This window comes from Rhinoderma darwinii, chromosome 2, assembly GCF_050947455.1.
Source record: "Rhinoderma darwinii isolate aRhiDar2 chromosome 2, aRhiDar2.hap1, whole genome shotgun sequence".
Classification (NCBI taxonomy): domain Eukaryota; kingdom Metazoa; phylum Chordata; class Amphibia; order Anura; family Rhinodermatidae; genus Rhinoderma; species Rhinoderma darwinii.
In genome coordinates this window covers 391,134,005-391,194,952 of record NC_134688.1, presented here as the reverse complement: position 1 = coordinate 391,194,952, position 60,948 = coordinate 391,134,005, and the positions used below count along the sequence as shown (strand labels likewise).

The 60,948-nt window shown below is 40.5% G+C and overlaps 1 protein-coding gene across 1 annotated transcript; it reads right to left on the bottom strand.

Moving 5' to 3' along the window:
• Window positions 1-13,583: 13,583 nt before the first annotated feature.
• LOC142741395 (arylsulfatase H-like) lies at window positions 13,584-36,030 on the bottom strand. Its single transcript, XM_075850772.1, has 10 exons — window positions 35,934-36,030; window positions 35,345-35,494; window positions 34,408-34,529; window positions 31,686-31,811; window positions 29,876-30,299; window positions 28,827-28,963; window positions 25,572-25,715; window positions 18,181-18,343; window positions 16,448-16,569; window positions 13,584-14,011 (listed from the first exon to the last, which is right to left on the bottom strand). The coding sequence occupies exons 1-10, from the start codon at window positions 35,951-35,953 to the stop codon at window positions 13,659-13,661; spliced, it is 1,761 nt and encodes a 586-aa protein (XP_075706887.1). The 5' UTR covers window positions 35,954-36,030; the 3' UTR covers window positions 13,584-13,658.
• Between the last annotated feature and the right edge of the window lie 24,918 nt (window positions 36,031-60,948).

The window sequence follows — 60,948 nt, the reverse complement described above, 5'->3', positions numbered from 1 at the left end:
AGTGACAGGAAGTCACTGTGTCGTTCCCAATGCACACTGTCGGCGACAAGGTGTGCATCGGGAACTGGGAGATCAGCTGTCTCCGACAGCTGACACTCCAGTGTTGCCGAGCAGCGGCTCATCGCCGCTGATTTTGGCAATTAACCCGATAAATGTGGTGCTCGATTGCTATCACCACATTTAGGGGGTTTGTAGCACATCAGCAGCCCCCATGCAATTGTGGGGGCTGCTGATGCTTGTGATGGAAAACGGAGGCCATTCAACGGCCTCCGGGTCTGCCATGTATGGAAGCCTATGAGGACCAGCCTCTGCTGGTCCTCATAGACTAACTGTCAGAGTGACTGTGACATCACACTGACAGTTGGAATACGTTACACTACCTAGGTAGTGTAATGTATTCTAGCAGCGATTAGAGCAGCAGGTAAAAAAAATAAAGTGTTAAAAGGAAAAAAAAGTTAATAAAAATGTTTTATAAAAGTATAAAAATAAAAGTTTTTGTTTTCCTATAATAAGTAATTTATTATAGGGAAAAAAGGAAATCGTTAAAAAAAGTACACATATTTGGTATCACCGTGTTCGTAATGACCCAAACTATAAAACTATAATGTTATTTTTTCCGCACGGTGAACGCCACAAACAAAATAAACGGAAAATTATGTCAGCATCGCTATTTTTTGGTCACCACCCCTCCCAAGATATAGAATAAAAAGTGATCAAAAAGTCTACCCCAAAATAGTACCAATAAAAACTACAACCCGTCCTGCAAAAAACAAGACCTCCCACAGCTTTTTTGTCAAAAAAATAAAAAAGTTACGACTCAGAATAGGGTGTCTCAGAAAAGAAATTATTTTATAGAAACTTAATTTTATTGTGCAAACGCTGCAAAACTTAAAAAAAACTATACACATATGGTATCACCGTAATTGTACCAACCGGCAGAATAAATTAAAACGTAATTTATTGCGCACGGTGAACGCTGTAAGAAATAAAGAATTTAAAGCGCCAAAATCGCTGTTTTTTGGTCAACTTAGCTCTAAAAAAGATCCTGTGAGGTCAAAATGCTCACTATACCCCTAGAAAAATTCCTTGAGGGGTGTAGTTTCCAAAATAGGGTAACTTTTGGGGGGTTTCCACTGTTTTGGTCCCTCCAGGGCATTGCAAACCCGACATGGCACTGAAAACCAATCCATCAAAATCTGCGCTCTAAAATCGAAAAGGCGCTCCTTCCCTCCTGAGCTCTGCTGTGGGTCCAAATATCAGTTTATGACCACATATGGGGTATTGCCATAATCAGGAGAAATTGCTTTACAAATGGTAGAGTGCTTTTTCTCCTTTATTCCTTGTAAAAATGAAAAAATTCTATGTTTCCACAGAAAAAAAGGTGTTTTTCATCTTCACAGACTAATTCCACTAAATTCTGAAAAAAAATTGTGGGGTCAAAATGCTAACTATACCAATAGAAAAATGCCTTGAGGGGTGTAGTTTCCAAGATGGGGTCACTTTTGGGGGGGTTTCGACTGTTTAGGTACCACAAGACCTCTTCAAACCTGACATGGTGCCTAAAATATATTCCTAAAAAAAGGAGGCCCCAAAATCCACTAGGTGCTTCTTTGCTTCTGAGGCCTGTGTTTCAGTCCATTAGGACACTAGGGCCACATGTTGGACATTTCTAAAAACTGCAGAATCAGAGCAATAAATATTGAGTTGCATTTCTCTGGTGAAACCTTCTGTGTTACAGATTTTTTTTTATTACAAATGAATTTCGGCAAAAAAAATGAAATTTGTAAATTTCACCTCTACTTTGCCTTAATTCCTATGAAACGCCTAAAGGATTAAAATACTTTTTGAATATGGTTTTGAATACCTTGAGGGGTGCAGTTTTCAAAATGGGGTGATTTATGGGGACTTTCTAATACAGAAGGCCCTCAAAGCCACTTCAGAACTGAACTGATCCCTGAAAAAATGGCATATTGAAATTTTCTTGAAAATATGAGAAATTGCTGCTAAAGTTCTAAGCCTTGTAACGTCCTAGAAAAATAAAAGAACTTGAAAAAAAACAATGCAAATATAAAGTAGACATATGGGGGATGTTAACTAGTAACTATTTTGTGTGGTATTACTATCTGTTTTACAAGCAAATACATTTAAATTTAGAAAAATGCAAATTTTTGCATATTTTTGCTAAAATTTGAAGTTTTTCACAAATAAATATTGAATTTATTGACAATTTTTACACTAATATAAAATACAATATGTCACGAGAAAGCAATCTCAGAATCGCTTAGATAGGTAAAAGCATTCCGGAGTTATTACCACATAAAGTGACACATGTCAGATTTGAAAAAAATCATCTGTGTCCACAAGGCCAAAACTGGCTGTGTCCTAAAGGGGTTAAAATAAAACATAAAGACATGCACTATTAGGGCACATTCAGACGTGGCAGAATTGCTGTGGAATTCCGCTGCGGACAGTCCGCAGTGGAAATCCTTAGCAGACAGTTTGTCCATTGGTTTCCACACCTTTTTAGTTATCTTCGTGCAGACGTTGCGGGAAAACTCTGCTGCGGACCATAGGCTGCAGTGCGAAACTTTCAGTCCGCAGCATACACTGTCTGTTGCAGAGAAGAAGCCGAATTTCACGGCGTATTTGAGCCTTTGCAATGCAAAAACTGAAATCTGTGGCAAGTCCGCTGTGTTTTCTGCAACGTCTGAATTACCTGTCAAATATGCAAATGTTGGTGCAGATTCGTTGTTTAATTAGATAAAGATAGATAAGAAAATCTAGATAAACAAAAAAGATTTATCAAACATCAGGAATAAAAGGCATAAAGTATAAAAAAATCTTTAAAGCAAGGATTAAAAACATGTGTGGCCACTTTTGACCTTCCTGACAGAGCCTCATTTTTCAAATCTGACATGTATCACTTTATGTGGTTATAACTTTGGAATGCTTTTACATATCCAAGCGATTCTGAGATTGTTTCTTGTGACACATTGGACTTTATGTTAGAGGTAAAATGTGGTCATTACATTCAGTATTTAACTGTGAAAAACACCAAAATGTAGCAACATTTTTTATACATTTAAATGCATCTACTTGTAAGAAAGATAGCAATACTACACAAAATAGTTGCTAATTGACATTTCACATATGTCTACTTTAGATTGGCATCATTTTTTGAACATCCTTTTATTTTTCTAGGACATTACAAGGCTTGGAACTTTAGCAGAAATTTCTCACATTTTCAAGAAAATTTCAAAAGGCTATTTTTTTCAGGGACCAGTTCAGTTCTGAAGTGGCTTTGAGGGGCCCATACTTTACAAACCCCCCTCAAAGTATTCAAAACAGCATTTAGAAAGTTTCTTAACCCCTTAGGCGTTTCACAGGAATTAAAGCAAAGTGGAGATGAAATTGAAAAATGTAATTTTTTTTTGTTGCAGAAATTCATTTGTAATCCATTTCCTTGTGTAACACAGGAGCTTTTACCGGAGAAATACAACTAAAAGTGTATTACCCACATTCTGCAGTTTTTATAAATATCCCACATGTGGCCCTAGTGTGCTAATGGACTGAAGCACAGGCCTCAGAAACAAACGAGCACATAGTGGAGGTTGGGGCCTTCTTTTTATTAAAATATATTTTAGGCACCATATCATATTTTTTTCCCCAATAAAATGTATACCTTTTTAATTTCCACAAGGACTAAAAAAGAACAAGCACCCCCACATTTGTAAAAAAAACAAAACATATATCTCCCGAGTACAGAAATTACTCCACAGGTTTTTTGCATAAATTATTGAAAGTAGGCTGGGAAAATGAAAATCTAAATTTTTTCCAATAAAGTGTAGGTTTAATTCATTTTTTTGAAATTTCCAGGAGAACTAAATGTGAAAAATCACCCTAATATTTTTAAAGCAATTTCTCCTGAGTACGGCAATACCCCATATGCGGTCATAAACTGCTGTTTGGACACACGGTGGGGCTCAGAAGGGAAGGAGCGCCATTTGGCTTTTGGAATCGTTTCTGGGCACCATGTCGCATTTGCTGAGCCCCTGTAGTACTAGTACAATGGAAACCCCCCAAAAGGGACTCCATTTGGGAAACTACACCCCTTGAGGAATCATCTAGGGGTATAGTAAGAATTTTGACCCAAAGGTTTTTTTGATGAATTAATGAGAATTAAGCAGTGAAAATGAAAAATATTTTTTTCCCAATAAGATATCATTTTAGATCAACATTTTTCATTTTCACATGGAATAAAGAAGATAAAGACCCCCAACATTTGTAAACCAATGTCTCCCGAGTATGGTAATACCCCATATGTGGTTATAAACTGCTGTTTGGACATATGGGAGGGTTCAGAAGAAAAGGAGAGGTATTTGACTTTTGGAGCGTAGATTTTGCTGGAATGGTTTGTGGACACTATGTCACATTTGCAAAACCCCTGATGTACCAAAAAAAAGTGACCCCGTTTTAGAAACAAAACCCCTAAAGGCATTTATCAAGGGGTGTAGTGAGCATTTAGACCCCACATGTGTTTTTACTAAAGTAATACGCAGTGAATGATGCAAAGTGAAAATTGCAATTTTTCCACTGATATGCCATTTCACTGCTAAATATGTTGTGCCCAGCTTGTGCCACTGGAGAATCTTACCCCATAAATTGTTAAGCGGGTTCTCCCGGGTATTACATGTGGAACTGCAGTTTGGGCACACTGTAGGGCTTAGAAGTCATTTGGAGCGTGGATTTTGCTTGGTAGTAGTTCTGTTTGAGTGTTAGGGTATGTGCACACACACTAATTACGTCCGTAATTGACGGACGTATTTCGGCCGCAAGTCCCGGACCGAACACAGTGCAGGGAGCCGGGCTCCTAGCATCATAGTTATGTACGATGCTAGGAGTCCCTGCCGCTCTACAGGACAACTGTCCCGTACTGTAATCATGTTTTCAATACGGGACAGCAGTTCCACGGAGTAGCAGGGACTCCTAGCATCGTACATAACTATGATGCTAGGAGCCCGGCTCCCTGCACTGTGTTCGGTCCGGTACTTGCGGCCGAAATGCGTCCGTCAATTACGGACGTAATTAGTGTGTGTGCACATACCCTTACTTGTATTTCAGTTTATAATGTGGTGGCATATGTAATCTGTGCGGAGTACATCAGGGCATAATAAGAGGGTATAATAATGGGGTAAATAATAAAACTGTCCATAGATTTGTGGTACGCTGTGAAGCAATTCGTTACGCACAGGCCAGTGTCGCACTGATAAATCGTGTCTTTTCTTATCCCCCTTATGTAACACTCTGCATCTTTTGGGGACTTTTCCTCCTTTGTAGTTTGGGAAATTTTGCTGGGAAAGTGTTGCCCAGCGGATGTGCTATGTCCCTTCCCTTCCTAGTTCCTAAATACTAAAGCCCTGAAACTGAAGGAATGTTCCCCTCCGGCCTGCACATCGGGATGTTTTTTCATCACCACATTACAAGTGCCATAACTTTTTTTATTTTTCAGTTGATAGAGCTGTGTAAGGGCTTGTTTTTTTAAGACAAGCTGTATATTTTATTTTTGGGCATGTACGACTTTTTGATCACTTTTTACTTCATTTTTTGGAAGAGGAAATCACCAAAACCAAAAAATTCTGGAATTGTTTTTTATAGTTTTGTTTTTTTCAGAATTCACCACGCGCCATAAATTACATGTTAACTTTATTCTGCGGGTTGATACGATTATGGCAATACCGCATTCATATAGTTTTTTTTTCATGTATTGCAGCTTTTGCACAATAAAATCACTTTTTAAAAAAAATCATTTTGTTTTTTGTTTCGCCATAACTTTAGCAGAGCTATAACTTTTTTATTTTTGCGTGGACAAAACTATGCCAGGGTTTTTATTTTTATGGGTTGTCGTTTTTATTTGGTACTATTTTGGGGTAAATGTGACTTTTTGATCACTTTTTATTCAATTATTTGGGAGGAGCTGTGACCTAAAATCAGCGATTCTGGCGTTGGTTTATTTATATTTTTTTATGGTGTTCACCATGTGGGATAAATGACATAACAGTATTATTTGGTTGTTACAGACGCGGCGATACCAAATATGTTTTTGTTTTTTTTAAATGTTTTTTCCAATAAAAAAAAACTACTTATGGGAAAAAAAGCAAATGGTTTTTTTAACCCCTTAGTGACCAACCTATTTTAGGCCCTAATGACAAGCAATTTTTTTTTTTTTCGTTTTTCTATAGTTGTATTTAAAGAGCTATAACTTTTTTATTTTTCCGACGACATAGCTGTATGAGGACTAGTTTTTTGTGGGATTAGTTGTACTTTTTAATGGCACCATTTCGGGGTACTTACAATTTTTTTATTAACTTTTATTAACTTTTTTTGGGGGGAATAGAAAAAACTCCTTAAATTCCGCCATTTTTCTATGCGTTTTAAAATAACACCGTTCACTGTGTGGTGTAAATAACACATTACCTTTATTCTAGGGGTCGGTACGATTACGACAATACCACATATGTAGAGGTTTTTTATGTTTTATGACTTTTGCACAATAAAAACTCTTTTGAACTAAAAATATTTGTTTTTGCATCGTCGCATTCCAAGAGCAGTAACTTTTTTATTTTTCTGTCAATGTAGTGGTATGTGGGATTGTTCTTTGCGGGACGAGACGTAGTTTTGATTGGTACTGTTTTAGGGTAGATGGGACATATTGTTTAACTTTTATTATGACTTTTTTGGGGGGGGCAATGGAAAAAAATAGCAATTTTGCCATTGTTTTTTGTGTTTGTTTTTTTACAGTGTTCACCTTGCGGTTTAAATTACATATTGACTTTATTGTTTGGGTCATTATGGTCACGGTGATACCATATATGTGTACTTTTATTTATTTTTTACGCTTTTACTAAATAAAACCACTTTTTACGAAAACAAATTTATTTTTTATTTTTTTTACTGCGGCGCGTCCTAATAGGTATATACCATGGGCTGACCTGGGGGCCTTTATCAGGCCCCCGGCTGCCATGGTACCTTATCGGAGGCCCGCAATTGCATTTGCGGGCCACCGATGGGTAGGAGAGGGAGCTCCCTCCCTCTGTAAACACGTTAAATGCTGCGGTCGCTATTGATGGCAGCATTTAACAGGTTAAACGGCTGCAATCGAAGTAAACTGTCGGGAAAAGGAGATGGCCTCACCTAAGTAACCTTAGTGACCACCGTGAAAAGGCGTATTGGTGGTCACTAAGGGGTTAACTTTAAACTTTTATTTATAAATTTTTTTGACAACATTTGTATAAATTTTTTTTCCTTTTTTTTTTTCCCACTAGGGGACTTGAAAGCCTGAAGCCCTGATCGCTATTCTAATTCAAAGCACTACATATGTAGTGCAGTGTATTAGAGTTGGCAGCCCTCATAGGTTTTTGTACAAAGCAGACACGGAGGCCATTGTTACGCCTCTGTTTGCTATACCAACCATCGGCACCCCAGCAATTGCATCGCTGGGATGTCGGTCGGGTAAAAACACCTCAGATGCTGCGATCTCTACTGAGCGCAGCATCGGAGGGGTTAATTGGCTGGATCAGAGGCTAGTTCCAGTCCTGGCCGTTACAGGAGGCTGTCAGTTGTAACATACAGCAGACATTCGGCAGTGATGGTGCGGGCTCTGCTTCTGAGCCCGCACTATCACCGTGAAAGTAATAGTACTGTGCGTTGCGGGAACCCCTTCCCGACAGCACTGTATATATACGCCAAATGTCGGGAAGGGATTAAAGTCTATAGTCAAATACATAAAAGCACTATAAACACTGTGTTTTGGTTTGTGGCGTTTTTGAGGCAATTTTGTGATCAGTGGCGTACTTCCCAGGGCTGCATGCTCTGAGTATGGTAATTTTTTATACATTTTTCCCATAGGCTTCTCCCGACATTTCAGTTGATAGCTAAGATATATAGATTATATTTTCATCATTTGGGAGGGCAGCAATTGTTGCTGTTCCAGACAGAATTAATTGCTATTTTTCATTGCAGTACACTCTAACTTGGTCAGCAAGTGAAATACAATTCCTTGACACTGTGATTTATCAGGAGGGGACATCCTTATATCAGACCTATACGTTAAACTTACTAATAGGAACAATATGCCACATTTTCCAAGTAATCACCCCAGGAGAATGATTAAATAACTCCTGTGGAATCCGCTCCTGAGGGTGAGGCGTATATGTAAGGCTTTATTCAGACGAACGGGAAAAACGTCAGTGCAACGCGCGTGATTTGCACGCGCGTTGCACGGACCTATATTTGTCTATGGGGCCGTGCTGACATGTCCGTGATTTTTCCTCAGCGTGAGTCCGCTGAAAAAAAGTCACGACATGTCCGTTCTTTCGGCGTTTTTCGCGCATCACGCACCCATTGATGTCAATGGGTGCGTCAAAACCACGCATGCCGCACGGAATCACTTCCGTGCGAACTGCGTGATTCGCGCAAGAGCTGTCAAAAGGTTGAATGTAAACAGAAAAGCACCACGTGCTTTTCTGTTTACAAACATCCAAACGGAGTGTCTTTGAGATGAGCGAGCCCGGACAACCGAATCGAACTTCACCGGGTTCGGCCGAACTCGTTGACCGAACCGGCAAAAATTTTTCCAGCACGCGACTTCAGGAGATAGTCACTGTCCAGGGTGCTGAAAGAGTTAAACTGTTTCAGCACCCTGGACAGTGACTTCCGATCACAATATACATGAACCTGTAAAAAAAAAATAAGTTCTGACTTACCGATAACTCCCTGCTTCTTCCTCCAGTCTGACCTCCAGGGATGACGATTCAGTCCAAGTGACAGCTCCAGCCAATCACAGGCCAAGCACAGGCTGCAGCGGTCACATGGACTGCCGCGTCATCCAGGGAGGTGGGGCCGGATGTCAAGAGAGGGACGCGTCACCAAGGCAACGGTCGGGAGGGAAGTTCTCGGTAAGTACGAACGTCTATTTTTTTTTTTAACAGGTTGCTCGATATTGTGATCGGAATTCACTGTCGAGGGTGCTGAAAGAGTTACTGCCGATCAGTTAACTCTTTCAGCACCCTGGACAGTGACTATTTACGTAGACTAGCCTCATCTCTATGATGGCGGCTGCGCGAAAATCACGCAGCCGCGCATCATACACGGATGACACACGGAGCTGTCAAGTGGTTTTTGCGCGCGCAAAACGCCGCATTTTTGCGTCCGCAAAAATGCCACGCTCGTGTGTATCCAGCCTAAGTGAGGACACAATAGTTGATAATAGGCTGGATATGATGTGTGAGAAATTAAAAATTAGGGGATATACCGAGACATTGATAGACAGAGCCACGTTGTTTAAAAATAAAGAGAAGAGAAATAAGATGTGAAGAATTCCCTTTGTTTCGACGTACGGGCCCCATAGTGGTAAAATCTTTCATATATAAAAAATAAATAAATTGGGGACTTGTTCAGAGGGGCTGCGCCAATATCATTGAATTAAAGTATTCCCCACTAATGTCTTACCACATAATCCGCGTGATAAACTTGTGAGAGTGGACGTAGGGACATCCAGGGGTCCAGTACAGACACCCCCGATTGTAAGACGTATCGGGGGTTTCAGGGGGGTCGGCTAATATAAGCCGTACCCCGAAAGTAAGACATATGTCTTACTTTCGGGGAAACACGGGGGTATTGCCGCCTCCTGCCCACTTCCGCGCCGCCCCCCTCTCCATACGTCACCGCGCCGTCCTGTGATGGCGCGGGTACTGAGACTGTACCCACGCGATCAGCGGCAGGAGCACGGCTGTTATACACAGCCTGGCTCCTGCTGCAACTGCCGGAATCGAAGCGCGCGCCGATTCCGGCAGTTTAACCCATTAAATGCCGCTGTCAATAGTGACAGCGGCATTTAATGTGTTTGACAGATGGGGGAGCTCCCTCTGTCACCCGATCGGCGCCCCCGCAAACAAATCGCGGGTCGCCGTCGGGTTTCCATGACAGCCGGGGGTCTAACAAAGACCCCCAGGTCTGCCTTCAGCATCTGCCTGTTAGGCGATGCCGGAGGCATGACCTAATAGGTTGCCTGTCAGTTTTACACTGACAGGCAATAATGCTTCGGTATACTAAGTATACCAAAGCATTATATATGCGATCGGCACATCGCATAGTGAAGTCCCCTGGTGGGACTAAAAAAAAAAATGTAAAACAGTTAAATAAAGTTTGTGAAAAAAAAATAAAAAATAATTCGACAATTTTTTTCCAATATAAGACATACCCCGAAAGTAAGACATAGTGGGGCTTTTGGGGATAAAAAGAAAGTAAGACACTGTCTTACTTTCGGGGAAACACGGTACATGAACACACTAAGGAGGGGCAATTTCCCCTGCATGGGTTTGTGGGAATTGCAAACATTTATTAGAAGGAGATGCATTTTTCACATTCTTATACTGGTTAGAAGTTCTTCATCCATCACAGATAACTTGCTGTTCTAGCTATGTTATATGCATGAAATCAAGGCAGGAATAAAGAAACATAAACGCAGCATCTGCAACAATCTGATAGATTTACCAGTTCAAAGACACTTTTTTTTTTTTAGAAAAGTCACATATTAGTCAGTTACGAATTAGGGTCATTGACCATAACAACAACTAAGGCCACATGCACACGGTCCGAGGTTTTACGGACCCATTCGGTTCTATTGGTTGTGGACACCTTTCCTTAGCACTACAGATGGGTGTCCGTGCCGGGAATTATGGAGCTTGTCCGTTTTTTCATGTTTTACGGGCCATGCTCCTATACTTTGTATACCCGCAATCGTGGTCTGTGATTATAGGACGGGTGTCACGAATTTTTTTTTTTTTATATAATATTGCTTTTAGTATGTCATTAAAATAAATTTTATTTATTTGTGTTTTTGTGTTGTACTTTCTATTTTTTTCTTTCTTTTACTCCTCTATGGGGGCTGCCATTTTGTTTTTCATCTCTGTATGTGTCGATTAACGACACATACAGAGATGGAATACGGCAGCTACAGAGCATAGGAGTCAATGAACGGGAGCCGTTCCATTGATTCTGCTCTCTGTCTCTGTACTGCGCAGACGCAGGTCAGAGTCACACAGCAGAGCAGCTGTTTGCAGGGAGATAGTAGGCGCCATCATGAAGACCAGCTGCACTGCAGGTAAGGTGTGTGTCTCTGTCTGTCCCACTCTCTATCTCACAGACCGCCTTTCTCGTGACCCCCGACGCCCCCCCCTAACGCCCTCCCCCCTGACGGCCCCCCCTTGTATGAAGGACACATGATGCAACTGTACTGGGAAAGCCCTGAACGATAAATCTCTCTAGTTGTGCTGAGACTGTTTGGGAATGTGACTAATAAACCTCTCAGTCTCAGCACAACTAGAGAGATTTATCGTTCAGGGGTCTGGGAAAGCTGGGTGACCACCATTACCCCTCCTACTGGAGTGTGTTTGGGGATTTGACTAATGAATCTCTCACTCCAGTAGGAGGGGGTAATGGTGGTCACCCTGCTTTCCCAGACCCCTGAACGATAAATCTCTCTAGTTGTGCTGAGACTGAGAGGTTCATTAGTCACATCCCAAAACAGTCTCAGCACAACTAGAGAAATTTACCGTTCAGGGGTCTGGGAAAGCTGGGTGACCACCATTACCCCTCCTACTGAAGTGTGAGAGGTTCATTAGTCACATCCCCAAACACACTCCAGTAGGAGGGGGTAATGGTGGTCACCCAGCTTTCCCAGAAGCAGATATAACCAGGAAAGGGCTGGATGGACGGACTGAGGGTGCACAGGGTTTTTGGTGACCCCCTCTGTCATGTGATTGGACCTAGGTTACTGGTTCTGATGCAGACGGGGGTTCATGTGACTATAAATCTGTCCATAACAAGAGACAGTGCACTCAGGACAAGCCCTGCCCTCATGCCGTAGTTGTGTGGTTCTGTCTGCAGTGATGGCGCTGGGTGGCTCTGACACCCGCCTCCCCCATTGGGTCATCTCAGGACAGAAGGGGTGTCCGGATTGGAGACACAGCGCCGCACCTGTCCTCAGGTTGTGTCTAGTATTGCAGTTCACCTCCATTGAAGTGAATAGGACAGAGCTGTAATACCACACATGACCTGAGGGCAGGTGCGGCGCGATGTTTTCCTGGACGACCCCTGTAAGACTTTTCCCGTGTGTGTGTGTGTGTGTGTGGCAGAGCGGAGTGTGCACGGGCGCCGCTGATACTTCATAGCCGCTTATCAGCTGTTTTGAAGAATCAGCGGCTAGCGCATCCCCCCCCCACACACAAATCCCCCAAACACGCAAAATCAAGTGTAATCAAGCATTTTTTTAAATGTGCTTTTTGGCACGTAAAATGTGCAAAAAAAAACGTGTCAAATACACGGCGTGTGAACCGGTTAACTGAAAAGTCATTCACTTCACTTTCATCATTCTAAGGGTATGTTCACACGCAGTGTTTTCAGCTGAAAAATGGGAAGCAGAACGCCTACTAGCATCTGCCCATTGGTTTCAATGGGAAATACGGCGTTCTGTTCCGACAGGGCGTTTTTTCCGTGGTCATTTTCCAAAACCGGCACGTAAAAAGACGCCCACCAAAATGAAGTGCACATCACTTCTTGGGACATTTTTGGAGCCGTTTTTAATTGACTTTATAGAAAGACAGCTCCAAAAACGGGCGTAAAAAAAACGTGAGTTTGATTAAAAAATGGCTGAAAATCAGGAGCGGTTTTCCCTTTGTTTAGTAAGCGTGTGAACATACCTTTAGTCTTTTGGTGTATCCCATAAAACTTCTGCCAGCTGCATAATCACACCCAAAATGGCTGCTGGACACTGCTTAGCAATTTGAAGACACCTTTTCCTGGCTTGTAGGAGGGGGGGTGAGATTCCCTCCCACATTTACGGCAGCTGTGAGTCAGGCTGCGTTGCCTTATGCACCTTGCTGTAATTCTGAGAAGTTCTCCCCCTGGTGGCCAACATAGGAAAACATGTCAAATTTTTATTTAATTTTTAATACTTTCCACCATATGGAAGAAAAAAAAAATACAGCAAAAAACTTAAAAAATATAATAGCAATAAGTAACGACACTTAAAAAAAAAAAGGTTTAATTCGCGACACATTCCCTTTAAGGGCACGGTCGTGTGCATGGGACCTAAAGGGTTTGAATATGAGCTTGAAAAGTAGCGATGTCGTGTTGGTTGTACAAATCAAAATGTAAAATGTAAGTATTTTCTTGCACCTGACTGGATCTTTTTTCTAGATCATTGGAAGTCCGGAGTGGGATTTCTGGACAAACCGACTGTGCAGCATTTTCTTTAGACATTGAGTCTTGACCATAAAGAGTGTGCTGCTGTTACTCTAAATTTTATTATAGAGAATGGGTGACACAGGATTCTGTTCTGGTTGCCAGTGGGGGTCTTAGCATTTGACCCTCACCAATTTAAGATCTTATGGAAAGGTGATGAATGTTACAGATGGGGAAAACCTCTTTAACCTTGTAATTCAGATTGTGGGCGAACTGTGTGAAAATGAACACACAAAGGACTAAAAATAACATGCATATATTTAATAGCGTTACACTGTGTATTTCCATAACTCTTTGTAACTCTAACTACAAATATTTGTCAAATTTACCTAATGGTTAACCTTTTATTTCGCTGATCATTTAGCATTCTCTTTATTGCACCAACAGAATGGAAATGTTCCACAACATAGTTGCAGCCGAGGATCCCATAGATTGTTTAATCCATACAACTGCTGGGGTACCTCATGTAAAGTCGAATTATGGCGTGCTACAGCCTTCTGTATGGTTTGAAGTACTTCATTGTATAGTTCTGAATCATTTGGGAGAGGATTATTCTCCGAAGGATCATTGGAAAGATTATAAAGTAGTGGTGGTACATGGTGGAGGACCTTTTCACCACTACAGGCACAGAGCTTAGAACCATAACATGCCCCGGCTCCTTCTGGATGAAACTTTGGAGAAATATAATGAACCTTCCAAACAGTATCACCTAAAAACAAAAAGATATTATTATTAATAAATTATTTGGTCAGCTGTTTGTAGAGTTCTAGTCTCTATTCTTTGTCAATAAATGGACAATGAATCCTTACATTTGATATATAGTTGTATACAACATTACACTGAGAACAGAATATATACCGGGAAATATGAGATTTTAGAGACACTAGAATGCTATCTGAGGTGAAGCTTAATGTTTAGTGTCACTTTAACCCCATTCATAACCACTTTTCTTGCGACACTATCCATGTTGTCGACCTCATTAAGTGCCCATGTGCTTTAGGATATGTTGGTGAACCCGCTCAGAAGGTAAAAGACAAAATATCCAAACACAAGTCTATCATCCATAATAAGTACCTTGATATTCCCATCCCCCTCCATTTTGATACACACTCACACACGGCTAATAAATTACGCTTTTTGTTCATCGATTGGGTCCCCCTACAAAGATGGGGGTGTAATGGGGAAGTATTACGAAGAGACAAGAAACTGAGATTGATTAAATGCCTTGATGCATTACAACCCAATGGGTTAAATCACAAATATATGTAACTTTTTTAATAACCATCTCTGTTGCCTCCTTTCAGGAAGGACACACTACCTACCAGTCTAGTAACGGACAGGGGACTGCCCGTGAAGCACAGAATTAGTGAGTATTTTTTATACGTGTTCACCGTGCAGTATAAATGACATGTAAACTTTATTCTGCAGGTCAGTACGATTACAGCGATACCAAATATATATAGTTTTTTTTATGTCTTACTATTCTACTTTTGCACAATAAAAAACACTTTAAAAAAAAAGACATTTGTTTTTGTGTCGCCATACCCTGAGAACCATAACTTTTTTATTTGTCCATCGATGGAACTGTGTGCAGGCTTATTTTTGGCTCAATGAGTTGACATTTTCATTGATACCATTTTGGGGCACATACAACTTTTTCATCACTTTTTATTCTATTTTCAGCATGCAGGTTAAATAATGTAATAATTATATCGTTTGGGTTATTATAGATGCGACGATACCAACACTTTGCAGAGTAGAGCTCCCATGTGCCTTCATACAAGCTCTGTCCACATGGCTCTGATTTGTAAATGAGGCCTAAATTTAAGAATGTCTAACAAAAGAATTGTAATTACTGATGCTCAGTGCAAAAAAACCCCCCAAAAAACGGAAATTATTTTTTTGTCTCTAACCTATTAGTCAAAGTGAAACACTATCTATTTGGCAGATATAAAACCACCCTGGCGTCAGGATCCTGAGTTGCCAGAAGTCAAGAGGCGCCTGGCCGGAAAGGAAGGAAGAAAATTACCCGGGAGTGGTAAGTACATAGGGGGTCTGGTCTTGGGTCTGAATTTTTTTGGGGGGGGTTTGGTGTGGGGTGTAAATTTATTCAGGGGTTCGATTGGTGGTCTTAATTAATTTGGGGGACTGGTCTGGGGTCTGTATTAATTTAGAGTTCAGGTCTGGGGTCTTAAGTAATTTGGGTGGTCTGGTCGTGGGTCTGAATTAATTTAGGAGTCTGGTCTGGGGTCTGAATTAATTTGGGTGGTTTGGTGTCTGAATTAATTTAGGGGTATGGTCTGGGGTCTGTATTAATTTAGGGGTCTGGTCGGGGGTCTAAATTAATAGTGGGTTCTGGTCTAGAATCTGAATTAATTTAGGGGGTTTGGTCGTGGGGCTGAATTAATTTAGGGGTCTGTTCTGGGGTCTGAATTAATTTACGGTTCTGAATTATTTTTGTCTGGTATCTACGCAGGTGTCATGGGTGCTATGTGTGAGGAGGAGGCAGAAACTTTGTCCAGATGTTCTGTGGTGGTGGTGGTGGTGGAAGATTGTAAAGCCTGCAGGATCCAGAAACAGCAGCCCGCACTGCAACTTGGTGAGTAAAAGTAGCAGTTTCAGTACAATGAAACCCCTGCCACCTAATCTCTCCCATTTGTCATCTGATAGAGCCCCTGGCCCACCAACTGTCTCCGCCCTGGCCCTCCACATAGCCACTGCCAGTTTACATCTCACCCCCCTTCCTGCCACTTTTCGCTGCCACTTCCATCCTCCGGTAATGGGGGGGGGGGGCCACACGCCTTGCTGTGTGGGGCCAAGAAATTTCTGATGACGACCCTTTATGTGTGTCTCTATCGCACTCTACACCAGCTCACTCCTCCCCCTCCCCCTCCCCTCTCCATAGGTTTCTATGTGATATGATCTGTCAGTGAGAAGATAATCCATCTTTCTCTGAAGACAAATTTTAGCACTGAATTAAGAGTGAATGATTAGTGCAGGAGGCAGGGAGAGAAGTCTCCAATAACTGGAGAAAGGCATTTTTCTCTAATAAGATTTATTACAAAGTTTATTATATTCGCTTATGATATTGATTTATGTAAAGTTTGTTGAAAGGACAGTGACTATTTAATTTTTCTGTACTTACTGCTGTTCTGTTGCCATCGAACCGCATGCAAATATTCATCACAGTAGTGAAACATAAATTCATGATCAGAGTTAGGTACAAGTCCTTGCAGAAGTGGCATAATATCTTTGCCATCAATTATTCTGAAACCATAAAAACAATTTGTGACTACATATAAAATAAGAGCTGACAGTAAACACTGTGGAGTACTTTCAGTGATCTGGTTCTCCAGCAGTGATCTGATAAGGCACACGTGCAAAGTGCACCGCGAAGGCGAGATTTCAACAGAATCAGGGGTATAGCTATATGGGGTGCGGAGGCAGCAGTCACAGACGGCCCCTGGTACCTCCTCCAATATAATCCAAACAAGAGATTTGTTTCAAATAAATTTATACTAATGTTAAAATCGGCTAATTTGGTTTTCATTTACAAAATGTAATATCCAAAGAGCTATAGGAGGTGCCGAAGTTGTAGTCTCACTCGCTCCCTCTGGCACATAAAAATACACCAGTTTTATAGATGGTATTGTTCATGGTAGGTAAGGGGCCCTGTTACAGATTTGGCATTGGGACCCAGGAGCTTCATATTTCACCACTAAAAAGCACAGTTCTTGGTTTGTATGTGAAAGGCAATGAAAATCAAGGGATTGAACTCCAGTGTGAATGTTTAAGCAAGTGTCAAGGACAGAAAACTGATCACTAATAACAAATAAAGTTCTATTTGCGTCCCAGGTTCGCATTGCCCTTTAAAACCCCTTTTCCTATCACATATCTATGAAAAGTCCATCTTTACAGAAGGTGAAATGAGTTTAGTGTGATTAGGACAGACATAGATTTTCTTATGTTAAAATATAGAAAACGTTTAAGTTTCCTTCACTTTGAATTGTTCTTCAACAGAGTTCAAAGCGTCGCTTTTAGTTATATAGCAAAGTAATTTTATGTAGACCTGAATGAGGATCAGTTACAATACAAGACACAGTCCATGGACAAATGTGGCTCTATTTCTAGAAAAAAAGGCAGATTCTTTAGGCTAGTACCACACACACAGTTTTAATGCAGTTTTTGGCGAAGTATTTAGAGTCAAAGTCAGTAGTGGATCTAAAAGGAATGAAAGGTATAAAGAAAAGACTGATGCGTCTCTTATTTTGTGTCCACTCCAGTGTTTGGCTAAAAAACTAAGCAAAAAAACTGCATGAAAAACTGCATCAAACCTTTGTGTGTGATCCCGGCCTTAAAGGGTTTGCTACTTTTGTCCAGGGACTGTGTCTGTCTGGTATTGCAGCTCAGCCAAAATATACCCAATTTATACACCCCTTTAACATTCAAGGTCTTAATATTAGGAGGGCAGAAATCTTCTTACATCTAATTGGACAGAAACACCCCTTTATAACCAGATCACCATTTCTTATTAAGCAGTAGTTTAATTTAACCCTTTAAAAATAAGGTCCTAAAAAGAACATAAATAGTACTCTAAATGTGGCATATTAAACATTTAAAGTGAAGATTCACATATCAGATGTCATCAGTGGGAGTCCGTGAGCTTGGACACCAAGAACACTAAAATGAAGGGGCCTGGGGTGCTCTTCCAAGCATTGTGCCCTTATGGTTTTGAGTTTGAAGCGCCTTGGAACTCCAAGATGTGTGGACATGTTATGACATAAAACTAAATAGGACTGTAATGCACATAGACTTATTTGAATTACCCTCAAGATGTGTAAAATTAAACCTTTTTGGCACTAGATTCCATTGTAATACCTGTCTTGTGGTGTCATGCCTCCTCCAAGCTTAGTTACTGTTGTGTAAATATCCATCAGACTTGTTGGTTTATCAATAACAGTATTTGCAGGAAGAACACCTGGCCAACGGAGGATTCCCGGCACTCGTATCCCACCTTCCAGTCCTCCCATGCCTTTGCCACCTGTGGTGTGTACAGACCAGAGAACTATGTATGTATGGTTAGTTAACAATTGGATGCATGGTTACATAGCTACATAGTTAGTACGGTTGGAAAAAGACACATGTCCATCAAGTTCAACCAAGGGATGGGAAAAGGGAAGGTAAAAATTTCTACACATAAGAGCTTATATTTTTTTGTTCTAGGAAATTATGTAAGCCTTTTTTTAAAGCCATCTACTGTCCATTTGACCATCTACTGTCCATAGATTCACAGTTCTCACAGTAAAGAAGGCTTGTCGTCTTTGCAGGTTGAACCTTTTTTTCTCCAGACGGAGGGAGTGCCCCCTTGTTTTTTGAGGGGGTTTTCTTTTTTCAAGCATAAATAGGTTTAATTCTTTTAATCTTTCCTCATAACTTAGATTCTCCATGCCCCTTATTAGCTTCGTTGCTCTTCTTTGTATTTTTTCCAACTCCAGGGCATCCTTTCTATGAACTGTAGCCCAGAACTGAACTGCATATTCTAGATGAGGCCGGACTAATGTTTTTTACAGTGATATTACATCCCTGTCCCGCGAGTCCATGCCTCTTTTAATGCATGACAATATCTTGCTGGCCTTTGAAGCAGCTGATTGACATTGCATGCTGTTAATTAGTTTAAGATTTACAAGTACACCCAGGTCCTTTTCAACAAGTGAGTCTCCCAATGTAGCTCCCCCTAGGACATATGATGCAACAGGTTGTTGGTACCCAGATGTATAACTTTACATTTATCTACATTAAACTTAATTTGGCAACTGGATGCCCAAACACTTACTGTATTTTTCGGACTATAAGACGCACCTGACCATAAGATGCACCCAGGTTTTAGACAACAGAAAATATTTGTTAAAAAATCATTTATTCTGTTTCACCACATTCTTTTTTTTCTTTACACATTTTATTAGTTCCCCTAGGGGACTTGAACCAGCGGCCACTTGATTACATGTGGAGTTACTGAAACAGCGTAACTCGCTGAGCTACGCTGTTTCCCTAACTCTCATATTAGTGAATGGCAGTTACGGAAGCAGCGTAGAATGCGAGCTACGCTGTTCCCGTGACTAGTACGGGAGAGTACAGAAAGCTAGAATAGGGGCCCCGTTCTAGAGATAGGTGAGGGTCCCAGAGGTGGGACCCGCATCTACCTGATATATATGACATATCTTGTGGATATGTCATAAATGTCATTCATAGAAAAACCCCTATAAATGGTTGCTATTGACCGCGGCATTTAACTAGTTAAAGGGGTTTGCCATAAAAATAAACATGTATCCCCTATCCACAGGATAGAGGCTACATGTGGGATCACTGGGGGTCCGGCCACTGGGACCTCCAGCGATAAGGAGAACAGGGGACTGAAAGTCACCCAAAGCGCTACATGAGAAGCCCGAACTTCCGGGTTCTGTGTCCAGCTTATTTGTTCTGCAGCTCTTTAGAGATCAATGGAAAGCCGCACGCGCATGTGCAGAAAAATCACATTCATCTCTACGAAGCTGCCGGACACAGAACGCGGAAGTCAAAGCTTCTCATGTAGCGCTCTTGGTGAGTTTCGGTTCCCGTTCTCCTTATCGCTGGGGGTCGGACCCCCAGTGACCACACATGTATCCCATATACATGTGTTTTATTGCACAGCCCATTTAAACCTCCAAGAAGAGCGAAATTGCTGTTCCTGGCCGTTAGAGCAGCATGCCAGCTGCTGACACCTGCAGTGTATGGAGGGGGCTCAGCGCATGAGCCCGCTCCATACATCACCCCCCCCTGCGCCATGATGTGCCGGAAACGTCATGGGTCGGGCTAGGGTTAAGTTATGTAGCGGTCAGGGGGCCCAGCGATGCCGGTTCCCTCTACTGCAGACTATACGATGCAGGGACTTTTTAGCAAGATATATTCTTGCTAAAAACTGCGTCTTATAGTCCGAAAAATACGATAGTTTGTTTAAATCCGCTTGCAATTCGCGAACATCTTCCAGAGACTGAACCATATTACATAGCTTGGTGTCATCTGCAAAAATAGAAATAGTGCTATTAATCCCATTCTCTATATCATTAATAAATACGTTGAATAATAGTGGTCCCAGCCCTCAACACTGGGGTACACCTCTTATAACCGTGGACCATTCAGAGTAGGAATCATTGACCACAACTCTCTGAATCCAATTACAAACGATACTTTCTAAACCTATAGTCCTTAATTTACCCATTTGACGTCTGAGGGACAGTGTCAAATGCCTTTGCAAAGTCCAAAAACACTATATCCACAGCGGCCTCTCTGTCTAGGCTTCTGCTCACCTCTTCATAAAAACATATTAGTAAAACCATGCTGGCTGTCACTTATAATACTATTTTTTGTCACATAATTCTGTATATAGTACCTCAATAGCCCCTCAAAATGTTTTCCCCATAATGGATGTTAAGCTTACTGGTCTATAATTACCCAGGGAAGACCTAGAGCCCTTCTTGAAAATAGGCACCACATTTGCCCTGCGCCAGTCCCTTGGCACTATACCAGTCACTAGAGAATCTCTGAATATTATGAAGAGGGGGGACTGAAATAACTGAACTAAGCTCTTTAAGAACTCTAGGGTGTAACCCATCTGGTCCCGGGGCCTTGTGCCCATTTATTTTATTTAACTTGGACCATATCTACATTCATCCAATTCAGTATATCAACTGATATATTAACAGCACTGGCACCGGCTAAATCAGCTGCTTTTTTTTGTGTTGTATATACAGAACTAAAGAACCCATTTAGTAACTCTGCCTTCTCTTGATCCCCTGTGACCAACTCCCCATTACCCCTATTTAGGGGCCCTACATGTTCAGACCTTGGATTTTTGTATTTATATACTTGAAGAATTTTTGGGGACATTTTTACAGATTTCATTACGCTCTTTATAATTTAAAAAGGCTACAGATGTACCCTCAGATTTGTATTTTTCAAATGTCCTTTTTTTTGTCATATATTGCCCTTTTTACAGAAGGTGTAAGCCATGTGGGGGTTTAATTTTAGTCGTTTATACTTGTTACCTATAGGAATACATTTTGCACTATAATTACCCAAAGTAGATTTGAAAATCTCCAATTTATCATTTGTACCATTATTTGACATTAGTTGTTCTCAGTCTATATCTTGAATTGCAGCCCTCATCCTGTGGAAATTGGCCTTCTTAAAATTACGTGTTTTTGCCTGTGTTTGTTTTTTTACAGTATAGGTAAAATGTAACTATATTGTGATCACTGTTACCAAGGTTTTCACGAACATTCACATTGCCAACAAGCTCTGCATTATTAGAAATGACCAGATCCAACAGAGCTTCACCTCTAGTTGGGTCTTCCACAAACTGGCCCATAAAATTTTCCTGCAACAGGTTGAGGAAATATCTCCCTTTTGCTGTTGAATCTGAACCATGACGCCAATTAATATCTGGTGTAAAAGCAGAAATTCTTCTAGTGATGGCAAGTTTAGTATACAGCAGAGGTGCTCCAAGGGCCACACTGAATGTATTATGTATACCAAGCAGACAAGTATACCAAAGCCAAATTGCACAAATGATATTATACATCAGTGCCGTACATATAGATAAGGGGTGGCCCGATAGTAAAGTCATCAAAATGGACCCCTTATAATGGTGCCCGATTTTGCACCATATTGTTGGACCTGCTGTTTATATCCTCCTCCTCCACCATAATCTTTTCATAACCCGTAGGCCATTTCCAAACCCCGTTGAACAGTGCAGTTGGGTGAGGGGAGTCCTGCATATGTTCTGCTATGTAATAGCACAAGGAATGGGACCAACCTGGAATGGACACTCTCTCTCCAAGGGCCCTAAAGTAGCTGCATGGGCTCCCTCTATGGTACATATGCCCTGTGCAGGGGCGTAGCTAGGGGGGGGGGCAGGCGGGGCATGTGTCCCAGGCGCAACTAGGTGGTAGGGAATGGGGGGCGCCGCAGAGCAGCTGAATGCTGCTGATTGGCGCCCTGTATGTCGGACACTTGCAGCAGCGATCAGCTTTAGGAAGAGCCAGGAGATCACGCAGCAGCGTTCTGACTCGCGTCCACTCCCATGCTGCACACTCCCAGCATGTAGGGGGCGCCGCTGGGCTCTGTGTCTACTCTGTGCTCTGCACACACACACGGAGTAAATAACAGCCGAGAAGCAGAGGAGGAAGCTCCGCCCACAGCCCATCCTGCAAGAAACCTGTTATCCTGTCAGCAAGGATACATGGTGAGTGTCCATGTGTGTCTGTGTGTATATGTGTGTGTATACAGTATGTGTCTCTGTGTATATGTTACAGAGAGTGTTTGTGTGTGTGTATGTGTGTGTAGTGTGTATACAGTATGTGTCTCTGTGTATACAGTATGTTTCTCTGTGATTGTATGTGTATATGTTACAGAGTGTGTTTGTGTGTCTGTGTGTATATGTGTGTGTGTAGTGTGTATACAGTATGTGTCTGTCTATACAGTATGTTTTTCTGTGTTTGTATGTGTATATGTTAGTGTGTGTGTGTATATATGTCTCTGCATGTGTTTATGTTATGTGCATGTTATCACTGTGTTATCTGTGGTGTTACACAGGACTGCAGGTAACATCTACTACATTATCTGTACTCAGTTATCACTGTTATCTGTGGTGTTACATAGGACTGCAGGTAATATCTACTACATTATTTGTACCCGGACTTATCACTGTGTTATCTGTGGTGTTATATATGGCTACAACAATATCTGTACTGGGTATATATGGGTCTGTTTGTGAATGTGTCTTTGTGCTTGTATATATGTGCCTTTTATGTATTTGTATATGTTCCCGTCTGTGTATTTATCTGCCGGTGTGTGTGTATATGTGTCTGTACGTCTATATATTTACCTGTATGTATATATTCCAGATGTGTGTATGTATATTTGCATGTATGTCTAAATATCTGTCTTTATGTATGTACAGTATATATGTTCCAGTATGTGCGTGTCTATATATGTGGTTAATTTTTGTTTTTTGTAGGGGGCGGCAATAGAGAGTCCCGCACAGGGCGCCATCCAACCTAAGGCCGGCCCTGGCTGTCACCGACCCTAGTCAGAAGGAATTCCGCCGCTGCTTGCACAGCATTACCTCCTCGGCTCCTCCGGTAAGTCAAGTCAGGCAGGGCAAAGAGTGGTAGTGGTAGGCTACAACTCACCGCTCTGTTTACAGTGTGGCGCTAAGTACAAGGGGGGAGTGTGGCGCTATTTAAAAGGGGGAAATGTGGTGCTATTTACAAGGGGGGAGTGTGGCGCTATTTACAAAGGGGCAGCGGGCTGTGTGTGGCACTATCTACAAGGGGGGGGAGTGTGCCGCTATTTCAAGGAGTGGAGTGTGCCGCTATCTAGAAGGGGGGGAGCGGGCTGTGTGGCGCTATTTACAAGAGGGGCTGTGTGTGGCACTATCTACAAGGGGCTGTGTGTGACAACTAATTGATTGGTAGAGAAAGCAAACCTGGCGAGGGGGAAGGATATGTCAGGAAATAAGTTGGGGGGGCGCCAATCTGAATCTTTGCCCGGGTGCAGGAGAACCTAGACACGCCTCTGGCCCTGTGTGTCATTATAATCTCACTGTTACCAATAGTTGGATTAGATATTCATAGTAAGTTAGACCATTAACAAGACTGTGTGCTATATCACAAAAATTAGTAATTATTATTGCTAGACTTGAAACATTCTGTTTATATATCCATAAATACTTAAAAATAAAACAAGGTGTGTAATCCAAATAATTCTGTACTCTTAATTACTGGTATAAAGGTCATCTCCCTAAAAAACTGACTTGAATAAACTGGGAGACTCACTTGTTGAGAAGGATCTGGGTGACCGTGTACTTGTAGATCATAGACTAAATCACAGCATACAATGTCAATCTGCTGCTTCTAAGGCCAGAAAGATATTGTTGTGTATTAAAAGGAATCGACTCGCTGTACAGGGATATAATATTACAACTTTACAAAGCATTAGTGAGGCCTCATCTAGAATATGCAGTTCAGTTCTGGACATCAGTTTATAGATAGGATGCCCTGGAGATAAAAAAGGGGCAAAGAGCAACTAAAGTAATAAGGAGCATGGAGAATTTTAATTATGAGGAAAGATTGAAAGAATTCAATTTATTTAGGGTTGGAAAGAGACGACCAAGAGGGGAACATTATTAACTTGTCCATAAATGGCCCATACAAAAAATATAATGAAAACCAGTTCCATGTAAAAGCCCCTCAAATGACATGGGGGCACTCCCTCCATGGGGAGAAAAAAAGGTTCAATCTCCAGAGGCGACAAGCCTTCTTTACTGTGAGAACTGTGAATCTATGGAATAGTCTACTGCATGAGCTGGTCAGAGTAGTTACAGTAGATGGCTTTAAAAAAGGATTAGATAATTTCTTAGAATAAAATAATATCAGCGCCTAAGTCAATGTATAGAATTCTTATTTGAATGTTGATCACCACTTGGGATCATGAAGAAAATTTGTCCTTTTTTGGGCAGATTGATTTATGCCTTATGGGCATTTTTTTTTTTTTTTTCCTTCCTCTGGATCAATAGGAGTAAAACAAAGTTCTATAGTTTAGCCACATACCTTCGCTTTCTCCAATCCCTTGGTTGAACTTGATGGACACATGTCTTTTTTCAACCATACTAAGTATGTATGTATTTATGTGACTAATGAAGCACAGAGAGAAAATTTATTTCTGCCTTCATTGGGAGAGATTTACTAAGGTAAATGCACTAGAATTCAGGCTCATGCCTTGTACAGATTTTTTTGTGTTTTAGGCAATTTTGCGCCTCACTAAACAGTTCTGAAAGTGTCTAGAAAAGAGTGTGTATTGTTAAATAGAGAACATGGCTTATACAAACCAAATTGCACCAAAATTTTGGTCTAAAGTAAGCAAGGGAAAGAAGTGTCTAACATGTCTAGCAAGATGCATCACTGTCATCAATTTGGCACATCCTCTGCCTGCCTGGTCTAGTTTTATACTGTCTAAATTTAAGACCGTTATAAATCTGCCCCATTGTCCCTCCATGCGTTAAATCTATTATCCATGTTATTAGATAAACCATATTAGATTTATCTCATATCATTAATATGATATCAATTGGAAGATACAGATATATAGTGGCAATCATTCAAAATCTATGTCTAAATGCAAATGCTAGCATACACAATATTCAGTGCACACAAAAATGTGGCATTCCTTACCTCTGTAGATTCCATTGCTTCCCCTCAGGTGAGGACTTCCCTCCATTGCCTCCATTCCCTCCAAGTATCCACCATGGTCAGAAGCAAAGTAAGTTAATGTGTTGTTTAGTGAACCTTCTTGATCAATAGACTCGAGGATTTGCCCTGTAATGTAGAAGAAAAAAAAAAGAAAAAATGCAATAATGTACTGTAGGTTGTATAATTATAGTCACATTGGGAAAAAAAGCCTATAATATTGTCATCTTAAATTATAGACGCACACACACACACACACACACACACACACACACACACGCACACACACACACACACACACACACACACACACAATCTGCCTCTCTGACCCTGTCATGTTCCTTCATATGTTCCTGAACAATTTTTTCAGTGTGGCAGGGCACATTATCCTGCCGAAAGAGGTTACTGCCATTAGGGAACGCAATTGGCATGAAGGGGTCTGCAACAATGTTTAGGTAGGTGGTACTTGCTAAAGTGCCACATAAATACAGAACCAATGGTTTGCCAGCATAACTTTGCCCAGAGCATCACACTCTCTCCGGCAGCTTGCCTTTTTCCAATAATGCATCCTGGTGCCATCTCTTCCACAGGTAAGCGACGCACACACCCCCAGCCATCCATATGATATAAAAGAAAATGTAATTCATCAGATCAGGCCACCTTCTTCCATTGCTCCATGGTCCAGTTCTGATTCTCATGAGCCCATTGTAAATGCTTTCAGTGGTGGACAGAGGTCAACATGACTAGTCTGCAGCTATGCATCCCAAAAAGCAGGAGGCAGTGATGTCAGGAGCTTCCCAATGTCGAAGTGCTCTGCCCACTGATTTTAACCCTGGGTAAGCTCCTGACATCACTGTCCATGCAATGGTGTAACTACCGCTGTAGCAGCCATAGCAGCTGCTATGGGCCCCCCCATGATGCTGGCTCCGCTAGCAGCTACAATGGCTGCAACAACAGTAGCGACGCCACATTCAATAGTATCTGCGTCCTTAAGACGCATATACTATTGAACACTATGACAGAGCAGGGAGATATCTCCCCGCTCTGCCATAGGTCACAGGCCACATCACTGGATCACGCCGGCCTGCGCAAGGATCCCATCGGCATTGAGGAGGAGCTCCGTTTGTTGTGGGAACGAGGTGTAGATAAATAGAAAGTTTTTTGTTTTATTGTTGTAACGCTCCTAATATCACTGTCCAGATAAGGACAATGGCGTTAGGGGCTTCTCCAGAGCCAGAGCATTTCCGATGTGCTGACCGGGGACTCTGGTATTGTAAAGCTCTTGACATCACTGTCAAAATATGGTCAGTGACGTCAAGGGCTTCCACTGGGCCGGAGTCTAAGGGCCAACTCTGGCATTGTAGATCCTGACATAAAGGGCTTCCCCAGGGCTGGAGTCCGCAGGAAGACTCTAGCACTGTAGCTCCTGACATCACTGTCTATATATGGACAGTGACGTCAGGAGATTCTCCGGGCACAGCGCTTCAGGTAGCGATCTGTCTGGGGTGTTTTGGCGATGTATCCTGTATGCATATACAGTGGGATATGTTGCAGCCCTATGTTCTCCCAACATATACATCCATCGTAAGGCAAAAACACGATGTGAAGTAGGCCTTACATATACAAAGCAACATAACATAGAAAAAGGAATACCCTAAATACCAACGGCAGCATATCTCTAGATTTCAAAAGAAACTAACAAGAGCTCCAGTACAGGTACCCTCTGCTCCATTCTAACATCTTTCTCAATAAAACCCCCTATCTAACACTCTTCACTACTCCTCTCCTTGCATTATCATAAACGTTTCCTAGCTGCCTAAAATTAATTATGTTTATAATTACGAGGTTTACCCTGCACTATGCCCAGTAATGAGGGGTAAAAATCCCTTAATATAGAACATCACCTAAGATGCCTATCATCAAACTCTAGAGAAAAAAAGGTGACACACGGCGCCACATCATCATTTCTGCTCATCAACAGTCTGTAGGTCATCTACTCCTGCACTAATATGTAACCCTGTCTTAATCATCAAGATATACATATTGTATATTTTACTTATTGTTCTTAAATATACCCTATGCTACTTTATCATCTGAATTCACCAGCTCAAATAATCCCTTCTCATCCCTCCTATCTTCCTACACCACACTTGTAATTGGTTATATTCATATTTTTATGTGTCCTTTACTTCTTATAATATATGAATAATAATAATAAAGAATGGCACCCATATATTAGGATTTGGGGGATTTATTTTAATTCTCTCTTTTTCACATACATACAAGACATTTAGCCGTCAACAGAAAACAGTATTTTATAGCATTAAAGCAGAAGGCACTTGAATTCTTATGTGAGAAAATGGTAGCACTTGTAGAAGCAGAATAAATTATCCCTTTACAACAGGTATGATAACTAATCAGTACACTACCAAAAGCCAAGGCCCAATACTAGGGAGAACGACTAAACCTGAGTGTATGTCCTGGGAGCCCAAGGGTCCTCTTACATGGCCGGACGTGGGCCATGTAAACGAGTGCCGATCAACGTTTCGGCGCTCGTTTGCTCCTTTTACAAGGATATATGTATGGGGACGCGCGCTCATTACTACGATCGCTCGTCCCAATACCTTTCTATCATGTTGGCAGCACATCTCCCTGTTTTCACAGGAAGATGTGCTGCCAATAACAATAATATTTTAGGCTGCATAAACGATACAATCTGCCGATAAATGAGCGTTTGTCCGTTCATCGGCTGATCGTTGCTCTGTTTACATAGGGCAATTATCAGGAACGAGTTCTGTGAATGCTCGTTTGTCCAATAATTGGCTGGTGTAAAAGGGCTTGAGCGTGGGGAAGTAAATATGGCCGAATGAGTGAAGAGATTATGCAGAACCAATGAGTTCCATTTTAATCGGTTTTATGTTTGCCGATCCACATATTCTCTTATAGGGGCTTAGTAAATGATGCCACTTTCAACTAATAATAACTAAACTTTACCCAATTTAAATCTGGAAAATATCAAACAATGTACCACTGCTCAACATTATTTATCATGCTACAATAAAAGTATTTGGAGGAGATTATTAAGTTATTGTTCGGCTTGTCTTTGAACACTCCCATACAGTAAAAAAGTCTGATCTTATGATCTGGTGGAACCTTCTGATTTTCAGAATTATATTAGTTTAGGTGGATACACTGAATTTATCCATTCAACATGCTTCAAAATATGTATATGGAACATACCAACCATCCAATCCATTTCCTCTATGTTGTCTCCATACAAGTCTTGTTTGCTTCTTCCTCTGAACTTCTTAGTAGTATAATAAGGAGTATGGATATGAAGAAAAGATACAAAAAGAAGAAAAGGTCTGTCTTTGTTCCTGAAATACATTACATGAAATAAACTTTACATGAAACAAAATTTACATTATCTTTAAAATAGTTAGACGGTTTTGGGCACTGTATAACGTATATAGGAGAACTGTATAGGGTTATAAGGCAGGCAACTAGATTAATAAAAGGTATGAGAGGTTTTTCTTTCAACGAAAGACTGGAAAACTGGGCTTGTTCCGCTTACCAATACAGGAGTGATCTTACTAATGACAGTAAATATCTATAGGGTCAATATAAAGATTTGCCGTATGAACTTTTCATTTGTTTGTTAAGGAAAGAAGTTTTTATCATTAATATAGGAAGAGTGTCTTTAAAGTAATACCATCTTATTACGAACCTGTTTGCTATGGGCACATAGTTTAGATTTTATATAGAGCCCCCCGAAGATTTTTCTCATGGAATTTGTGGTTTGCTTCATTGCATACTGGATTGAGGAGGTATTCTCCCCTTGAAGTATTGTTTGTAGGGGAGAATACAGAGCCTCACAGAGGCACCACACAGTAACACATAGAGTGCAATACTGGTCTGTAATATAGAACCATAGGGACTCCGTGTGTGAATTATCACTGATATATTCCAACCTATGTATCTATGGTATGGGTTGGTAATATACAATATATATTTGTGCCATTATTAGGCATCTTCCACACTACATATTATTTAGCATGTTCTTATAGGTCGCAATTTTTTTTTATAAAAAAACAACATTGACCAGGCTTATGAAGCTGTACTTTTATTGACTTCAGACAGTTCCTTCTATGTAAAATTGTCAGATGTCTGTGTGTCCCATTTCCGTTTATTAAACAGACGATAAAGATGATATAATGTTCTACCAGTATTTAAATATTAACCATTGTACTTTGTTGCTAAAGTGCAATGTATATCAGTGTATGTTTTACCTGTTAATAAATGCCTTGGCCTCATTTACTATTTGTCCAGCTTTTTTTTCCAGGTCCATTGGTTGTTCAATAACTTCAAAATTCCTCATAAATAGACAGTTCCAGTATGGTTGGAATGCATAGGCTATATACCAATACATAAAGAAAAATGTGCCAGACAGGGCACAGATCACAATAATTTTCCATGGAATATTGATTAATTTCCATATCTTGCCTGCTATAAGTGTAAGCACTGCGATGAGGAATACCTGTGCGTTCATCCATAACTTTTTTTTATAGTCCATGTGGATTTCACTTGGCCTTGAGACTTCACAATCATTTATCAGTGTGAAAGGAATACCATAAAAATAATCAAAGCCATGGTTTAATGGATGGTGGCAAAAGTCACCCCTAGAGTTACAATTTACCCCAAGATGCCATTTACCTGTTTAAAATAAAAGCAGAAATGTGTATGTTAATGGTAACATTTAATTGAGTGATATTTGCTTTGTTTTACATCTATAAATTTTAATAAGGGAGGACATAACAGATCACGATAGACGCACGATTTTTAGAATTAAAGAGGCTCTGTCACCAGATTTTCAAACCCCTATCTCCTATTGCAGCAGATCGGCGCTCTAATGTAGATAACAGTAACGTTTTTTTTTCTCAAAAACGAGCATTTTTGGCCAAGTTATGAGCATTTTTATATTTATGCAAATGAGCCTTTCTTAAGTACAACTGGGCGTGTTTAAAGTTAAGTCCAAGTGGGCGTGTATTGTGTGTGCCGATCTGCTGCAATAGGAGATAGGGGTTTGAAAATCTGGTGACAGAGCCTCTTTAAACTGCCCTGGTGATCAGCTGTTTGCCACGGGTCTACATTAACTACAGTACGGGAAATACAATATTATTCTGCCCATTCAAATGAATGGATTATTGTCGTACAAAGGGGAGAGCTGACACAGAGCTTTTACCAGTCACGAGTTTTGCAAAATTCTAATAAATAAGTCACCCACATCATTAAAATCAACATAAAATACAATGCTACAAAATGTACAGTCAGAGTAGGCAAAAAAATCTTTAGATGACCCATTTTTTAAATGTTTCATTGGGGACCACAACTTAAAATCAACGGACACTATGGATACTATGGTCACTATGGATACTATGGACACTATGGATACTATGGACACTATGGATGCTATGGATACCTGCAAATTTCAAGGGAAAGCCAGTAATTCATATTATGTTACCTATGCATATAACGGATGAATGCGAGGCATAGCAGCAGAAAAACTCCCTGTGGTCCACTAGCCTCAGAAGGACTGGTTGGTCCAAAATATACAACCCCTTTAGGCTAAATGCACACATTGCAGAATTTGGTGCAGAAAATCTGCATCCAAACTGCAGGTAAAGACAGATAGGTCTGCAGGTAAAATCCACACCTAATAGAGCAGTTTTTTTTAATGCGTTTTTAGGTGCGTATTTTCCATTTTGATGAGGAAATAGATGCGTTTTTATGCTGCAGATTTCGTTAAGTTTTTTTTTTAACACTAGTCAGATACAATTTTCAAATGGAAACGCAAGATAAATTGACATGCTGCGGATTTTCAAATACACGCTAGTGCTGAAAAAAAGCGCAACGTGTATATGAGATTTCTTTGGATTTACATGGCTGGTACTGTATTATGCTGCGGATTTCCCGCACGAAAATACGCGCTGCAAAACTGCACGTAATACGCATCATGTGCATTTGGCAAAATATATTATCTTTTTATCTCTTTTCCATCTAGAGGCAATTTCCAAAAATACCAAATTAGCTCATTCTCACCAATGATGCCTGTAGAATAACCTTGCTCCTTTAAGTTTTTGGCAAATGTGGTTTCATTTGTGGGAAGTCCTCCAGATACAGCATTCCACATTAACACCTTATTACCATTACCATGACCTGTCATACCTAGATAAATGCAAAACAGAGCAAGGAAGGAGTGTAAGTGTGAAACATTCAGTGCTATGATTTTCATGTTCAGAGAACACAATAATATTCCCAATATGTAACTGTTATAGAAAAGAACCTATGAACTGATTCACATTACAGTTTTTGCAATATGAAGGAATGTTTTTAAGTTGTTCCATGGAATAAAGAACTCAATGTCGGCATTTTTTTTATAATGTATGCATTAAAGCAAAGAGCATTTGAATTTTAATATATATGCAGTGATTACTTTTTAAATGCATTTTTCCTGACCTGAAAATATGGGACCTTGATGGGGTTGGGGATCACAATCAAACTGCTTGATTCTTCTGGCTAGGGTCACCCCCAACTTTGTGTGGGGGAAGGCAAATGGCAAAAATTTTAAGTACATCCTGACTCAGAACTTGTGGTTCACCATAACTCTGCAATACCTAAGCTCCTTGATCTTGTGTTAGCTAATCATTCTATATTTAATATTCAGTATTGCATTCAATATGTTCTCTGCTCTTGCACTATTGATGAAGAATTGTAGGTATTGTGAATTTGCAAATAGCAGAAGGTAGCAATTTTCTAATCTTGCTATCTTACGTGCCAGGGTGGTAAAGCAGTAACTGCTGGTGGTAACTAAGCTTAAAGGGGTTTTCCACTTTGAACAGTAACATTTTCTTAGATGGGTCCCCTGATAAGCTGATTCAAGGTTGTCCCGCTGCTGGGTTACCTAATAATAAGCGAATATGTAGTGGAACCCATCAGCAAGTTTTTATTTTCCCTCCAGTGCCATCACGGGTGAAATGAAGCATTACACAGTTTTCACTGATAACAATCAAATGCACAAGCGTGTTGGGTCCACCAAAAGTAGAGACAATCTTTGTATGTATTTTCCGCTCTAACTAATAGATGAGGATCCAGAAATGGGTTTACTAAATCAGATGATCTACTAAGATCTACTTCACCTTCATTTATTTTTAGAAATGCAAGATAGAAGTGTTATTACCATCTCTGATATTTATGGCATATCTTCAGGATATGCCATAAATGTCTGATAGATGCAAGTCCCAGGTCTGGCACCCGTACCTATATTGAGAACTGGGGTCACCCAACCCTCTTATCGCCTGGTGAGGCAGCGACCGACTGCCAATTCCAGGCAAGGGTCACTCGCATCTCTGGTCATTATGTTTTATGCAAGTTACGGAAAAAGCAGAGCAGGGTTTTCTTGTCTATTCCGTAACTCCCAAAGAGCATAGTGTAGAGGCGCACGTGTGTTTAGCCAACCCTCCACTTAGTCTCCGCCTGGAATCCGTAGCCAGTGGCCGCCTCACCAGGCGAAATGGGGGTTGGGTGACCCCCGTTCTCGATGTGGGTACATGTCCCAGAGCTGGTACCCGCATCTATCAGACATTTATGACATATGCTGTGGATATGCCATAATTGTCTGAAATGGGAATAACCCTTTAATAATAAAGGTAGATTTTGTCAAGGCCTAACTGTTGCCAAGCATCTGTCAATCAATGTCAATACAGCCTCAAACTAAACAGTTGAGTGATGCAAAACATGCTGGCTGTTAGAAATGCATTGTCTTAAAACGAAATAAAGAAAAAATAACTGCCAGATATATGTGACCAAGGGTTAACAGAAAAAAATCACCCTACCATGACAACACATGAACCTCACCTACTGGAGCCACATAAAACATACTAAACTGGCAGATTCTCCAGAAACCACTCAATGGGCATGAAAAACAAATGAGTTGGTACATAGACTTGAAGTTCAAGGCACTGCTATACACAAGAATAAAACAGAACACTCTATATCACTGAACCAGAAACAGGGGAGACGGTAATAGTAAACATGCAATGAAAGTGGTAACACCCCGGTCAGTGGTGCTCCACATACAGAGACCAGAAGGGAAACGGACAATCCCTATAACCATTTTTTTTTGTAAAAATAAATTTAGGTACAAAGTCACCTTAAATCAAAAAGGTTACTGTGTCATATTATATAAAAAAAAGAGCCAAAATCGAGTTATTTAACAATTAAGTAACCACAAAAAGCATTAGTAAATATTAAGAGATAATGGTTAACAAGATCAGTCTAAATGTGCATTGTCATTCACAGACTTCGAATGGTTGTGTCAATTCCTAGAAACCACCTTTTTAGATTTATTTCTTGAAGATTGGTGAACATAAACAGAGGCATAACATAAAGATTTTGGGCCCTAATCCAAATTCTGTAATAAGGCCCCGCCAACTATCTTGCATCAAATATAGTACTGGTCTCCTCATATGAGGCAGAGGAATTTCATGGGCTCCCTCAGCCTCCAGGACGGGGTTGCAACTGCATCCTTTGCACCCTCTTTAAGTTATGCCTCTATGAAGTGTGTATGAACTCATGACTAGTGGGGTTAGTACAGTTTTCTAACATTGGGTATGAAAAAATTTCCCTTTAGGGTGTATTCACACGGTGTGGTTTTGCCGCATTAGTGGCCGGGCAGACAAATACCGCACCAAAAAAACACAGCAGAAAACCTGTACACCCTTAAAAAGTATGTACCTATAATCAACAAATATGTATTTATTACCTGTTCTGACTGGATATCGACCAGTCAAAAAAGCTGATCTACTTGGAGAACATAAAGAAGCTGCAGAAATATGTTGGGTTAGCTTTACACCTTCTCTTGCTAGTCTATCAATGTTAGGAGTCCTGAAATGAAATGAAAACTTTAATTAAAGAGAATGTATTATCAGAAAATGACATATTATTTAAATTAGGTTTAGGTTATAAAAATATATATATATTTTTTAAAAACATGGTATTTTTGACTATCCACATTAAAAAATAAATAAATTGCTAAATATTTCAGTTTTTACACTGGCCACAAGAGCACACACAATAGGCTAGCAGTTCCTGTTTCTTGTACCTTCCTTTTAAGCTTTGCTGTTTAGACTGTGACAGGTTGAGGAAATTCATTTAGTCAATATCAAATTCAAAAATAAGCCTGATAGAGAACAGGGCAGGAAAGCTCCACCCACAAAAGTCTGAATTATGGGGGGTGGCTGCCGATCCTGGGCTATGTTGGGAGAACATGATTTTTCACTTGGGGATGGAATGCAGATCAGTAGAAAAAAGGTGGTAATGTGTACAGAGTGAGAGGTTTAAATTGGTAGTTAGTTAAATTGGTAAAAGGGAGTTTTGTGGGGGAATTAGGATTCAACCTAACTAAACCTCTCCCTTTATTGGTTAAAGGGCAACACTTTAGTCAAATTCGTTTTTCCTTGGTTTACTTGTGCAAAGGCAGATTACCATGGGGAGGCCTTGGTGATGGGCCAGGCAGTGGTCCATTAAAGTGTCCATTATGTGCAAGCTTTTCTGTTACTTGTCTTGTGTATAGATACATAGTATTCCTATATGGATCTGCAATCTATAAAACTCTTTTTCATACCTACTCTATATATTCTCCTAAATGGGTTTATATAAGAATATCAAATAAGACCCAAGCTACTTTTACAATTGGTTACCTTATGGTGGTATTCCCATAACAACCAACGTCCCCAATTCCAAGGTCATCAGCCAAAAACAATAATATGCTTGGCTTTTGGGCAGTAGCTTCATTTACTGGATATAAGCCAAGAACCAAAAGTAGAAATGGTAAAATAGCCATGTAATACCTAGAACACAATAAACAATGTATGACAATTATAAATGGACTGGACTAGAATGATTAATAAATAAGAGAGAGAGAGAGAGCGCAAGAGAAAGAGCGATTGACTGTTAATTATCCAAAATATTTGATAATCTGGCGCTTATTAGGTCCCATTGAAAGCCAATAAAAATTGTATATAGTTACAAGAAAGACAGCAATCCTCAAAAATTGCCTGTAAATGAAATACTAGCTAAAAAGTTAATATTTGTGGAAAGGAACGTCTGCCTAGTCTGTGTATATCCGAATGTAATATGCCAATGCTAAATGATTCCCATGATTTTTTTTTATTTTTTTTTAATTCTCTTGATACTGATCCTGTTTATTCATTGGGTGTTATTTAGCATCTGTTCTAGAGTATTCAGTATATTATTATTTTCTATATACCACACGTATATGTTACTTACAGTGTGCATAGACTGTTCATCTGCTATTCTTGGCTGCTTGACTGGCCTGTGAGAAGTTGTAGCTGGATGCTATGTGACTATGGCTACTCCATGAAGAAATATATATCATCAACCAACCAATCAGGTAAACATTAACAAATGACATTGTAAAGCTCAGACCAAAGCGGACTTATACCTGACACACGTTTTCTTTTAGAGACTGATTAACTATATTGCGCAGAAGAGTTGATGTTTTCTAATAATATGACTCACACTTTGGGATGACATGACAAACACAAATGAATGGTGTGTGAAAGAGTCCTTTGGTTAATTATTACACTACTATCTACCATGAGGCGAGTTGAGCCTCTGGTCTAAGGCGGTACACTGCAGAGTCTCAGCGGGGGCGGCAATACAGAGCTGCTGGCACCCTCCACTTAGCAGCTGCAAGATGTGCTGCTTCCTTAAAAACATCTCTCCTGTGCCACCTTAATAACCCCCTGCTCCCCCTCTGCCCTCCCCTCTCCACTCTCCTGTCATTACAGAGCTATTGTAATACGGTCCTGCTCAGGATCGCATTACGGCCGCTATACAGTGTACGGAGCCATCTGCTTCTGGCACCAAAAACTGCATAACATTCGGTGTCCGGAAGCAGCTGAAACAGCTGATCGGGGAGGGGTCCGGGTGTCGGACCCCCACCGATCATATACTCATGACCTTTTCTCTGGATCGGTCATCAGTATGAAAAACCGTCCCTTGCCCAGACAACCCATTTAAGTTTTAATAATGACTTTATTATGGACCCATTGACTTTGTATATTTTCCTAAGATGTCTCAATAAAAGTGATAGTAAAAGGCTGGGCCACTAGTGATGCTTTTGCCCTTATAGTAATTCTTGTGCATTTTAGGCTAGGGTTACATAATCTCTGGGCAATGTTTCAATGCTGCACAGTGCAATGCCTCAGCAGGTATGAAATAACAACCTGCCTTTCCTTTGGATGGTCATGCCAATTGTCTGCACTGGAGTTTGCGGTGTTACCTCTCATTCAGTCACACCTGCTTAGGCAACAGGATGCCATGGCAATCTGAAATGTAGCTATTTTTCTGCAGGGTACCTGGCATGGAATGTTATTGCTTGGTAACACATGTTAAATATTGTTTGCATTGTTTCGTACCTCTTTTTACAAAGTGATTTAGTAAGAGGTCAGCTCTAAATGCATTTTGGGTAATAAAACATAGTAACTATCTGCAGGGCACAGCGATAAATCTTTGTTGCCATAATGACTTGGTTTCCTTGAAGTAATTGATAACCCTGAAAACTTTTTTTTTTTGTATCTAAACATGTAAATAAATTCTGAACCAATGAATCTCTAATGGCCTGTTCACATCACCGTTCATCGGTTCCGTTCGATCTTTCAGTCAGAGGAACCAATGAACGGAAACTCCAGCTTCCATTTGCATTACCATTGATTTCATTGCTTGCATTTCAGTTTGCTTCCGTTGCGTAAAGTTTCTGTTTTTTTTCACAAAATCAATAGCGTAGTTGACTTTTAACGTCTGCGTTCTAGCTTTCGTTTACAACGGAAGCCACGATACAGTGCTGGATCTGTAATATGAAAAACAATAATAAATTAGTATGCAGTAAGCTCCCGGTAGTGGAAACTGCAGGAAGCCAGCATGCTATATTTAAGTCTATATCTATGCAGGGGATTTGGAGCTCTGTATCAGAGAAACAGAGCTCCTACCACTATAAAGCTATATAAATAAGTTAAAAAAGGAGTATGTCCAACACGCGCTTATTTAGCGGTTGGAGTAGGCAAAGACACGGAGTTGGTTTTGCTCTGTCATATATGGTATCACTGCAATCGGAAGAACCCGAACAATAAAGTTAACACATAAATTAAACCGCCGGTTGAAAGTCATACACAAAAATGCAGAAACAATGGCGAGGTTGCTACACAGTGTTTACCATTCATGCCCAAACCTCTGTTGTCACACACAGACTAAGGGTATGTTCACATGGGCTATTTTCAGCCATTTTTTGGGCCGTAAACATCCCAAAAAACGGCGGAAAAATTGGAAGCAGAACGCCTACAAACATCTGCCCATTGATTTCAATGGGAAATACAGCGTTCTATTCCGACGGGGCGTTTATTTACACCTCATTTTTGGAGCTGTTTTTTATTGACTCAATAGAAAAACAGCTCCAAAAAAAGCTGTAAAAAACGCTAGTTTGATTAAAAAAACGGCTGAAAATCAGGAGCTGTTTTCCCTTGAAAACAGCTGTGCATTTTCAGCCATATTTTGTTAACCGTGTGAACATACCCTTACAGTAAAAGAGTTACAAGCTTCATGCCTGAGAACAGAAGAGACTGTGCATACAACAGCTGTTGCCCTAGTGCTACACCAGTCACAGCTTTGTGGGAGGAAAAAGTTCAAGAAAACACATAAACATTTTAAGTGGCCCATACTGGCGGAAAAAAAGTGCGATACCGTCCAGATTGGCACTGTTTGGGCACTAGGATATGTCTGTAATTGTCACGACGGGTCTGTGGACACACTGGGCCGTACCGCCTTAGCCGTATGGCAGCTGGCCAACAGGGCGCAGGTCAATGTCTATAGTTCGTATAGGTACCTGTGGCAGCTCGGACAGTAGCAAGGTAGGCTCGGCTGGGACTAGGCAGCAGGTCGACGTCAGGTGAGGTGAAGCAGGTCAGGCGTGGTATTCAGCACGGCACGACTTAAGCTCAGCACAGTACTCGACCAGGATAGTATGGAATGCAGGGAACAGGAACACACTAGGAGACCATGGCATAGACAAACTAGGGAAACAACAACAATGCTCAGGCATTAAAGCAGGGGACTGGACCCCTCTTATAGTCCAGGGTACTCACGGCCTGATGTTCATAAAAAGTCTGGTGCGTGCGCTGCCCCTTTAAGAGCTACGGAATCCGGCTGAGGTGAGTGGAAGCGTGCTGGAGTCTCCTAAGGAGGAGGCTGGGGCCAGCACTTGCCGACTCGTGGCTGCAGCTGTCAGGGGGAGATTGGAGCTGACGGTATCAAATCTGATATGTGTCAATTTATGTGGTAATAACTTTGGAATACTTTCACCTATCCAAGCGATTCTGAGCCTGTTTTCTTGTGACACAGTGTACTTTAAGTTAGTGGTACAATTTGGTCGATAAATTCAGTGTTTATTTGTGAAAAACACCAAAATTTTGAGAAAAATTGCAAAAAAAATAACATTTTTCAAAATTTAGATGTATCTGCTTGTAAGATCGACAGTAACACCACACAAAATAGTTACTAGTTAACATTTCCCATAAGTTTACTTTATGTTGGCTTAGTTTTTTGAACATCCGTTTATTTTTCTAGGACGTTACAAGGATTAGAATTTTAGCAGCAATTTCTCACATTTTCAAGAAAATTTTAAAAGCCTTTTTTTTAGGGACCAATTCAGTTCTGAAGTGGCTTTGAAGGCTCTTTATATTAGAAACCCCCTTTAATTCACCCCATTTTAAAAACTGCACCCCAAAATATTCAAAACAGCAGTTATAGAGTTTCTTAACCCTTTAGGCGTTTCACAGAAATTAAAGCGAAGTGGTGAAATTTACAAATTTAATTTTTTTGCAGAAAATGTGTTTTAATCCATTATTTTTCTGTAACACAGAAGGTTTTACCAGTGAAACGCAACTCAATATTTATTGGCAAGTTTCTGAAGTTTTTAGAAATATCCCACATATGGCCCTAGTGTAGTAATGGACTAAAGCACCGGCCTCAGAAGCAAAGGAGCACCTAGTGAATTTTAAGGTCTCCTTTTTATTAAAATATATTTTAAGCACCATGTCAGGTTTGAAGGAGTCTTGTAGGGCCAAAACAGTGGAACCCCCCAAAAAAGACACCATTTGGCAAACTACACCCCACAAGGAATTTATCAAGGGGTATATTGAGCATTTTGACCCCACAGGTTTTTTTTTGCTGAATTTAGTGGAATTAGGCCGTCAAAATGAAAATCTAAATTTTTTCCAATAACATTTTGAAATTTTCATTTTTTTTCAAGGTATGAAGGAGAAAAAACAACCCAACATTTGAAAAGTAATTTCTCACAATTATGGCAATACCCCATATGTGGTAATAAACTGCTCATTGGTTGCATGGCAGGGCTCAGAAGGGAAGGAGCACCATTTTGCTTTTGGAGCTCAAGTTTTGCTGGAATAGTTTTCGGGTGTCAGGTCGCTTTTGCAAAGCCCCTGAGGGACCAAAACAGTGCATAACCCCCAAAAGTGACCCTAATTGGGAAACTACACCCCTCAAGGAATTTATTGAGGGGTATAGTGAGCATTTGACCTCACAGTTTTTTGCTGATTTTAGTTGAATTAGGCCGTGAAAATCTCACTTTCTTTTCGAATAAAATGTAGATTTAGCTAAAATTTTTACATTTTCTCAATAGATAAAGGGGAAAAAGCACCCCAACATTTGTAAAGCAAACTCTTCTGAGCACAGCAATACCCCATATGTGGTAATAAACTGCTGGACTGCAGGGCTCAGAAAGGGAGGAGCACCATTTGGCTTTTGGAGCTCAAATTTAGATGGATTGGTATTCAGGTGTCATGACGCATTTACAAAGCTCCTGCGGGGCCAAAACAGTGGCCACATTTGGGAAACTACACCCCTTATGGAATCTATCTAGGGGTGTAGTGAGCATTTAGACTTCACAGGTCTTTTGCAGAATTTATTGGAATTAGGCCGTAAGAATGAATATCAACATTTTTTTCCAATAAAAAGTTGCATTTTTTTTCTTTTCACAAGGGATAAAGGAGAAAAAGCACCCTAGCATTTGTAAAGCTAATACCCCACATGTGGTCATAAACTGCTGTTTGGACACACGGAAGGGCTCAGAAAGGCATGCAGATTTTGTTGGATTGGTATTTGGGTGTTATGTCGCATTTGCAAAACTCTGAGATACCAGAGTACAGTGGAAGCCCCAAGAAGTAACCCCATTCTGGAAACTACACCCCTCATGGCATTAATCATTTGCATAGACATATGACAGGGCTCAGAATTGAAGAGCATGATGCAAAATTTAAGGTCTATTTTGGTGATTTTCACACCCTTTAGACGTGACCCTTATCATTAATAATAATAATAATAATAATGTTTAAGTCAGATGCTGAACATACTGTACTACACACATTTAAATCAAACACATATGACCTAGGCAGCTCAATAAACAGACTATGCACCATCGCCTGCCAAAAACAGTCAACCATGACATTGGTGCTCACAGCGGCCTTTATATTTTGCTATGTTGTCCATCTCTAGCATAACTCAGTAAAGCAGCAGGAATGCCATCACAATCACCTAAATTATTATTAGGGCGCATGCGTAATGTCCAAGTTTCATACACAGACTGTTTGCATTGGCACGGGACTGTATTACGGTCCCAAAGACACTGCGTGTGCCCCATATAATGCCTCTGTGAGGTTCTATATTCACCCTGGAAGCAATTCTTCTGGATGAGAATACATATGAAATACTGAATGCAATGGAATCTATGAGAAATGAAATCATAGGCACACAAAGATAGAGTATGGCACTATTGCAGGCTGGATGCACCGTATTACGGATTCATACAATACCCGTTACAGGGGGTCGTGGTAATAAAACTATTATGTATGTCCAGATGCAGTTTGACAAAAAAAAAAAAAAGATGTACTATGTTTGCCATGGTGTCATAACCATTTAGATTTATTAAAGAGAATCTTACGCAAAACAGAGCTGTTAAAATGATGCATGTTCCTCATCATGTAGCATGTCACTAAAGAGAGCAGCGCACAAACTTTTATGTATATTAAATGCTTAAAGAGGCTCTGTCACCAGATTTTGCAGCCCCTATCTGCTAATGCAGCAGATAGGCGCTGCAATGTAGATTACAGTAACGTTTTTATTTTTAAAAAACGAGCATTTTTGGCCAAGTTATGACCATTTTCGTATTTATGCAAATGAGGCTTGCAAAAGTACAACTGGGCGTGTTGAAAAGTAAAAGTACAACTGGGCGTGTATTATGTGCGTACATCGGGGTGTGTTTACTACTTTTACTAGCTGGGCGTTGTGTATAGAAGTGTCATCCACTTCTCTTCACAACGCCCAGCTTCTGGCAGTGCAGCACTGTGACGTCACTCACAGGTCCTGCATCGTGTCGGCACCAGAGGCTACACTTGATTCTGCAGCAGCATCAGCATTTGCAGGTAAGTAGCTACATCGACTTACCTGCAAACGCCGATGCTGCTGCAGAATCATCTGTAGCCTCTGGTGCCGACACAACGCCTAGTAAAAGTAGTAAACACACCCCGATGTACGCACATAATACACGCCCAGTTGTACTTTTACTTTTCAACACGCCCAGTTGTACTTTTGCAAGCCTCATTTGCATAAATACGAAAATGGTCATAACTTGGCCAAAAATGCTCGTTTTTAAAAAATAAAAACGTTACTGTAATCTACATAGCAGCGCCTATCTGCTGCAATAGCAGATAGGGGTTGCAAAATCTGGTGACAGAGCCTCTTTAAATAAGAGGCACTAGGGAGAAATTATTCTGAGGATGTGGGAGAAGAGAACAAGGGGTCATTCACTGATGGTGGAAGAGGCCAGGCCTGAGGGAGAACAAGAGGAAATAACTATGGAGAGGTGTGCTTCGAAGGGGGTGGTTTTCCAAGGAGTTAAATACATTTCATCGAGAAGGTTATAAGGCTATTCTAGAATGAAAATGTCAAGGATCATATAGAATTTGACTGTTTAGAGCAATTCTAAGAATAGGCTGACTAGGTGGCCCAAGTGTTTCTTATCAACTTGTAAATTCACTGTTTCGAGATGTCAGCCTGGTTTTACTTACTGCTAATTAGTGCAAGCTGTCCCCATGCTGCTTCCTGGGAAAAAAGTAGGCAAAGTAGCTCTCCTCCAGAAGAAAGAAACCTGTCTCTCCAGTTCCACCTATAGGTCGCTACCCTCTAGGTCAATGTCCTACCCTTTGCAGAGCTTTGAAATATGACTAAGGTTAATAGCCAAACCAGAGACACCCATCTGTAGACAGCACTATTTCAGGGTTGTTCCTCCTCATCATTACAGGGTACGGTTTATCATATCTGCTGCGGTTTCTTTTAAACATGGTGGTAAGCCTTGAGCAACAGCATCTAACTTCTGCCTGTTGTAGGTTACTACTTGTTTCCTTCATGTCCTGGTGGATGTGCAGCCTTACAATGTTTCCCCTCTTCAGTGTAAAGCTGAAAAAGTTTGTCATAATCAGGAATTCCTAGGGCAGGAGTGACTAGAAACAGTGGGGGGGGGGGCGGCCCCTTTAATGTTCCAATGGCCTGGATGCCTGATGAAGGCCCCCAGGTCTGCCATCTTTGGCAGGGCTTCATGAGGGAGTGTCAGTATCGCAATATACTGCAATACGTTAGTATGTCATGCAAGCGATCCAACGATCACTGGTTCAAGTCCCCTAGGGGTAAAAGTAAGAAACAGCAAAATAAAGTTTTTTTAATAAAAAAAAATTAAAAGTAAAAAAAAAAATCACCCTTTTCCAATTTTCCTTCAAGCACAATGTAAAAAAAATAAATGTTGCAGGCTACTACTTGGATCCTCCATGTCCTTGTGGATCTGCAGCCTTACAATGTTTCTCCTCTTCAGTAATGTAAAGCTGAAAATGTTTGTCATAATCAGGAATTCCTAGGGCAGGAGTCTGGGAAGAGTGTTCGATAACTCCAGGAATACATTTTCCTCTTCCTGAGTGTGCTGTAGACTTGGATCTCTTGTGCTTTTGTTGACTAGCTCTTGGATTTCTCTTTTAAGTTTGCCTACGTGTTGCTTGAGCAACTTTAACCCCTTCCCAACATCTGCGGTATATATACGACATGTTGGATGAGGGAATATGGAGCAGGCTCACATGCTGAGCCCGCTCCCTAGAACGAGCATGTTGGGTGTGTGTTACAGCTGACACTTCAGGGTAACGAGCGGAATTCTACCTCCGACAGGGCTTCGTGGGATAGTGTAAGGGTATGTTCAGACGGAGTGTTTTTGGCCGTTTTTCGGGCTGTATACAGACAGAAAAATGGCAAAAGATTGGAAGCAGAACGCCTCCAAACATCTGCCCATTGATTTCAATGGGAAAATGGCGTTCTGTTCCGACGGGGCGTTTTTTACACGGACGTTTTCCAAAACGGCTGCGGAAAAAAATGGCCGCAAAAAAGAAGTGAATGTCACTTCTTCAGCTATTTTTGGAGCCGTTTTTCATAGACTCTATGGAAAAACAGCTCCAAAAACGTCCGTTAAAAACGTTTACACGTTTATTTTGTGTTTGCACATACCCTTAGGGCCTTATACGCCTTATTTTTAAATGGCCGTAAATGGCCCGAAAAACGACCGAAAAATCAGAAGCAGAACGCCTCCAAACATCTGCCTATTGATTTCAATGGGAAAACGGCGTTCTGTTCTAACGGGGCGTTTTTCAAAAACGGCACGTAAAAAGACGCTTGCGAAAAGAAGTTCTTCAGCCTTTTCTGGAGCTGTTTTTCCGTAGAGTCTATGAAAAACGGCTCCAAAAACGGCCGTAAAAAATGTAGCGAAAAACGCGAGTGGCTTAAAAAACGTCTGAAAATCAGGAGCTGTTTTCCCTTGAAAACAGCTCCGTGTTTTCAGACATATTATATATATGAGTTTGTGAGTGCACATACCCTCAGTATCACGATATACTTCAATACATTAGCATTGCAGTGTATCATGCAAGCGATCCAACGATCACTAGTTCAAGTCCTCTAGGGGGACAAGTAAAAAAGCCTAAAAAAAGAATGTCAAAAAAATCATCAAAGGACCATTGATTTTGATAACCCCTGTCTTTTTTTTTTTGCAAAAATCTACCTCACAGATTATTTTTTTGCGTGTACATTTAATGAGGAGATATCAAACCCCACCAAATTAGTGGTCGCTACACACAGTGTGTGTGCGTGTGTGTGTGTGTGGGGGGGGGGGGGGGTAGACTATTAATAATAAAAATGACCTGTGATTGAAATTATAGCACAAGTGTCAATAAAAATATTTTTTCATTCCAACAACGCTAACATGAGTCCTTGCCCATGAAGAGATGGACTAGGAGGCGGGGGAAAACCTAAGGTTCATACAGCTTATTTTACGGGATTTTTTGGAGCATAAAATGCTTGCATTACACTCAACAATATACTTGAAATACGCCTGCATACATCTTCCTATTGATTTCGATGAGAACTAAACTGTGTAGTTCATAAGAGGCGTATTATTATGCCGGTGAATTAAAAAAAGTGTTGAAAAAATGCACTTCGTAAAAAAAGAAGTGACAAGTCACTTCTCGAGGAATTTTACAAGCTGATTTTTCCCATTTTTCCATTGACACCTCAAAAATTGTTACATATATACTTCAAAACAGTTGTAAAAATCAAAGACGCTTTAAAAATTAAGGCCCTTTTACACAGGCCGATAATCGGCCCGTGCAGCAAACGCCGATCAACGAGACATCATTGATCGGCGCTCGTTTTCTCCTGACACACGGAGCTATGTATGGGGACGAGTGGTCGTTACTCGGATTGCTCATCACCATACATTATTATCATGTCGGCAGCGCGTCTCCCTGTTTAACTTATATCGAGGCCACTTGGTCTCCCTATGTACTTTCTGTTCAATGGTCAGACATTCACCCAGATCTCAGGCAAAGCCCAAAAAGAATTGTTGTAAAATTTATCTGATAACAAAATAATGGAGATTATTCAATTGTTTAGAAAATCCTTTTTCATATATCCTATCAGGGAATTCTGAGTTAATATCTGTCCCGTCCTGCATGACACAGATAACCCATTGATTTGAATACAAACTGTATTTTCCTCTGTGATGGCAGAAGCAGGTAAATTCAACACTTCAGGTTTCCCCATATATTACAGCTGATTTCTAGGGGTTCCAGCAGGGGAACTCTTTGTTATCAACTTATTGTCAAGAGTTCCTGTTAAAAAGTAAATAGATTGTCCAAAGCGGGGAACCTCTTTAACCCCTTCCCGCACCTTGGCGTAAATGCACGTCCAGGTGAGCAGTAACTTCGCGCACCTGGGCGTGCAGTTACGTCCGCGCTTTAACAGTTAACCGCCGCGCGGCGCTACACCGCAGCGGCGGTTAACTGTGCAGGGTGTCAGCCCTGCTCGCCCCGTTGCCGATCAGCAGCCTGTCGCCGCTGAAATCGGCAATTAACCCCTTCGATGCGGTGGTCGATTGCGATCACCACATCGAAGAGGTTTATGGCGGATCGGCAGCCCCCCACATGCATTTGCGGGGGCTGGCGATCCTTATCATGGCAACCAGAGGCCAGACAATGACCTCCGGGTTGCCATGTATGGAAGCCTCGGAGCATCAGCCTCCGGCCGGTCCTCCGATGCTTCCTGTCAGTGTGACAGTCACATCACAATGACAGTTAGAACACATTACACTACGTGTGTAGTGTAATGTGTTCTAGCAACGATTAGAGATGCAAATCTAAGTGTCCCCTAGTGGGACAAGTAAAAAAAGTTAAAAAAACATAATAAAAATGTTTTTAAAAAGTGTAAAAATAAAAGTTAGAAGTGACAAACAAAGAATGCTTTTTTTCCTATAATAAGTTTTTTATTATAGGAAAAAAATTAACACGTTAAAAAAAGTACACATATTTGGTATTGCCGCGTTCATAACGACCCCAACTATAAAACTGTAATATTATTTTTCCCGCACGGTGAACACCGCGAAAAAAATAAACGAAAAACAGTGCCCGAATCACAATTTTTTGGTTACCAACCCTCCCAAAATATACAATAAAAAGTGATCAAAAAGTCTCATGTACGCCAAAATGGTACTAATACAAACTACATCCCGTCCCACAAAAAACAAGCCCTTACAGCGCTTTTTTGACTGAAAATTAAAAACGTTATGGCTCTCAGAATATGGTGACACAAAAATTTATTTATTTTATAAATAAGTGATTTTATTGCACAAACGCTGCAAAACATAAAAAAATTATATACGTATGGTATCGCTGTAATCGTATCGACCTGCAGAATAAAGTATAATGGTCAATTATAGCCCAGGGTGAAGGCCATAAAAAAAACGAATAAAAAAACATTGTCAGAATTGATAGTTTTTGGTCACCTTGCTTGCCAAAAAATGGAATAAAACGTGATCAAAAACATTTCTCGTACCCCAAAATGGTACCAATGAAAACCTACACATTGTCCCGCAAAGAATAAACCCTCACACAGCTCCGGTGGTGAAAAAATAAAACAGTTCTGGCTCTCAGAATATGGCGATGCAAAATGTGCAGAGTGTCCAAAAGCAGATAAGATCGGGCGCCATTTATCAGTGCGACACCGGCCACATATCTGCGGATTATTATTTATTTACTGCATTATTATACCCTCTTATTATACCCTGATGTACCCCGCACAGATAACATATGCCCCCACATTATAAACTGAAACACCAGTAAAACCCCAAACAGAACAACTACCAAGCTACATCTGCGCCCCAAAAGCCAAATGGCGTCCCTCCCTTCTGAGCCCTGCAGCGTGCCTAAACACCAATTTACGTCCACAGATATGGCATCGCCATACCCGGGAGAACCCGGTTAATATTTTATGAGGTATTTGTCTTCAGTGGCACAAACTGGGCATAACATGTAGTGCACTAAAATGGCATATGAGTGGAAAATTTTAATTTTCACTTCGCACCATGCGCTGCGCATTAACCCCTTCGCGCACCACAACATAGCATGTCTTAGTGTGGGGGGTGATGTATGGAGCGTCTCACGTGAAAAATAAAGCATTTCAAATGGCAAAATCACAGTTTTTTTGGTCACCTTGGCTCTACCTAAAAATGTAATAAAAAGTGCTCAAAACGTTGTATGTACCAAAAAATGGTACCAATAAAAACGAACGCTCGTTCCTCAATAAATAAGCCCTCACACCGCTCTATTGACTGAAAAATAAAAAAGTTGTGGCTCTTGGAACGTGGGGAGGAAAAAACTAAAAAGGAAAAGAAAAAAATGGATCAGTCCAGAAAGGGTTAATTACTTTCTAATGAAAAACCATTTATGCCCATACATGGGATATTGCCGTACTCGGGACAAATTGCTTTACAAATGTTGGGCAGCCTTTTCCCCCTTTATCCTTTGCGAAATTGAAAAAAATGCAACATTTTAGTGGAAGAAATGTTGATATTCATTGTCACGGCCTAATTCTAATAAATCCTGCAAAAGACTTTTGGGGTCTAAATGCCCACTATATCCCTAGATAGATTCTTTAAGTGGTGTAATTTCCACTTTTGGGGGGTTTCCACTGTTTTGGCCTCTCAGGGGCTTTGCAAATTCGACATGGCACCCAAAAACCATTTCAGCTAAATTTGAGCTCCAAAAGCCAAATAGCGCTCCTTCCCTTCTAAGCCTTGCTGTGGGTCCAAACAGCAGTTTATTACCACATATGGCATATTTCCGTAATCGGGAGAAATTGTTTTACAAATGTTGGGGTGCTTTTTCTCGATTTTTACCTTTACAGAATAATTCCAATGAATTCAGCAAAACAACCGTGGGGTCAAAATGCTAACTTTACCCTTAGAAAAATTCCTTGATGAGTGTAGTTTCTAAAATGGGGTCACTTTCCGGGGGTTTCCACTATTTTGTTCCCTCCAGTGCATTTCAAACGCGACACGGCACTGAAAACTATTCCAGCAAAATCAGAATTTCAAAATCCAAATGGTGCTCCTTCCCTTCTGAGTCCTGCTGTGGGTCCAAACAGCAGTTTATTACCACATATGGGGTATTGCTATAATCAGCAGAAATTGCTTTATAGATGTTGGGGTGTTTTTTCTCTTTTATTCCTTGAAAAAATTAAAAATGTCTACGTTTTTTCAGAAAAAAAGTAGATTTTCATCTTCACAAACTAATTCAAATAAATTTAGCAAAAAAACTGTGGGTTCAAAATGCTAACTATACCCCTAGATAAATTCCCTGAGGGGTGTAGTTTCCAAAATGAGGTCACTTTTGGGGGTCTTTATTGTTTTGGCCCCACAAGACCTCTTCAAACCTGACATGGTACCTAAAATATATGCTAAAAAAAGGAGGTCCCAAAATCCACTAGGTGCTCCTTTGCTTCTGAGGCCTGTGTTTCAGTCCATGACCGCACTAGGGCCACATGTGAGGTATTTCTAAAAACTGCAGAATCTGGGCAATAAATAATAAGTTACATTTCTCGGGTAAAACCTTTTGCGGTATAGAAAAAAAATGTATTGCAAATGAATTTTGTAAAAAAAAAAAATGAAATTTTTAACTTTCACCTCTACTTTGCTTTAATTCCTGTGAAACGCCTAAAGGGTTAATACACTTTCTGAATGCTGTTTTGAATACTTTGAGGGGTGCAGTTTTCAAAATGGGGTGATTTATGGGGACTTTCTAATATATAAGGCCCTCAAAGCCACTTCAGAACTGAACTGGTCCTTGTAAAAATCGCCTTTTGAAATTTACTTGAAAATATGAGAAATCGCTGCTAAAGTTCTAAGCCTTGTAACGTCCTAGAAAAATAAAAGAATGTTCAAAAAACGATGCCAAACGAAAGTAGACATATGGGGGATGTTAACTTGTAACTATTTTGTGTGGTTTTACTATTTGTCTTACAAGCAGATACATTTAAATTTAGAAAAATGCTAATTTTTTCACATTTTCTACAAATCTTGGTGTTTTTTACAAATAAATATTGAATTTATCAACCAAATTTTTTCACTAACATAAAGTACAATATGTCACGAGAAAACAATCTCAGAATCGCTTGGATAGGTAAAAGCATTCCGGAGTTATTACCACATAAATTGACACATGTCAGATTTGAAAAATCGGCTTCGTCTTGAAGGCCAAAACAGGCTCAGTCCTGAAGGGGTTAAAGGTATGTCATGCACAGTTGTCATACAATAAAAGACCGCAAAAAACATAATTGTGTTGCGCATAGTTAAAACTTATATAAAAGCTCGAAGGTTTAATAGAAATTTAGAGCAAATTAACCAATTAATCATTCCATTTTTTTTGAGAAACATTACAAAGGGTGTGTACATATCACACACCATACAGGTAACCATACAGGTATAAAAGGTAGACATAGCTAAATTGACAAGATTGTACGAAATGTCATTGTATGACATAGTACATGTAAATTGTTAGACTTTTTATTTTGACGCCATAAGTGAACATAGCCTTAAGGTCGAAAAAAATCAAGATTTTGATGTGAACCTCTCAATGTACTACAATGTGTGGCCAAGTAAATTATTAGGTCAACAATCATATTGTAACATGAACAACAACTTCTGTGTTCAGGAATTATTTTTTCATTGCATGAAACCTTCCTTAAATTTGAAAACATTTGCATGCTAGGCAGTATAAGGCATATATTGTTTACTTGCCATATTTTAACCAGGACCAACATACACTATATGGACAAAAGTATTGTGACACCTACACATTGCACCTAAAAGAGATTTAATGCCATCCCATCTTAAATCCATAGGCATTCATATTGAGTTGGTCCCCTCCTTTACAGCTAAAACAGCCTCCTCACTTCTGGGAAGGCTTTCTACAAGATTTTGAATCGTGTCTGTGGGAATTTTTGCTCATTCTTACAGAAGATTATTTGTGGGGTCAGACACTGATGTTGGACGGGAGGGCCTGGCTCGCGATCTCCGTTCTAATTCATACCAAAAGTGTTTGATGGAGTTGAGGTCAAGGGTCTGTACAGGACAGTCAAGTTCTTCCTCACCAACCTCACCCAACCATGCCTTTATGGATCAGTCATGGTGGTACAGAAAAGGGCCTCCCCCAAACTGTTCCCAAAAAGTTGGAAGCATACAATTGTCCAAAACATCTTGGTATGCTGAAGCATTAAGATTTCCGTCCACTGGAACAAGGAGCCTAGTTCAACTCCTGAAAAACAACCCCATGGCATTATCCCTACTTCACGAAACTTTATAGTTGGCACAATACAATCAGGTTGGTCACGTTCTCCTGGAATTCGCCAAACTCAGACTCATCGATCAGACTGGCAGATAGAGAAGCCTGATTTGATACTCAAAATAAAATGTTTCCACTGCTTCAAAGTACAGTTGCGGCGTGTTTTACACCACTACATCTGACGCTTGGCATTGTGCTTGGTGATGTAAGGCCTACATGCAGTTGCTCGACCATGGCAACCCATGCTATGAAGCTCCTGGAACAGTTTTTGTGTGGATGTTAATGTCAGAGGAGGTTTGGAACTTTGCAGTTATTGAGTCAGCAGAGCGTTAGCGACTTTTTTACACAATGCCCCTAAGCACTCAGGGAGCGCACTTTGTAACTTTACATGCTCTGCCATTTCGTGGCTGCGTTTGTGTGGTTTCTAAATGCATCCACTTTGAAATAATACCACTCACAATTGATCGTGGAATATTTAAGAGGGGAGAAATTTCACAAAGTCACTTGTTGTAACGGTGCATCCTATCACAGTATGATGCTGGAATTCAGTGAGCTCTTTAACCCCTTCAGGACACTGCCTATTTTGGCCTCATGGACACAGATGATTTTTTCAAATCTGACATGTGTAACTTTATGTGGTAATAACTCTGGAATTCTTTTATCTAACCAAGCGATTCTGAGATTGTTTTCTCATGACATATTGTACTTTATGTTAGTGAAAAAATTTGGTCGATAAATTCAATATTTATTTGTGAAAAACGTCAAATTTTAGCAAAAATTTGCATTTTTCTAAATTTAAATGTATTTGCTTGTAAAAGAGATAGTAATACCACACAAAATAGTTACTAGTTAACATCCCCCATATGTCTACTTTATGTTTGCATCGTTTTTTTCACGTCATTTATTTTTCTAGGACGTTACAAGGCTTAGAACTTTAGCAGCAATTTCTCATGTTTTCAATAAAGTTTCAAAAGGCTATTTTTTCAGGGACCAGTTCAGTTCTGAAGTGGCTTTGAGGGCCTTCTATATTAGAAAGTCCTGATAAACCACCCCATTTTGAAAACTGCAGCCCTCAAAGTATTCAAAACCACATTCAGAAAGTATTTTAACCCTTTAGACGTTTCACAGGAATTAAGGCAAAGTAGAGGTGAAATTTACAAATTTCATTTTTTTTGCCGAAATTCATTTGTAATAAATAAAACATCTGTAACACAGAAGGTTTTACCAGAGAAACGAAACTCAATATTTATTGCCCAGATTCTGCGGTTTTTGGAAATAACCAACATGTGGCCCTAGTGTCCTAATGGACTGAAGCACCAGCCTCAGAAACAAAGGAGCACCTAGTGGATTTTGGGGCCTCCTTTTTTTAGGAATATATTTTAGGCACCATGTCAGGTTTGAAGAGGTCTTGTGGTACCTAAACAGTCGAAACCCCCCAAAAGTGACCCCATTTTGGAAACTACACCCCTCAAGGCATTTTTCTAGGGGTATACTGTAGTTAGCATTTTAACCCCACATTCTTTTTTGCAGAATTTAGTGGAATTAGTCTGTGAAGATGAAAATCACCTTTTTTTCTGTGGAAACATAGAATTTTTTCATTTTTACAAGCAATAAAAGAGAAAAAGCACCCCAACATTTGTAAAGCAATTGTTCCCAATTATGGCAATACCCCATATGTGGTAATAAACTGCTGTTTGGTCCCACTGCAGGGCTCAGAAGGGAAGGAGCGCTTTTTGGATTTTGGAACGCAGATTTTGCTGGATTGGTTTTCAGTGCCATGTCGGGTTTGCAACGCCCCGGAGGGACCAAAACAGTGGAAACCCCCAAAAGTTACCCTATTTTGGAAACTACACCCCTCAAGGAATTTTTCTAGCGCTATAGTGAGCATTTTGACCATACAGGTTTTCTGTAGAATTTAGTGGAATTAAGCCGTGAAAATTAATATCAACATTTTTGTCCACTAAAATGTTTAATTTTTTAATTTTCACAAGGGATAAAAGAGGAAAGCTCCCCAACATTTGTAAAGCAATTTCTCCCGATTACGGCAATACCCCATATGTGGTCATAAATGTTTTTTTATTAGAAATTAATGAACCCTTTCAGGACTGATTCTTTTTTGCTTTTTCATTTTCGTTTTTCACTCCCCGCCTTCCAAGAGCCATAATTTTTTTATTTTTCCGTCAATAGAGCGGTGTGAGGGCTTATTTTTTGCGGGAAGAGTTGTAGTTTCTATCAACACCATTTAAAGTACCATAAAATGTGCTGGAAAACGGAAAAAAAAAAAAAATTTGCGGGATGAAATTGGAAAAAACTGTGATTCCTCCATTGTTTTTGGGGTTTTGTTTTTACGTTTTTCACCGTGCGGTAAAAACGACAACTTAACTTTATTCTGCATCTCAATACGATTTCGGTGATACCAAATTTATATAGTTTTTTTTATATTTTACTACTTTTACAAAGAAAAGACTATTTGTAAAAAAAAAATTATTGTTTTGTATCATCACATTCTGACATCCAGAACTTTTTTATTTTTTGGTCGATTGAGCGCTGTGGGGGCTTATTTTTGGCGGGACGAGCTGTAGCTTTTATAGGTGCCATTTTATGGTACATACATCTTCCTGATCATTTTTAGAGCTAAGGTGACCAACAGCGATTTTGGAGTTTTAAATTCTTTATTTCTTACAGCGTTCACCGTGCGCAATACGATTTACTTTATTCTGCGGCTTGGTACGATTACGGCGATACCATATGTATATAGTTTTTTTTAAAGTTCTGCAGCGTTTGCACAATAAAATTACGTTTCTATTAAATAATTTAGTCAAAAAAGCTGTGGGAGGTCTGGTTTTTTGAGACGGGTTGTAGTTTTTATTGGTACTATTTTAGGGTAAATGCGACTTTTTGATCACTTTTTATTCTATATCTTTTGTGGGGTGGTGACCAAAATATAGCGATGCTGACATAGTTTTCCGTTTATTTTGTTTGCGTCGTGAGGAAAAAATAACATTATAGTTTCATAGTTTGGGTCGTTACAAATGTGGTGATACCAAATTTGTGTACTTTTTTTTAACGTTTTAATTTTTTTCCTATAATAAATGACTTATTATAGGAAAACGAAAACTTTTATGTTTACACTTTTATAAAACATTTTATTTTACTTTTTTTTACTTTTTACAGTTTTATTTATTTATTTTACCTGCTGCTCTGATTGCTGCTAGAATACATTACACTACCTAGGTAGTGTAACGTATTCCAACTGTCAGTGTGACGTCACAGTCACTCTGACAGTAAGCTCTTATTCACACGACAGGGTTTCCCGGCTGTTCATAAATCGTCCGTCACCCGGCTGCAGTAGGAACAATAGACCCATAATGGGGCTATTCACACGACCGATTTTTTGATGGCCCGGAAAACCTGGCCGTAAAAAAAAATGGGACATGCCCTATTTTCGTCCGTTTACCCGGCCGCCCGGCTCCCATAGAAGTCTATGGGGCCGGGTAATACACGGCCATCACCGGAATGTGTCCCGAGTGATGGCCATGTATTCCATCGCTCGCGCTCTCTCTCTCTCTCCTCCTCATAGTGCAGAGTGCATGTGAGGAGGGTCTTTTTCTACTCCCTGTAGGAGTCGGAATCCCCAATCCCCGGCCGGGGATTGGGGATTCCGCTACAGGAGAAGTGAGTGACTACACTGTCCATATATGGACACTGCGACGCCACTCACTTCTGAAGCGGAATCCCTGACTCTATGGCCGGGGATTCCGCAACAGGAGAAGTGAGTGACTACACTGTCCATATATGGACACAGCGACGTCACTCACTTCTGAAGCGGATTTCCCGACTCTATGGCCGGGGATTCCGCTACAGGAGAAGAGAGTGACTACACTGTCCATATATGGACACAGCGACGTCACTCACTTCTGAAGTAGAATCCCCGACTCTATGGCCGGGGATTCCGCTACAGAAGTGAGTGACTACACTGTCTATATATGGACACAGCGACGTCACTCACTTCTGAAGCGGAATCCCCGACCCTGTGGCAGGGAATTCCGCTACAGGAGAAGTGAGTGACTACACAGTCCATATATGGACACAGTGACGTCACTCACGTCAGAAGCGGAATCCTCGACCCTGTGGCCGGGGATTCCCCTCCAGGAGAAGTCAGTGACGAAACTGTCCATATATGGACATTAAAGTCAGTGACTTCACTTGGTGGCATCACCTACAGGGGACTTGATGGCATCACCTACAGGGGACTTGGTGGCATCACCTACAGGGAGCAGGGTGGCATCACCTACAGGGGGCAGGGTGGCATCACCTACAGGGGACTTGGTGGCATTTCATACAGGGAGCTGGGTGGCATTACCTACAGGGGGCTGGGTGGCATTACCTACAGGACGCAGGTGGCATTACCTGCAGGGGGCAGGGTGGCATTACCTGCAGGGGGATGGGTGGCATTACCTACAGGGGGCAGGGTGGCATTACCTGCAGGGGGCAAGGTGGCATTACCTGCAGGGGACTGTGTGGCAATACCTACAGGGGACTGGGTGACATTACCTACAGGGGGCAGGGTGGCATTACCTACAGGGGGCAGGGTGGCATTGCCTGCAGGGGGCTGGGTGGCATTACCAACAGGGGGCTGGGTGGCATTACCTACAGGGTGCTGTGTGGCATTATCTACAGAGGGCTGTGTGTGGCAACAAATTGAAATGAAATTCATTCGATTTTAAAACGGACCGGGAAAAAAACGGATGCAAAACGGGTTAAAAACGGCAACACGGCCCGGCACGCAATCGGAACGGATGCAAAACGGATGCAAACCGGCCGGGAAAACGGCCCAAAATGGCCGATTTTATCGGCCGACAGTCGGACCCTGTCGTGTGAATGGGGCGTAAGTCTACGAGGACCAGCCAGAAGCTGGTCCTCATAGGCTTCCATACATGTCAGACCCGGAGGCCATTGCCTGTCCTCCAGATGCCATCAGAAGCATCAGCAACCCCCACAATTGCATGGGGGCTGCTGATGTGCTACAAACCCCCTAAATGCGGAGATCGCAATCAAGCGCCGCATTTAACGGGTTAATTGCCGAAATCATCGGCGATGAGCCGCTGATCGGCAACACTGGAGTGTCAGCTGTTGGAGACAGCTGACCTCCCAGTTCCCGATGCACACCTTGTCGCCGACAGTGTGCATCGGGAACGACACAGTGACTTCCTGTCACTCTGACAGGAAGCCTATCAGGACCAGCCGAAGGTTGGTCCTGATGGGCTACCGTCCATGGCAGACACGGAGGCCATTGTTTGGCTTCCGTTGCCATGCTAACTATCGGCAAACCCCGCGATTTCGGACCGGGGTCTGCCGATATGCTAGAAACCCCTAAAATCCGGCGATTGCAACAGTTTGCCGCATTTAAGTGGTTCATTTGCCGAAATCAGTGGCAAATGAATGCTGGCCGGCAAGAGTGGAGTGTCAGCTGTCGGAGACAGCTGACCTCCCAGTTCCCGGTGCACACCGTCGACGACCGTGTGCACCGGATACAACTCAGTAACTGTACGTCCTCGTGCGGGAAGTAACCTCCCGCGACGACGTATAGATACTTACACGTGCGGATAGGGGTTAAAAGGACCCATTCTTTCACAAATGTTTGTAAAGACGACTGCAGATGGCTGTGTGCTTGATTTTATACACCTGTGGGAATGGGACAGAATGAAGCACCTGAATTTAATGATGAAAAGGTGTGTTCTAATACTTTTCTCCATATAGTGGGCTTTCAGCCCATTTGGCAGCTGTTTAACCCCTTAATACCGAAGGTATTTTAAACCTTAATGACCGAGCAATTTTTTACGTTTTTCCATCGTCACATTCAAAGATCTATAACTTTTTCATTTTTGCGTCGACATAGCTGTATAAGGACTTTTTTTTTGCAGGACAAGTTGTATTTTATAATACCACCATTTTGGGGTACATATAATTTATTGATTAACTTTTTAATAACTTTTTTAGTGGGGTACTGGAAAAAACTATGAAATTTCGCCATTTGTTTTGCGTCTTAATTTTACACCGTTTACCGTGTGGTATAAATAACATAATAACTTTATTCAACGAGTCGTTATGATTACGGCGATACCAAATTTATATGGATTTTTTTATGTTTTACTACTTTTATACAGTAAATAAATTTTTTTTTCAAAATTATTTATTTTTGTGTCGCCATATTTTAAGAGCAATAACTTTTTTATTTTTTGACCGATGCAGCTGTATGAGAGCTTTTTTTAGCGGGACAAATTGTAGTTTGTATTGGTACCATTTCGGAGTAGATGCGACGGTTTGATCACTTTTTATCAAATTCTTTTGAAGGCAGGATGAACAGAAAACAGCAATTCTGGCGTTGTTTTTTATTATATTTTTTTAGGGCGTTCACCGTGCGGGTTAAATAATGTAATCATTTTATAGTTGGCTTCATTACAGACGTGGCGATAGCAAATATGATTAACTTTTAACTTTTTTTCATAAAGTATTTTGTAAGGGGAAAAAGTTTTTTTTTTTTAACTTGGGACATTTATTTATTTATTTCAAACTTTCTTTAACTTTTGTTTTACTTTATTTTTAGTCCCACTGGGGGACTTTACTGTGCAGACTTCTGATCGCTGTTATAATACGCTGCGATACTTCGGTTCTGCAGTATATTATAACTGGTTAGTGTAAAACTGAGAGGCACCAGTTAGGTAATGCCTCTGGCATAGCCGAACAAGCAATCACTAAAGGCAGACCTGGGGGCCTTTGTTAGGCCCCCAGGCCGCCATAGAACCGCCATAGAACCCACGAGGATTCTGAATACACATGACGTCCAGGCTGGATGATCATGTGTATTCATTATCAGGACACTTGATTAATGTTAATCTCTGTTTATGTGGCTGCATATCGCTGCTGTGTAAATAAATGTAGAGGAGTGTATGATGCTGACTGGTCACTGATTGGTCAGTGTCATACACGTAAACGCGCCCAGTTAAAAACACAATACATGCCCAGTTGGACATTTCAAACCTCATTTGCATATATATAAAATAGCTCATAACTTGGCGAAAAATGAACGTTTTAAAAAAAACAAAAAACGTTACTGTTATCTACATTGCAGCGCCGATCACATGCAATAGGAGATAGGGATTTGAGAATCTGGTGACAGAGCCTCTTTAACCCATCATGACGTAATGGTACACCTTGATGGGTGAAGAGAATCATGGAGCAGGCTCACGGCTGAGCCTGCTCTGTACGCCGTGGTTGTCAGCTGTATGTTACAGCTGACACCCTGCTCTAACCATTTAGATGCCATGTTCCATAGCGATAGTGGCATCTAAGCCATCAGAAAGATGGGGATGGCGATGGGTTGTCACGGCTTACGAGGACCTAATAAAGGCCACCTGGTCTGCCATATTTATCAAGACTGTGAAAAGTACTATACACTGCAATAAATAAGTACTGCAGAGTATTGTACTAGCAATCTAACGATCGCATTTTTAAGTGCCTTAGCACAATTATAAAAATAAATGTAATAACGTTTTGAACAATATATAAAAACATTATTTCAAAAGTTCAAAAAACACCTCTTTTCCCATTTGTTAAACCCCTTAATGACCGCCGATAAGCCTTTTCACGGCGGCCACCAATGAGCTTTATTCTGATGCAATAGCCTTTTCACGGCGCTGCATCAGAATAAGTAAACAGAGCAGGGAGCTGATAAAAATCTCCCTGCTCTCAGCTACCAGAGGTAGCTGAGGGCTGTGGGCATCCGTGCTCGAACAGGTGAAATCGATATTAGTATCGATCTCACCTGTTTAACCCCTCAGATGCGGCGCTCAATAGCGAGCGCCGCATCTGAGTGGTTTTGGAGAGGGAGGCCTAGCAGATACCAGTCCGTTTTAAACGGACAGGCAGTAATACGCTGCAATACACAAGTATTGCAGTGTAATATGCAATCATCCGATTGCTTTTATAATAAAATCCCCTAGTAGGACTAGTAAAAAGTAAAAAAAAGTTTAATAAAGTTAATAAAAAAAATGGGAAAAAAAATGAAAAACCCACTTTTTCCCCTTACAAAATGCTTTACTATTAAAAAAAAAACAAAATAAAGCAAAAAAGTTACACATATTTTGTATCGCCGCGTCCGTAACGACCCCGACTATAAAGCTATTACATTATTTAACCCGCACGGTGTACTCCGTAAAAAATAAAAAACAATGGAAAAATTGCTGTTTTCTGTGATAAAAAGCGATCAAAAAGTCGCATCTACTCCAAAATGGTACCAATAAAAACTACAAGTCGTCCGGCAAAAAAAAAAAAAGCCCTCAAACAACTGCATCGGCGAAAAAAAAAAAAAGTTATGACTCTTCAAATATGGAGACACAAAAACAAATAATTTTGAAAAAAAAGTATTTTTACTGTGTAAGTAGTAAAACATAAAAAATCTATACAAATTTGGTATCAATGCAACTTTTTTTTTATGATGCAACTTTTAAATTATATCAAAATTGTAAGGATGCACTCCAATTCGTTGGTGCTGTTTAGGTTCGGGTGTGAGTACCCACACTATAAATTTACAAAATAAACCTAAAGCACTCCAGGAACACTTGAATTTATTTGATTTTCAAGAAAAAATATTTTGATTTTTCATTCCAAAATAATATCATAGAGCAATATTTTAGAGCAAGGCCTTTCTCACAATCACTGTGGGAGAATAAAAGGAAACAAGGATATAAAAAAACACACAAAATATCGAAAATATAGAGAATACGTAAAAATTCTATTCTAGAATCTGTACATAAATCCAGTTAAAGATGCAAAGACATCAACATTTATGTACCAATTAAATATAAAAAAACGAGAAACACAACACAATTGAATAAGAAATGAACATAGCTACTATAAACAAGTGACCATAGACCTAGTCTATTATATGTGACATGTACAATGTGTAATAAATGCAAACAAGTAACATACAAATGATTCTTATTTTTGGTTACATTTCTATTTGAAAATCTATAACAAAACCACTAAGGTATATAGAGCACGAAGTATATGCAAGAGGTAGTGGCAAAATACATATAAGAACCTATAGGAGAGGTATTAGCAAAATACCCCTCAGGACCATACCATAAAGTACCGGTAATATGGAATAGGGAATAGGGGAGAAGGTAAGGTAATATAATAAGGCATAATAAGAGGTAGTCAAAGCAGAGTATAAAAGTGATGATGATTGAGGCAGAGCACAAGGAACAAGGATACAGCATGATCATGTCAGAAGCTACCTACCTGCATATGGTATTGAAGAAGGAGTAGTGTACAGGCGTCTACCAGACGCTCCAGGTAAGTCAGTGTGTCTGAGGTTCCTGAACAGATCCAGATATAGGGCGCTAGCTCCTCATACCAGATATCCGGTATCGCTAAGTGAGTGGAACGCAAGCCGCTTATGGCGCATGCACAGTTCTGACCAGTTATCTGGCGATTTGGAACGCAAGCCACATGAGTTACTAAGGAAGAGGCGCTTGACGTATCAATTATCTCTCTGCTGCTTAGGACATTCTTAAACATGTACAATAGGATTACAAGTATGTATTAGTGAAATGTTATATCAAATACGATGTGTACGTATTGTAATAGCCAAAATGTTGGTCTGTATTGCTGTACTACAGTATAATCAGATGTATGAATGCATGCAATATAGTAACAATAAGCGGCTTGCGTTCCACTCACTTAGCGATACCGGATATCCGGTATGAGGAGCTAGCGCCCTATATACGCAGTAACCGCTGACACTGAACCCGTCAAGTACGCGGGACTGATGGATTCAGATCTTTGCGATAAATACAGTTGTTCTGTATAGATACAGAGAAGCTGTCTCAAAAAGTTAAAATAATTTTTTAATAAAAACTCATTTGAAAGTTGCACCAACCACACTGACTAACATTTCTATATATATATAAAAAAAACAAAAAAAACACACTTTCAAAGGTTTA

Bases quoted from the DNA above. Each gene is read 5' to 3' on its own strand.
- LOC142741395 (XM_075850772.1), bottom strand. From the start codon at position 35,953: ATGAACAGTCTATGCACACT. The intron at 31,812-34,407 runs GTAATAAATACA...GCATTTATCTAG, and splicing joins TCGATATCCAGTCAGAACAG to GTATGACAGGTCATGGTAAT. The intron at 16,570-18,180 runs GTATTACAATGG...TTATGGTTTCAG, and splicing joins GGCATGACACCACAAGACAG to AATAATTGATGGCAAAGATA.